The sequence below is a fragment of the Carassius gibelio genome, chromosome B23 (assembly GCF_023724105.1).
Source record: "Carassius gibelio isolate Cgi1373 ecotype wild population from Czech Republic chromosome B23, carGib1.2-hapl.c, whole genome shotgun sequence".
NCBI lineage: Eukaryota > Metazoa > Chordata > Actinopteri > Cypriniformes > Cyprinidae > Carassius > Carassius gibelio.
In genome coordinates, this window is record NC_068418.1 from 4629472 (window position 1) to 4701560 (window position 72089).

At 38.9% G+C, this 72089-nt stretch overlaps 2 protein-coding genes across 2 annotated transcripts; one reads left to right on the forward strand and one right to left on the reverse strand.

Moving 5' to 3' along the window:
* Positions 1-10377: 10377 nt before the first annotated feature.
* Positions 10378-18773, forward strand: kcnk15 (potassium channel, subfamily K, member 15). The gene is made up of 2 exons (XM_052593518.1): positions 10378-11062; positions 14008-18773. Exons 1-2 carry the CDS (start codon positions 10774-10776, stop codon positions 14931-14933), a joined length of 1215 nt encoding a protein of 404 aa, XP_052449478.1. The 5' UTR covers positions 10378-10773; the 3' UTR covers positions 14934-18773.
* An 11263-nt stretch (positions 18774-30036) lies between these two features.
* lsm14b (LSM family member 14B) lies at positions 30037-37851 on the reverse strand. The gene is made up of 9 exons (XM_052593526.1): positions 37650-37851; positions 36409-36572; positions 36207-36339; positions 35970-36134; positions 34823-34900; positions 34589-34750; positions 34343-34499; positions 34109-34279; positions 30037-30461 (listed from the first exon to the last, which is right to left on the reverse strand). Exons 1-8 carry the CDS (start codon positions 37768-37770, stop codon positions 34117-34119), a joined length of 1143 nt encoding a protein of 380 aa, XP_052449486.1. The 5' UTR covers positions 37771-37851; the 3' UTR covers positions 30037-30461; positions 34109-34116.
* Positions 37852-72089: the final 34238 nt, after the last annotated feature.

A 72089-nucleotide genomic window follows, 5' to 3' on the forward strand; every position in this document is an offset into this window, starting at 1 on the left:
ACTCCCGACCAGGTCGTAAAACTTTATGATCCCACTGGGAAACAGGACAGGAAGGCTAACTCTTACAAAAGGAATGGTAAAATGTACTCAGACGTAGTCTAAATGTATATAGTATTGTTTTTGTTGGTGCATTAAGATGTTACCCATATAAATTGGGACTATCTGCAATTTATTAGCGTGTGTTAATCTTTAAATGTGTGTAATTCTGCATTTGAATGTAACTTCCTGTTTTGATCATTTATATATGTGACTTTTGGTGTCTGTTTAATCGTCATGCTTTGATGAACTCATTTATCTAAAGCAAATTAATGAAAAATGTATTTAATCTTGAATCACGAACTTGCTAGAATATCACTGTTGAGATCTGACAAGCCTAAGTTATTAGGGTGGGTGTTTCCACAGAGACAAAGGAACTTTTTCCCGCTTCAGATCGCGGACGTTCATTGGTTGTTCACGCGTACAGAGGCGTGAACCATTTCAAGCCATAAGAGCTGACCGGACAAGGTCCACCCTCTCTTCTTACTCTTACTCCCTTCCCTCCTGCTTCGATCCTGGTCGCTCCCGCTCATCCCTCTGTGCGGCCTTGGGTATCAAATCGCTCATATCTCCATCCCCCTCAGCACAGGGGCTGAGAGGACAGCCATTCTCATGGCTCCTTCGGAAGCTTTCGTTTTCATTGTTTTGTTTTCTTTTCTTTACTAAGTTTATTCAACTATTCGCCTCTCCACACAAGGAAGACGAATTCTGGAACATTGTTTGTTGAACCTTTCAAAGACCGCGTGATTCCGCAGCAGCCCCGGGCCGAAAGACAGAACAAAGAGACCACACTCACGCCAAGATCCAGCGCAGCTCACACGCGCGTCACACGCGCGCCGCCGGTTTCACGCCACACACACTGGACACTTGCAAGTATCGTTTTCTATGGAGATTTAAATGCTGCTTAAAGTGTGTCTATGATTTGAGTCGTTGTTGGCTTCCAAGGGTACTGTCTGTGATTTTGCATAACTCTCTCATTCATTCTCTCTCTCTCTCTCTCTCTCTCTCTCTCTCTCTCTCTCTCTCTTTCTCTCCCTTATTTGGATTCTGTTATGTGTTGTACAAAGTTTACTGTTGTGGAAGATTTTTATTAGTAAGATTTTAATCAATCAAGAATAATCAATGTGAATCAAGCCATTTTTGTTGCTAGTTGTTTTTCCATTATAATCCTATAGGTAATGGATAGAAAGTTGCCTACATGCTGGAATGTTCAGAACTGAGGAGAAACATATGGCCTGTATAGGGTATATAATGAGATGCAACCTAGCATTTCGGGAGATCTCCTTGCAAGGACCTCTCGGCTTTGTTTTGCTTAAAATAAAGTCTTTTCTTCTGAGAGAAAAATCCCTGACTGAGTTCGATTCTTTGGAGAACCGGCAAAATACACCACAGATTTGGCACCCCAGATGGGACTGGAAAGGAGCAGAGTGGACGACTGCTTTTGAGCTGACTGATGAGCAACACACACACAGTGGTGGCCACCATAGAATAAGGTAAGCATTTTTGCTTATATAATTAGTGTGTGTTGTTGACTGGTCAGTTCTGAGTGGTAAGGACACTTAAAATCTGCTCTTCCAAATTTAGAAAAATAATAGGATATCTAAATTGAAAAAGGGGTTTTACTCCAGAAGAAATAACTGCATGCACATATTTGGGTTATTAATAGGAAGGCCTTGGAAGGCAACCTCGATTTAAGACAAATATGGTGTAGGCAGAAAGACATGGCATGCTGTGTGTCTGTGTTTATTGGATAGCTGTGCCAGATAGGACAGTGATAAACGGATAAGCAGATTAAGGAATCGCGAGGAAAAGTCCCACGGATACCGCTTTGAGAATGTATAAGTGAAATTCTCGACGGACAGAAATAGGTGGGCCCTTAAGGAGCTCTAGGTAGAGCTGTGTTTTGTTGTGTGGATGAATCTGTGTCCTGACGAATGAATGTGTGAACCAATAAATTCTGGTTGGGTGGAGTTGGACGCAACTAGTATCCACTTGAGAGGGATGAATGTATGATGAGCCTTGATAATAAAAGGACAATTAATGACTGATTGCCCTTAGATAAAGGGAAAAAGTATGCAAGAATAAGCACTCTGGCTCAATAAAGAGTGCAGAAAGTGTGAATGAGGTTAGGAAAATAGCATCAATAAAGTTTGAACCAAGATCTATAATAGATTTTTGCATTTAGGATGTCTGGGTGAAAGGGGAGAAAATTTTGTGAGCTCAGCGCAGTGGGAGTGAGAGCAAGGGAGGAAGTTTCCACATTAAAGTATTACATGGGTGGAGCAAGAGGTGCTCTCCGCTCTTGGACCATCACTTGGGAGTGATTAGGTTACAGAGACTAGTGTTGAGAAAGGATAAGTGCAGGAGCCCTAAAACAATAAAGTTAACTGAAGGAAGGTTGTTTTAGAGAAAAATAAATACAAATGTTCCAAGAAATGGACTAATTAAAATAAGATATGCATTTATTATTTAATAACTTGTCTGAATAGATTAATTTAAAAGATGCACGTGCTTAAAACTTTATATCCAATACGTGAAGACATCTAAAATTTGTATCTTGTTATCCCTGGGACACAGTATGAAAGTTAATCCATTACAGAGTTTCAGAGATTGGGCTTGTGTAAATGTCAAAAATAAAAGAAATAACTTGTGCAATGTGGAATGAAAGCAAGATTGGGTGACCAAGTTAATAGACATTTTGATTTAAAAGCCATAGGCATTTTTAATAGGAAGGGAACTAGTTGCTTAATTAATTAAATTTAATTATTTTATTTACAGCAATAGGAATTATTTTATGTTGGTTAGGAAACATTAATTCACAAATACCAGATTATTCTGAATCATGTATGCAAATATAGAAGAAAAATGATGATTGAAGTCTTTATTTTACCATATGCATGTCTGACTGCTATAAAAGGAAGGTTTATTTTATTTTATTGCAGTATATTTAGATAATAAAGGTAGCTGATTTCTGCATTTTGCAAAGAAGAAAAAATGCTTGCTATTTTCCTGCAATGAAGGACTTGCTTTACTAACAAAGAATAAGAGAACTGCTGTTTTCAACCAGATGATTTTGTTTTTATTAAGGGACCACTGAAAGAAGAGGTTGAAAAGTGAAAATTAGAAAAAGAGCTGACTGCGCAGAAACTATTTGGTCAGAAGTTACATAGGTACATTTGATTAATGCAGTCTCTGAGTGTTCAAATTTCAGATGACTTCCGGAACAGTGCCAGTGCAATGAAATGGAGTCTGTCGAGGAATCGCAAAGCAGCAAACACAGCTGCAGAGAGAAGAAGAGGGAGGGGCTGATGGATGTTCCCCTCCCCTCCTGAAAGAGAAGAACACACTTCAGCAAGGGGAAAGACTGAATTAAAGCAGGAAAAGGTGAATCTTTCACTTGAGACTTTTCCTGAGGGTGAAAAGAACATTATGAAATGCAAAACTCTGGCAGAAAGCAACCAGAAGCCAGACTGAGAAGAAGCAGAGAAACAACGGAGACCGTACGCCACAACATCAGGTCTTTGAGTGCCATCACAGACTGACGACCCAGTACAACAGCCCAGGCTGATGATGTCACCAGAAGGACTTCCATCCCTTCAGTGCACAGGTCCTGCATATTCAATGAACACTATAGAGACTGCTTCAAATGTTAATTATTTTATTTCATTATTTTATTTATTATGTTTTAATCTTGATTATTCACTGGTCTCACAGCATTTCTTTAAATTCTGTGTTTTAACTAACTCTCTCAATCTGCTTTTCAATAGGTACCAAACCAGCCTCATGTCTTAAAGAAAAAATAATACTTTTGACAGACAGAAGTGAGTACTTGACTCACCAATCAGATAAACATGGATCTGGATTTGGCATAGTAAGACAGTTTCATTAAACAACTAGGGGAAAATGCACAACTAAATACTTGACAACAATGCTGAGTGCTTTGGGAAAGAAGAGAATAAATAAATAAATAAAAAAGGTATCTTGATGAACAATAGAAAAAATATTTATTGTTGAGAAAATAGAAATATTGGTCACTCCATTTTGTTTTAAGGTAATTTTCTAAGGTAAAACTGAATAAAATAATAATGAATAAAAAAAAATTATTCCAAAGATCCAAAATCATGTAATCACATATACTGTCATCACTGGGGATAACCAGATGGAAATGTTGATGGCCATGGATCTAAGATTTACAGAGATCTCCAATCCTCTTCTCAGAGTCGCTCATGAGCAATAACAAAAAAGTATTTGACTAAACTTTAAATTAGACAAACACATGACATTTGAGAAATGATAATTGGCTCTCTCAAATGCCCAATGCCTAGGCCTAATATTCTAAACAAAATCTATGAGATTTTGAAAAAAGGAAGGAAAGAAAGAAAAGAAAAGTTTTTGGCAAAAAAAAAAAAAAAAGGGGGGTGTGAAAGGATGTGAAAAAGTATGAATGATGGTGTTGTATGGCATGAAAGAGAGTGTCTGACGAGACACTGAGGCAATTCAATCAATTTGCCCAAACAGCTGTATACAAATTCGATTGTGGGCCCACAGGGCAAACTTATGCCCAGTAAAATAATGACCATGGATGTATGTTGTTAAATTCCTGGTCAGTACCTAGGTCTTTGTTGTGGCAGAAAGAAAAACAATGCCACACATGCGCAGCGTATAACATGGGAAGGCAGAGCAAAGCAAGCTTGCTCTGTCCACCCAACATTTAACTTTCTTTTCAGCATATCATGATGGAGCTGATTGTATCAAAAGGATGAAATACTGTCTTTCTGACTGTTAAAATAAATGCAGTGGGTTGAGTGTTTTCCAGGTCAAAAGGCCTATGCTACTGAGCAAGATAGGAAAATATCCAGTGATATAGTGGAACTCAGTTTACAAAACAAAGAGATAACTAAATAAGCAAATTGTTGAGAATAAAATTGAAAAAAAAAAAAAATATAGTAAAGACAGCACTGGAAATGTGAAAACTCAAAAAGGGGCCAAGACAGCCCTCAACCCACATTACATTTCCACAGGTCACACCAAGAAGAACGACTAGCAAGATGAACAAATTAGCATGCTGAATAACACTAACAAAAAACTCTGAAGTTTTCCATTTACAGGTGACAGCAGTTCCAGTAAGGCCAAGGAATGCTTCGCCCCATCAAAGAGAACCAGTGAGGGTGCAGTAATGAGCTCAAGGAAGAGCCTTGCATTAATCAGAAAAACGGTTACAGAGTGACACCTGAGTTCACATCTCTAACGTTAAAATACCCCAACCAGCTTCAACAACTCCACACAGCATGAAGTGAGGGATGAAGGGCGTGCTAGTAACGACCCACCCTTGCCAACGAGGGAAAGACCATTGCAACGACTCGCAAAGAGTCTCCCTGGTGAAGATGGAATGAGAGAATGATGGGACTGCTACTGAGATCAAAATACTTGGGAGCAGATATGAGCCAACAAATAGAAAAGAAAAAGTGGAAAGAGAATTTTAAGTAATGGTAGATGAAGAATTTGAAGGTTATGAGAAGGGAAATATGGATGTAAGAAGATTTGAAGGGAAAATAGAATGAAAGGAGCAAAATAGAAACGCTCAAGATTTGTGAATTGAAGAAGGAAAAGTATGTGTTATGTTTGGGGAAAATGCTGTATTTATAGAAGGCAGCATTTAATGAAGAACTGATCAAATTGAAAAGGCTAAGAATGGTAGATAAAGAAAATGTTGGAAAAGATAATAAAATGTAAGACTGGTTCGATTTACAGTTAGGAGCATGGGGAGCATAGATTATAACTAAATAGGGAACGTTTTTAGGAATTGCATTAATGACAGGATATTTACTATTTTACTGTATAATTCCTATATTGAGGACACTAGTCAAAGCCACAGTTAAGCAAATTAAATTCAAAGATATCAAGATAATGGGAAATTGATACATAAGGTATCTAAGCTGAAGATCAACTCTTATAATCTTGTGATATTCAATGTGTGATGTGATTTGTATTTGTATGTGTATGTATTTTTATGCCTTTTATACAAAACTGTGATAACCAGGCAAATGCTGAACCAATTGCACATTCATGTTTTTAACAATGTCTACTATTAAAGAGGGGTTAGGGAGACTGGATCTTTTACTCACTCCATGTCAAATTAGGAGAGAGATGTTTGGTCCAGTAATCCCTCAGAGTGGAATTTCATAATCTAGTCACTGGTGAAAATACAATGTGACTTATTTAGTCACTAGGTAGTGTAAATAATATGACTGGATTATGGAGTAGCACTCTGGATAAGAATAATCAAATGTGAGACTTATTAAGTCTCAAAGGGGAGAATATGTGGAAGATTTTTATTAGTAAGATTTTAATCAATCAAGAATAATCAATGTGAATCTAGCCATTTTTGTTGCTAGTTGTTTTTCCATTATAATCCTATAGGTAATGGATAGAAAGTTGCCTACATGCTGGAATGTTCAGAACTGAGGAGAAACATATGGCCAGACAAGGGCCTTCCGTTTTACCAAAACAAGTAGGGGCCTCTCCTCCCTAGGGAGGGATCAAAATTGCAAGCATAAGGAAAAGTTTGACTATTTGGAAACGCCCTGTATAGGGTATATAATGAGATGCAACCTAGCATTTCGGGAGATCTCCTTGCAGGGACCTCTCGGCTTTGTTTTGCTTAAAATAAAGTATTTTCTTCTGAGAGAAGAATCCCTGACTGAGTTCGATTCTTTGGAGAACCGGCGAAATACACCACACTGTCTGTAGTGTCGTACGCGTATTTACTCTGTGTGATTTGTAGTTTGATGTATTATTAGTTAAATTATTAAAAACCCATATATATCCATGATTGCCTTTGTCTAACACACTCACATTACGAATCAATGAGATGTCTGATCTTAGCTACATGCTGTTTAAATTTAGAAACGAAATTGATCATAATGATAGGATAATGTTTTCATGGCCAGAGAATATTTTTCCTTGAATTATAAGAAGTGATAAGTTAAGTTAATCTTACGGCCGTTTGCTGGACAAACCACTGTTTGATTTGCAGTAATTTACAGTAAGAGATATCACAATAATTGATGTGAAGAATGGAATATTGACACATTAATGAGTAAATTACAGTGCCCTGTAATGAGTTATTAGTATAGGCAATTGAGCTATTTTTCATCTTCAATAAAATTTAGTGTAACTGTCATATGAGATATATATTAATCATATTCCTGATTAATTATTCAAATTCCCTATATATCATTTGAGTTAATTATTATGTACAACCCAGTGTGGCTACATCATCTACAGCGATATCGTTGACTTGATTGCAAATAAATGCACAGACACTATTTAAACTGAACAGAGATGACATCACTGAATTCAATGATGAACTGCCTTTAACTGTCATTTTGCATTATTGACACACTGCTTTCCTAATGAATGTTGTTCAGTTGCTTTGACGCAATGTATTTTGTTTAAAGCGCTATATAAATAAAGGTGACTTTGACTTTGACATACCAGATGCCATTCCTGATTACTGACAATTCTTATAATAAAAGTTCTGCATATGAATCCGAACGTCTCTGACTCCCCGTAACACACGGTACTTTGTCATGCAACAATTTGTCTACCCAGCGCAACCAAAGCCAAAACTAGGATATTTTAGGCAATATAGAAATCCTGGCCAGGACGTGTCCTGGGAAAATGGCCCACTACAAATATTGTCTAGACAAGAGGTCTATATATATTCACCAGTAAGTGCAATCAAAAAAGCAGATCTATAAACAAGTATTATGCAAAACACTCACGCGCAGCCATCTGTCTCTTCTGTAGACTAATCGATTGTCCCAAGTTGTGACAGCGACCAAGCAGTTTAAATACTCTACAGTCGCTTCGGCCGCCTTTTAATTAACACAGGTAATAGTCTATAGCAAGGTAATTCCAAATTGAAACCACAGTTTGCACTTAAAAATGCAGGAAGGAAGCAATCCAAAAAAAAAAAAAAAACACACAAGCTCCTTCTTTGCACTTACTAGTGATTATAATAATTGTGCTATCAAAAATGCACACACCAATGGAACTACAAAGAAGACATAGGCAGGAAAAAACAAAAATTCCTTCCTAGCAGCAAGTAATATTTCGAGTAGTATCACACAATACACTCACAATATGATACCTCTTCATTCACTGCTACAAATTGATGGCGGTCAGATAAGTACCAAGCTAATACACTTCCATTAATGCCAGCAAAGTTTTCCAGTCTATTTAAGAGAATGTTGTGGTCAATTGTGTCAAATGCAGCACTAAGATCCAATAGCACTAATAGAGAGATACAACCACGATCAGATGATAAGAGCAGATCATTTGTAACTCTAAGGAGAGCAGTCTCAGTACTATGATACGGTCTAAATCCTGACTGAAAATCCTCACAGATAACATTTTTCTCTAAGAAGGAATATAATTGTGAGGATACCACCTTTTCTAGTATCTTGGACAGAAAAGGGAGATTTGAGATCGGTCTGTAATTAACTAGTTCTTTGGGGTCAAGTTGTGGTTTTTTGATGAGCCAACCAGTGCATTATATTGAAGGTTTGGGGGACATATCCTAATGATAATGAGGAATTAATAATAGTCAGAAGGGAATCTATGAATTCTGGAAGAACCTCTTTTAGGAGCTTAGATGGAATAGGGTCTAAAATACATGTTGTTGGTTTAGATGATTTAACAAGTTTATACAATTCTTCCTCTCCTACAGTAGAGAATGAGTGGAACTGTTCCTCAGGGGGTCTATAGTGCACTGTCTGATGCAATAGTGTAGCTGACGGCTGCATGGTTACAATATTTATAAGACTGAACGATCTCTACGTTCTGACCATTTTCACTGGTAATATCAACTCTATATTTCTTCTAAAATAAATGATCAACTCCTTAGTCTTCTCCACATTCAGTTATAGGAATGTTTCATTACACCATGTAACAAATAACTATACTTCTCTTCTATAGTCCACATCAGTAACCTGATTAATTAAACCCACAAGGGCAGTATCATCTGAAATCTTTTGTATACAACAAGATGTCTGCTGTGCCTGTAGTCAGAGGTGTACAGTGAAAATAGAAAAGGTGATAAAACTGTGCATTGTGGGACTCCTGTTTTATTAAAAATTATATCAGACATTTTATCACCCAGCCTAACAAACTGGGGTCGACCTAAAAGATAATCCAATACCCAATAATAAATGTGTGACATGAAGAAAAACACACTGTGAAATTTATTTTTAACAGAAATATACTGTTAATTAAACTATACGGAAGCTAACTGTAAAAAACTAGATTAGTGGCAATGCCAGTATTTAAACGTAAAATCAAGAAAAATAAATAAAACAACAATACCCCACCCCAACAAACAGTCAGCTTTCCATTGTGCTTTGTGTCACCATTGTGCTGGAGAGTAGAGCCTGTGTTTAATTAAAGGACGGACAGAGAAGCACTGATGTTATTCTGCTTGTTGCTTTATTTAAATGCAGTAATTGTGTAGTTACTGATGCAATGTGAATCTCATATATCTCTGATAATTTCAATTATACATGCATGTATGCTGCTGTTTTCTGCAAGATATTTACATTTAATATATATTTTCTACACATGATAGCCCTAACAAGCCACAATGCTTTAGGACTAAATCCATCTTTCAGTAGACATGTGCAGGTGTGCTCTATTGCTTGTAATTGTATTAGTTAGCTTAGCCAGTATTTTAAGTTATGCAGCTAACATGGTTGTGTAAAAAAATATCAAAAATCCAAATATTTACTAATCTAAACTAATCTGGGAGTTTATCATTTAGACCCTTTATGGTCTTGAGTGACAATGCTAACTGTGGACTTACATGATCCACTGACATTTAACAACCAGAAACCTAACCAAGGTTTATATATATATATATATATATATATATATATATATATATATATATATATATATATATATATATATATATATAGTAACTTTATTTTCAGGTGTCCTTGTTACACATGTAATTACGATTATAATAACAATGAATAATCATAATAACATGCAAGTAACCATAATCCTTACCATATAGTAAGTACATGTAGTTAATTAATATTACTCCGTACTTAAAAATGGTATAATTACACTGTACAGAATAAAGAGTAACCCTTTTAATTCATTTATTTTTTATTTTTTATTTTTTATTATTATTTTGCTCGAAAATACGCTTTTTAAAGAATATCCTTCTGCTGATGAAATGTCATTCGTTTTATAATGAATACAATGGCATTCATACACAAGTGTCCAAAAACCGTTGTGCTCTGGAGCTCTGTTGAGACAGCGGCGAGAGCAGCGCTTCAGCACCGCGGACAGCGCTCCGCACTCAGCTCACTGCTGCCATGAGAACCAGAAGCACACACACCTGCGCTGATGTCTCAGCATGTCTTGTGACTGACTGACTGTGAATGCAGCTGGACTACGAGAGATTTTATTGGTTGTCAGATATGACAGGTTCAGTTTGGAAACCTCCTTCGCACGATTTGCGCAGACCAGGAAGACAGGAGAGCTCAGTTATTTTGATCTCTACGACACACCTTATTTGACTAGGGAAGAAATCGAAAACACGAACACGACGGCCTCTGTTTTGCTTCCGACATGCGTCTATGTCGATACCTGGATTCACCATCGCTCAGTGTTTCTTAAATAGAGCGTTTATAGCGATGCACAGTCGCGCAACCTGTTAGACTGAAGATGAAGATGAAGAAGCAGAACGTGCGCACGCTGTCGCTCATCCTCTGCATGTTCTCTTATCTGCTGGTGGGCGCCGCGGTCTTCGACGCCCTGGAGTCCGAGACTGAGAGCGCGCGGAAGCGCATGCTGGAGCAGAAGCGCAGCGATATGAAGAGAAAGTATCGCTTCACCGAGCTCGACTACCGAGAGATCGAGCGAGTGGTGCTGTTGGCGGAGCCACATCGTGCTGGTAGACAGTGGAAATTCGCCGGGTCTTTCTACTTTGCTATAACTGTCATCACCACGATAGGTGAGCGTCAGTGTTTTCGCCTTTGAGGAAAAAAGCAGTATAAGAATTAGTAACTATCGCATGAAACACCATAATCTGCAAACTTAAGTTAAGACTTCAGATTACCGTGTCTTTGTTACATGTTATAACGTTAATTTAGTGTTGCTGTGGCTCAAGTGGTAGAGCATTGCTTTAGCAGCGCAAGGTTGTGGGTTCCTGGGAACACGTTAGGCAAAACTGTTAGCCTGAATGCACTGTAAGTCGCTTTTATTTCGCAAATTAAATTTAATTATTTTATGCATAACTACCTTAAAGTAACCCTAAGCCTTATATTAAGAAGTGGGCCTACACTGTAAAGGAATGTACAGGATTAATAGTAAACAATTTGCAATGAATGCAAGTTATTTTCTGCCAATTTATTGCAAAATGATGCAACCAAATCCTGATGGACTATGTGATATGGTACCAAAGGAAACATACAGTATATGGAGCAATGCTGTGATTGAATGTCCATTCACATTGACGAGCTTTTTTTTCTTTGTTAGTGTTGAATTGTATACAGTGAAGCTTCATCTCAGAGAGCTCAAACCATTTGCTTCCTAATGGCTCAAGTCTGGCAGGCCAGATGTTGTTGTAGTTGTTATTCTACTTGGTTCAATTTTATAAAAAAGCAGAATGTTGCAGATGTGTACTTAACCAATGACTAATGTTTTACCAATGAGTGCATTCAGTTTTCGGCCAGTAGTGGCAATGTAGTGGCACATGATGAAGTCACCGTCAGAGGTCAAGGGAATGTTTAAACGTACTGCCCCTGATTTTGTGCTCTTTGTGAGGAAGAGATATACTGTCCTTTGTTAAGTTGGGAGACATGTCTACTGTCAATCAGGTGCTGCTGATAGAAATGATGTGGACATCATGTAAGAACCATTATCCACTTCCAGCTTATGAATATCTCTTCACCACTCCGTTTTAGAAACTTTGTGAGGCAGGGAAGTGGCAGACTTAATTTCAGAGGCAGAACAGTTGCTGGATCTTCTTTTTGTAAAAAAAAAAAATATATATTATTTGTGTGTGTGTGTGTTTCTTTGAGTTGCTATAAACTCTTTGTTTTAGCTTTGGTGCTTCTTGGGGAATCAATCCACCAGAAAAAAAAACATTGAGGCATTAGTCAGATCAGATAAAGCTTCCATTCTGAGTGGCTGTCAGATTGAATATGATAGTTTTTATGCATGAATTGTTATTTGTTTGCATGTTAGTTTATATGTTATTTATTGGTTTAGTTAATTTTTTTTTCTGAAAGTATACTTGATTTTCAGTGTAAGAAAGTGCTGAATAAATGTAAGAAATGCAGTGTTTTATGAAAATGGATATCCATTTCATAATTTGAATTCAAAAGTGAATGATATAGTGAGCTATTAAAGGTACATCTGTGTGTTAATTGTGACTACTACCTTGACAGATTCACAGACAAGGCTTAAGCCTAGTCCTAGACTAAAATGTAAGTCTGAGCTGTTTCAACTGAAAGGAACCGATCTTAAAACATGTCAGTGCTTTGGTTTTGTCTCAAGATGCACACCAGTAATGTTTTTTTTTTTTTTTTTGCACATTTATAAAAAAAATGACTTGAGTGTCCGAATTGAACTATGGCCTAGGATGGCTTAGTCCAAGCCTTGTCTTTGAAAGCAGGCCTAAGTCGTCCATTTTCACATCTGTGTGTTTGTGCAGCATGATGTAAACAACTTTCATCACACTTTTTTAATGTCAATTAATTTTTTCCCATGTAGATTAATAGCAATGTGCTGCAGAAATCTTACTTTCATAGTATTTCATGATAAGTAGGCGATATTGTAAATCTACATAAAATATTATTGTGATATACTGGGAAAAGTGTGCACCTGTACCATAAACCACAGCACAGACCACTGCTAACACCACAGCCATTTACTGCAGGGAATTCACATGATAAAGCTGTCAGTAACCAAACAGACACAAGAATGGCAAATTCACCTGCTATTTTACACTGAAATCAAACTAAATATTAACTAATATTTCTCAGTATGCTCTAAGAAATGTACTGCAAAACCTCCACTACTTTACGGCCAATTGTAGTCTGCAGAAATACTGCAAATAAGCAGATTTCTGTAAAACTCACTGTAAAAATTTTTTTTTACAATATTGGAAAGCACAAACAATATCACCCTGCAATTCTATAGTAGATTTGTATGAGGGCACTCAGCATTATAATGGTTTATTTTGTAACATTATTTTTACATGAACATGTTGCTGAGTGTGACCTTGGTGGTGCTTTGTATGTCACCTAAAGTCTGTGCACCTTTAGATGAGGCTTATTTCAAGGAATATGTTTTCACAAATGCGTTATGCATCTCAGAAACATTTGTTAAAGTTGCTCTTGGCTTTGCCATAAGTATTATACAGATCATCTCATAATGCAGAAAAATTTGGTTATATGTTTTATTTTAATCAAGTAATGTCATTTATAGTTTTATGAGAGAAAATCACTAATTCAAGTAAAATCCCTTAACCCACATTTACTTCCATGTCAAATTCTGAATGTTTTTGAATCTAATGTTGCTGAAGCATTAACAGCCCATGCGTGGTTCCAACCTCACGGGTTTGGTATGCTATGCTGTGTTTTGGCCTTACTGTACAGTCACTGCATGTTCCTCCAAGACCTTGCTCTAAATTCTATCATAAACTCTTAACATCAGAGAATACATACCATAAGTTTAATAATACAGGCTGTTTAAATAATCAACACTGCAATTTGGTTCTTATTCGACTGTAGCAAGGAAATCTTTTTTTTTTTTTTTTTTTAATAAAACATAACCAGATGTTTGTCAGTCTATCCTCTCTCAGTTCAATGTCTTCAAAGCATGGGTTTCAAACAGCATTGCCATGATCTCATGGGCTGATCTAAGTTGTCTCTTGTGGGTGTTTTTGTGCAGGTTACGGGCACGCGGCCCCTGGCACAGACGCAGGGAAGGTCTTCTGCATGTTCTATGCGGGTCTGGGCATCCCACTCACGCTGGTGATGTTCCAGAGTCTGGGTGAAAGGATGAACACCTTCGTCCGTTACCTCCTCAGCCACATCAAGAAGTGCCTAGGGCTGCATCGCACTGAGATCTCCATGGAAAACATGGTGTTGGTGGGGTTCCTGTCTTGCTTGGGAACTCTGTGTGTGGGGGCCGCTGCCTTCTCACACTTTGAGGGCTGGACCTTCTTTCACGCGTACTACTACTGTTTCATCACCCTCACCACCATCGGCTTTGGCGACTTCGTGGCTCTTCAGAAGAAGGAGGACCTCCAGGAGAAGACCCCTTACGTGGTCTTTAGCTTCATGTACATCCTCGTGGGTCTGACTGTGATCGGAGCCTTCCTCAACTTGGTTGTATTGAGGTTCCTCACTATGAATAGTGAGGACGAGAAGCGGGATGCACAGGAGCGGGCCTCGCTGAAGAGGGGCCGTAACCTCACGGCCATGAGTTTGGGGCAGGAAAATCACTGCCACAGCAACCTGTTCTTGCCCATAGAGGAGGGTACCAGCTGTACCAACCTCATCCTGTCGCCGTCAGAGGAGCGTGGGCTCTACTCGCCTCTGCCCCTGCCCTTAAACGCCAGCCAGTCTCGGTCCCAGTTGAGCTTGTTTTGCTGCTGTGTCTGCTATCACCTGGGCCTCTGCCACAGCTCGGCCCTGTCCCCAAACAAGTGCCCTGAATGCAACATCAACTCAGTGTACAACAACTCCGTTTCCTACAAGATAGAAGGTGGCTCCTCAACCAGGAACGATACGGTTGTGTCCTCTCCAGGCAGCACGCTCTCTCCAGGGCTCAGCCTCAGATATTTGCCACACTTCAGGAGGAAGTCATTGTAATGGGGAAGAACTTTGAAGCATCTGGTTTAGATAGCGAGAACGCTGTGAGAACATATATTTTGTAGCACGAGTTAGCACTAAAGATAAGTGAGGATGTTGAGGACATGCTATTATAATCAGGGTTGGGGAGTAGCAGAGCACATTTAAAACACAAAATATGAGTAACTGTGTTTCATTATAGTTACATATTCAATGGGTGGTAGTCAAATTATAGTTAAATTTAAAATTTAAAAATTTAATTTATGCATTTAGCAGACGCTTTTATCCAAAGCGACTTACAGTGCATTCAGGCTATCAATTTTTACCTATCATGTGTTCCCGGGGAATCAAACCCCCAACCTTGCGACATCCCCAACCTTTAGTTACATCTAAAAAGTATTTTAGGAGACTAAAGTGATTACTTTGAATTTTAATGTCATTTTTGTCAATAGTGGAAACAGCAATTGGTGATTCTCCAAATCTGACGGTCTTCAAAAGCATCCTAAGATACATGCAAAATATGCAACATTGTATTCATTTGAACAAAATTAGAGGGATCATAAAAATTGCATGTTATTTTTACTTAGTACTATCCCAAATAAGCGATTTCACACAACAAATGTTTAGATACTGTATTCCACAAGACAAAATAACTGAATTTCTAGAAACTGTAGGACTATTGCCATGTTTTGTGATTGCTGTTTATGAGTCCTGTTTGTCCTGATCAGTTCTTCTGCCCACTGTTCTTGAGAAAAATCCACCAGCTCTTCACTTTCTCAGGTTTTCCAGCATCTTCTGCTGTCCAACAATGACTGTACTTTTCACACTGAGGGCAGTTGAGGGACTCGTACACAACTATTACAAAACGTGAAAACATTTGCTGATGCTCAAGTCAAGTCAAGTCACCATTATTTATATAGCTCTATTAATAATACAGATCGTGTCAGCGCAATTGAACAGCATTAAATAGGAAAATAATGTGTCAATAAAGCAAAAAGAAAGTTCATCATTGAATTCAGTTATGTCATCTCTGTTCAGTTAAATAGTGTCTGTGCATTTATTTGCAATCAAGTCAACGATATCGCTGTAGATGAAGTGACCCCAACTAAGCAAGCCAGAGGCGACAGCGGCAAGGAACCGAAACTCCATCGGTGACAGAATGGAGAAAAAAAACCTTGGGAGAAACCAGGCTCAGTTGGGGGGCCAGTTCTCCTCTGACCAGACGAAACCAGTAGTTCAATTCCAGACTGCAGCAAAGTCAGATTGTGCAGAAGAATCATCTGTTTCCTGTGGTCTTGTCCTGCTGGGCATCTGCTACCGTCTAGGAGACAAGTCTGCATTTTTCCTTAAGAAGGAAACAGTACTCAAAGAGCGGGGTTTAAAATTTTGAACAGAATGATTTCTTATTTTGTTTCAAGATTATTTAGAATCGAATACTTACTAATTTCCCAGAAAGACAAACTAAGTACAATTTAATGCATCGTGCTGCCTTCTTGAGCATCAGTAAATACCCTTTTTATTTTATTTTTCAATTGTCTGCACTTTTTCCTTTTTAAGAAATGTTGTGGAAAACTCATTTTGTTAAAAATGATATGCAGAGGAAACCAAACTCCTATGTTTTGTAGATGTCCTTTTTCTCCAGAGGACCTTTTTGTTACATAATTACAAAGCATTCAAAAATTTGTTATTCATACATTGAAAAAAACAAAGAAGAAAAAAAAAATCCCAACCCTGACTGTAATGTCAAAGGAGATACTTATGGCAACCATAACAATCTCTTAAAATCTAAATGTTGTTCGTTACAGCACATACAAAAAGATGATTCAATCTTCTCAAACTTTTAAATGTCCGCTGTATTGAACTAGGAACTGCGCAAGTGCATAAAATGTAACGACATGCAATGTTTTTAAATGAGGTGAGGTGTGATGATTGAAAAATGTGAGGTTTGCTGAGAGACAGATCTTCCCATCATTGTGCCTTTGAGCAAGACCCTGAAGCTCCTGGAGGAGACGATTGCTCTATGGCCATTCACTTCACTCATCAAATACATCTCAATCTTGTGTGCTCAGAAACAGAAGTCAATCATATCAGTATGAATGTGCACAATTGGGAAAAAATCATATTTGTTTTCAGTATTCAAGTATGTGCATGTTTTGGTTGTAATGCTTGCCCAATATATGACGATTAATCCCTTTGCCTATGCTTATTAAGTTACAGTGTTTTATTGTTATTGTTTTTCAGTAGTTTAGCATGTAACCAAGACAGGAAAAGTATGACCAAATCAATGCAGAAATGAAACTGAACTCTCTGGTCTACAGGAGACGTTCATTTTGAAAGTCCAAATTTTAAATTCTCATCCAAATAATTTTGACAATGAGTTTACAATTACAAACCCTCAGAAAGATGTTTTCAATTATATGATTAAGGAGAGCCATTTACTGTAAATTAAATTTCAATTAACTTTTATGGTAAACAATTGTAAACAAATAAACAGTTGAACACTTCCTGATTTTCATTTGTAACTTATGCCAGTCCATTTAAAGACTGAAAAATGCAAGAACTGTTGTCAGAGTGACTTTACTGAATGTATGAAGTGTTTTTCAAACATAGAGCGTAGAACAGCAGGTGAATCGACCAATGAAATCAAAGCAGGGGAGGGACTACGACAGACACAGTTAAATACAGTACTTTTTGCTATATGTTGCACTGTTGCATGTTATTAACTACTTCAAGTATTTGCTATTTATATTGTTAAACTTTCAACAGCGAAGTGAGTTGTATACAAGGCTATATTAGAACATTGATGTTTATTGTGTACTTAACTTGCAACCTTTTGGGACAAGTGTAGTTTGTTGTCACGTTTGGTCTGGAGATGACATGGCTGGCTTTTAAAAAAAAAAAAAAATAATCCTTAATTTATATGAGGTTTATGGCCCAGGTGAAAGAACACAACTGGAAACCATGACATATACTAAATAATAAGTTTAACATTTGATGTATTCCTCTTTCGAGCAGCAGCCATTAGGAGGTTAATTGTCTATTTAAAAAAAATTTTTGAAGGAATTTTATAATGAACAGATGAGCTGAAATAGACTGAAAGCATAGGAAGGAATATATTTGTTCCTAATATGTCTACTATCACTGTACATAGCAGTCAGATGACACAAGCACTCACTCTCACAGAAGAACTGTTCGTCACCGTCTTCAAACACATATGAAAGCCTTTTTTATGTTTGCTTATGTTTATGTGTATAGTAAATCATAAATCTGGTTCTGTTTGCCATCACACCTTGACTTGTGCTTATCTGTAAAAAGTATTACAAATCCATAAACTGTCTCAGAACACAAGGAAACCAGGGATGACAATTCATTTATCTTTCATTTTTATCAATTTAATTAAAGTCCATATATTACAGAACAGTGAAGATGGAGATGTAAGATATTTGTTAAAATGATCTCAAATGTCTTTACAATTGTGCTAAATATGTTTTCACATAAGTGTATATACTACATATGCATTACTCAATGCATATGTAAGGGGGAAAGGGGAAGTCGTGGCCTAATGGTTAGAGGGTTGGACTCCCAATCGAAGGGTTGTGGGTTCTAGTCTCGGGCCGGCAGGAATTGTGGGTGGGGGGAGTGCATGAACAGTTCTCTCTCCACCTTCAATACCACGACTTAGGTGCCCTTGAGCAAGGCATCGAACCCCCAACTGCTCCCCGGGCGCTGCAGCATAAATGATGCCCACTGCTCCGGGTGTGTGTTCACAGTGTGTGTGTGTGTGTGTGTGTGTGTGTGTGTGTGTTTACTGCTCTTTGTGTGTGCATTTCGGATGGGTTAAATGCAGATTGTTTGTGCAGAATGGTTTAAAAGCTGTTTAACAGCCAGTGATAATTCTCTTTAATGTCAATTTGCCAGTTTTTGAGTGTGCTATCCACTAATGGGTGAATCCATCTTAACCCCCCCCATTAAAAATGTTTTTACATTTTTTATTTATTTATATTTTTTTAGGTTTGAGTCAGAGCAACAGTAAGGCATGAAAATGTCTATATCCTAAACATTCAGTCCCTAAAACATGATGAGAACAACACCGCACAGGCATGTCACGCATTAAACTGTTGAAGAACATCGTAACTATATAAATGTGCATGAGGAAATCTGTATACAGCTCATTGTGCGTAAAATTTGAACTTTGGCTATTTGTCTGCAATTTTGTGTTCCCTTCGATTAAAATGTATAATTACAGTATTTAATATGGAAATAAATAAAACTAAATAAATAAAATAAACATGGAAAATAAACATTAGTATATCCATGGACCTACATTTGGTTCAATAATAATGAACGCAACTTTATAAAACTGAATGTAACTTTTCCAGAAACTATCAAACATATGCCATTACAAAAGAAAAAAACACAATGAAAATGAAAAAAACTAACTCAGTTGCACAAATTGTACAGGCTCTTCAAATATACTTCATTCTTTGTTAATGTTTTTCAAAGATTCGTTTTCGCTGATCTTGGATTCTGAATGCATTGCCACAGATTTCACTTTAGCTTCGCAGTTTTTCGTTTGGTGTTTTGACACAAACCTCTCGTTGGGGCGGGGTTAATAGTGATCTACTCTGATTGGACAGGTGCTCTCTAACCGGGAAGTACAGACTTCACCCAGTGGTGCACATACTGAAAGCTCTCGAAGTGATTAAATCTGGTCTCTAACGCAAACATAATTTTTCACAGACAAAATGAAAGAAATTAATTTTAGGCTCATAGACAGGTTCTACCCTGTAAAGAAGTTTATACAAAGATTTAAATCTGACATTGATCTTACATGCTCTTTTTGTTCGAGTTCTGAAGAAACTGTACACTTATTTTGGTCATGTCACTACACTCAAAAACTTTGGGATGATATTGGTGTGTTTGTCAAGTTAAGATTTTGCCAGGCTTCTCAGTACATATAAAAAACATTATATTTGGGTATTATGACTCTAATAACAAAACTGATATTTTCATTTGTGGAGTCAATTTAAATATTTTCCTTTCACATTCACAAATGCAAATTATCCGACTGTAAACCTGTCTTCTGTTGTCCTAAAAGAAAAGGAAAATATTTGAATGTAATCGCAGTATCTACTCATAAGAAAGCTTTAAGGACTGTTAGAATTTGCTCTGCCTTTGATCTTGTGTATTTTTGTTTAGATTTTGGCCCTCTTTTCTTTAGTTCTATTTTATTCTTTGTTTTTTTGTGGTTGATATTATGTGATGTATGTTTATACTTTTGTATGTTTTTGTTCTCTGCATTAATAAAAAAAGAAAAAGAAAAAAAAAGCTTTCACAGTGATTTGCATGTAATAAACGGCCTTGTATAACTAAATAGGAAAATAATATTTGTCCTTTGATCATCTCAGTCTGTAAAGATGAGCTCTCAGGTGGGACATGGAGCGGCATCATCTTCCTCCTCCACTTGTCCTTCAAAGCAGCTTGTAACACAAGCTTATTTCAAGCTGCCTTGAAGGACAAGAGCTCATCTTTACAGACTGAACGATCGAATGTTAAATAAAATGTTTACATATTTAGTAATACAAATCACCGGGAGAGCTTTTCAATATGCTCGCCACAGAGTGACGTCTGTACTTCCTGGTCAGAGAGCACCTGTCCAATCAGAGTAGATCACTGTTAACCCCGCCCCCAAGATGAGGTTTGTGTCAAAACACCAAACGAAAAACTGCGAAGCTAAAGTGAAATCTGCGGCAATGCATTCAGAATCCACGATTTGCGAAAACCAATCTTTGAAAAACATTAACAAAGAATGAAGTTTATTTGAAGAGCCTGTAAAATTTGTGCAACTGAGTTAGTTTTTTTCACTTTCATTGTGTTTTTCTTCTTTTGTAATGGCATATGTTTGATAGTTTCTGGAAAAGTTACGTTCAGTTTTATAAAGTTACGTTCATTATTACTGAACCAAATGTAATTCCATAATCATCCACCAATTCAGACAATCGACAAAACTTAAAGTGCAAAATAAACAAATAATTCCAGAAAAAAGCAAAAGTATCAAAGACTTCAGTGTGCTGGTATAGAAAATAATATATCCTATATGATAAAAGTAGGATTAAAAAACAATTTTTAATTTAGCAAAAATCTCATTTATTTGATTACGTTTATAGAGTTTGATTTTGATTCTGTAGCAAGCCCCTGAGACAGGGCTGGTGGAGAATCCTCTGTTTTTCCAGCGTCCAGTGTAAAGAGGGATGCACAAAAAAACTGCCCCAAATATTAGTCATGTCTCTTTATTGCTGATAGTTTCCATACTGACCCTTTGTGGAGAAAAATAAAAATAAATACATAATGGCATTTACTAAAAGACATGAGTCCCTGGCCGAAACTCTCTCATTACTGGGCTGGGTGGCTTCGTGCTCACCAGTTCAAAAGAGTATGACCTCTGTGACGGAGCGGCTGGGCCTGGCTGTATGGAGCGGTATTCAATTCAATTCAAGTTTCAATTCAAGTTTATTTGTATAGCGCTTTTTACAATACAAATCGTTACAAAGCAACTTTACAGAAAATTATGTTTCTACAATATTTAGTAGTAGCTTATGGTAGTGACTGTCAGTTTGTGCATGTTTGACAGGATTTTTAGAAAAAATTAATACAAGACGTAGTCAGCTAGACGATGAACATTATTAATATTATTAATTAATTATTGTTATATGATGCAGTCACACCTGTAGCAATATTTGTAAGTTCTGTTTGTTGATTCAGGGTTAGCATCATCTGAGGTCCTCTGAGGGTCAGCATCATCTCTTCTCAGGTGTTCTGGATCCAGACTGGAGCTTGTGTAAATCCTAGTTACGTGGCAAAACATAGAAACAAAATAGAAACATCATTAGCATAGCTGCTGATCCAACAAACTAAAATTAGTTTAACCCAAGCTAATGAATAAAGATGCACATTTTATCAGGTGCAACTACGCTCACAATTTAATAGATACATTATTCGAATGCTTGGCGAAAGAGAAGCATTTTTAATCTAGATTTAAACAGAGAGAGTGTGTCTGAACCCCGAACATTATCAGGAAGGCTATTCCAGAGTTTGGGAGCAAAATGTGAGAAAGCTCTACCTCCTTTAGTGGACTTTGCTATCCTAGGAACTACCAAAAGTCCAGCGTTTTGTGACCTTAGGGTGCGTGATGGGTTATAGTGTGGTAGAAGGCTAGTTAGGTATGCAGGAGCTAAACCTTTAGGACCTTATAGCTAAGTAATGATAATTTGTAACTGATACGGAACTTAATAGGTAGCCAGTGCAGAGACTGTAAAATTGGGGTAATATGATCATATTTTCGTGACCTGCTGAGGACTCTAGCTGCTGCATTTTGGACTACCTGTAGCTTGTTTATTGAAGAAGCAGGACAACCACCTAGAAGTGTATTACAATAGTCCAGTCTAGAGGTCATGAATGCATGAACTAGCTTTTCTGCATCAGAAACAGATAACATGTTTCGTAGCTTGGCAATGTTTCTAAGATGGAAGAATGCAGTTTTTGTAACATGGGAAATATGATTTTCAAAAGACAAATTGCTGTCTAATATAACTGACTGATTTCTGACTGTAGAGGAAGTAACAGAACATCCGTCTAGTTGCAGATTGTAATCTACAAGATTCTGTGTAGTGTTTTTTGGTCCAATAATTAATATCTGTCTTATCTTAATTTAATTAGAGAAAATTATTTGTCATCCAATCTTTTACATTTTTAACACACTCTGTTAGCTTAGATAATTGGGAAGTTTCATCTGGTCTCGTTGAGATATATAGCTGAGTATCATCAGCATGGTGGAAGCTAATTCCGTATTTTCTAATAATATTACCAAGGGGCAACATGTGTATTGAAAATAGAAGGGGACCTAGGACGGATCTTTGTGGCACTACATATTTTACTGATGATAAATCAGATGACACCCCATTTAAAGGTCCCGTTTTACGCGCTTTTTTGAAGCTTTGATTGTGTTTACAATGTGCAATATAACATGTGTTCATGTTTCGCGTGTAAAAAAACACAGTATTTTTCACACAGTTCACCTATCTGTATACTGCTGTTTTCACTGTCATAAAAACGGGCTGATGACTTCCTTGGTCTATGAAGCCTCTCTTTCAGAAATACGTAACGAGTTCTGATTGGGCCAGCGGTTCCTGTGCTGTGATTCGACAGCAGCTTAGAGCAGACTGACCTCCTGGTAACGTGATTGGGCTAGAACGCACGTGCTGGAGATGTATTTATAATCACAGGAGCGTTTTTACTGACGAGATGCGCATGAAAACCGCATTTGTTTTTTTGCACAGCCCTAATATCTAGTTAAAAAAGCTAAACAGCGTTGCCCTTTGTGTAATAAGTTACAGAAACTGTAAAACGCACCAACTTAAATAATAAAATACACTTACCAGTTGTGGTCCATAAACAACGCCTTCTCCAGACAAAGAGGGAACTGCTCCATCTTTCAAGAATAATCTTTGTGCAAATCCAGCATTAAAATGATTGAGATTGAGAAAGTTGACCTCAGCAAGCTGTCCTCAGCAAAAAATGAGCTGCACATAGTTTTACATGTGCATTATAATTTTCGGGAACCGAGTTAAACATAAATTGTAACCATTAATGTCAAAGTACAGCGTTCCTGGGAAGCCCAAACAAAGGTGATTGGACTCAGAGATGAAAAAAAACAGCGTTTCAACGACATGGCGATAAAAACAAACAGCTCTTCCTTCTTCTCCGTCGGAGCGCAACAAGGCCACGCCCCCTGTTTGTGAATTCATGTGGGTGGTGGTTAGTCAAAAAAACTGTTTTAGTGATGTCATTACTACAGGAACTAGAGGGATGTAGTCCAAACGGGTCATGTTTTTTTAGGCGAATTCTGTTAAATCAAATATCTCGCTTGGCATTGAACTTTGAGCTTTAGAATTTTACAGATATTATTTATACTCTAACAACAACATTACACACTAACTAAAGTTTAAAACATGGAATCACGAAGAAGGGGACCTTTAAGTAAACAAAATGGTAGCGATCGGACAGGTAGGATCTAAACCATCTTAGAACCTGCCCTTGAATACCTGTATAGTTTTGTAATCGATCTATGAGTATGTCATGATCTATGGTGTCGAACGCTGCACTAAGTAGAGCTGAAGATCTTTGCCCGAACCCGACGGGACCCGTTCGGTGGAGTTCGGGCTTAATTTCTATCATCTTACGCGGGCTCGGGCCGGGCTCAGGCTTGCGCTCCGGTTTGCGAGGTAAAAGAGCGGTCATGTGATGTGTTTCGATTAGTGCGAGAAAGATGCTAAAATGAATGCTGAGCAGGTGTAACGGAGGCTTGCCTCTGGTGATTACGTTTTGGTTGCACCAGCAACTAAAGCAAACTCTGAGGTGTGGAGAAGTTTTGACCGTTTATAATGAGAATAATGAGTGAATAATGACGCACCATCAGTAAGCGCAGGAGCGTGCTGAAGACATCTACAGTGGATTCAATCATTTTCCTCCACAAAAACATGTAGACCTAGCCTAATCTCTGTGAGTAAAGGTTTTTCAAATGATAACTAAATATTCATTGAGTCTTAAATGCATAATGTTGGCACTATTCTTTTATTAAATAAAGCAAATTTTATTTCTTTATTCCAACTTCCATGTGGTCTAGTCTACGTTAGTTATGAGTAAATTATGTTAAAACATGAATAAATTGCTCATTGTTGGCAAAAGGCAAAAGAGCTGTGTGCGTGCGCACATTTGAATAATGTCGGGCTGTAAACGGGTTCGGGCTTTAAAAAAGCTGTCAATCAAAATGTACTTGTCGGGCTCGGGCCGAAACCTGTTGGGCTCGGGTCCCGTCGGGCCTAACTTTTAAGGCCCGATTACAGCTCTAGCACTAAGATCAAGTAAGACTAGAAATGAGATGCAGCCTTGATCTGATGCAAGGAGCAGGTCATTTGTTATTTTAACAAGTGCAGTTTCTGTGCTATGGTGGGGCCTAAAACCTGACTGAAATTCTTCATACAGATCATTTTTATGCAGGAAGGTGCTCATTTGAGCAGACACAACTTTTTCTAAAAAATTTTACATAAATGGAAGATTTGAAATTAATTTGCCAGTACACTAGGATCTAGTTTTGGTTTCTTAATAAGAGGCTTGATAACCGCCAGCTTGAATGGTTTTGGGACGTGACCTAAAGATAATGACGAGTTAATGATATTGAGAAGCGGTTCTTCGGCTACAGGTAACAACTCTTTCAGTAATTTAGTGGGTACAGGATCTAATAAACATGATGTTGGTTTAGATACAGTGATTAGTTTATTTAGCTCTTCCTGCCCTATTTTTGTAAAGCACTGCAGTTTATCTTTGGGTGCGATGGATAAAACTGAAGTGTTAGATGCTGTAGAATCTACATTCACTATTGTATTTCTAATGTTATCTATTTTATCGGTGATAAAATTCATAAAGTCATTACTATTTAACCTTGGTGGAATATTTGAATCAGGTGGCGTTCTGTAATTTGTTAATTTAGCCACTGTGCTAAATAAAAACCTTGGATTGTTTTGGTTAGTTTTGGAGTTTGTGTATATGCTCGGCCCTAGCAGTTTTTAGAGCCTGTCTATAGCTGGACATACTGTTTTTCCATGCAATTCTAAAAACTTCTAAGTTAGTTTTTCTCCATTTGCTTTCAAGACTATGAGTTACTTTCTTGAGAGTTAATTTCTTTTTCAATTTGATGGGGGCAACAGTTTGTAATGTATTAGAGAAAATAGTGCCCATGTTGTCAGTCATTTCGTCTAATTCATGTGTATTTTTGGGTACAAATAGCAGTTGAGATAGATCAGGCAGGTTATTTGCGAATCTTTCTTTGGTGGCTGGAAAAATAGTTCTGCCCAGACATTATCGCTGAGACATATAGTTAATATCAGTGATAAGCAGCATGCACGATACAAGGAAATGGTCTGTAATATCATCACTTTGAGATACAATATCTATAGCAGTAAGATCGATTCCATGCGATATCATTAAATCTAGTGTATGATTAAAACGATGAGTGGGCCCGGTGACATTTTGCTTGACTCCAAAAGAGTTTATTAGGTCAGTAAACGCAAGTCCTAATGTATCATTTGTATTATCAACGTGAATATTAAAATCTCCCATGATTAGCGCCTTATCAACTGTAACTAGAAGGTCTGAGAGGAAATCTGCAAATTCTTTTAGGAATTCTGTATACGGCCCTGGTGGTCAATACACAGTAGCCAGAGCAAGAGATACAATATATTTATTTTGCATATCTGACAGTGTAACATTAAGCAGAAGTATTTCGAATGAGTTAAACCTGTATCCTGTTTTCTGGGTAACATTGAGAATATCACTATATATTGTTGCAACACCCCAGCCACGACCAGTCTGACGGGGCTCATGCTTATAACAGTAGTTTGGTGGAGTTGACTCATTTAGACCAAAATAATCATTTGGTTTTGCCAGGTTTCAGCCAAGCAGAGTACATCAAAACTATTATCTGTGATCATTACATTTACAATAACTGCTTTTGGTGTGAGTGATCTAATATTTATGAGCCCTAACATTAAAAATTGTTTTTGTTCATTTACTGTACATTTTTCTGGTTTAATTGCGATAAGATTTTTTCTAGATCTGACATTATATTTATATTTTGACCTGACTATTCGGGGAACAGACACAGTCTTAATAGTTTTTACAGTCCAAGTACTTTTATCATTTAAGTGGGTGGAACAAAACTCATCATAATGGTTATTTGAGAATTGTCTTACTAGTCACATGGAGCGAAGTGTCCTGGAGATGTTGTCAGAAAGCAGCTCCGCTCTGATTTTGCTGGGGTGTAATCCATCAGCGCGAAACAGCCTAGGACGCTCCCAGTATGATGGGTATGATGGGTACTGCTGACTCTGGCCCTGCTGATACTGAGATGAGCCGCCCTGCCCTGCACCTTTAGAGCCAAACAGCACAATTCGCTGTATATCATCTGTAGGGATCAATTAATACTGAATGAAATCGATGTAATCTGATGTGTTCTGTTACCGTATCCCTGAGGATGAGAGCTGTAGCTGGCTTGGGATGGGTACTGCTGTTGACTGAATGTCTGGTGCGTCCCAGAGCCTTTTTGGTATGGTGTCTGCTGTTGGCTGTACTGAGTTTCCTGAAACATTATTGAGATCATGCATGAAGGGAGAACTAATATATATATATATATATATATATATATATATATACTGTATGTTAAACCGTGGTCATACAAATGTTAACCAATACACACAAAAAAACAAAATTACACTTTTACTATAATAAAACCATGGTTATTTTCCTAACCCTAACCCAACATTCAGAGAGTAGTTACATTTTAATTTGTACATTCTAATTGAATTTATGTGGCACGAGTATGGTTTTGAGTGATTCTTTAAAATAACACTTATTAAACATGTTTGATTATTTATTTTTATTGTGTCATTCTAATTGTAAAAAAAAAAAGTTTGGCTGAATGATAAAAGTGAATGATAAAGTGAATGCATGGCCACCAGCTATGCAAAAAAATCTTGGTAACATCTATGAAGCCCATATTTATAATACATGATGTGTATTCTAAAGGCAATATAATTAATGCATAATAAAAATATATTAACTCATGAATATTCATAAGAACTATTTTAATATTTACTAATTTGTGGTAATAGCTTTTAAGAGTGATGATTTATAACATGTTGCATCCACTTTTACAATCGATTATATTTCTCAGTTAGAATGTATTAGAAGTCTCATATCTTGCCATTTTTCTGATTCTACTTAAAAGCAATCAAAGAACACCAAGTATATAATATATTTTTTTTCTTCTATCAAAAAGCCATAAGATCAGAAAACCAGTCAGTTGAATGTGTAATGTGACACATTTGCTTTGAACTATTTTTTATTGTATTATCACTGTGATGGTAACCTTTAGACAGCTGTTGATAAGTAACTCTGTAAGTCATCTTTATTTATATAGTGCTTTAAATAAACCCAATTGTGTCAAAGCAACTGAACAACATTAGGAAAACAGTGTGTCAACAATGCAAAATGACAGTTAAATGCAGTTCATCATTGAATTCAGTTATGTCATCTCTGTTCAGTTTAAAAAGTGTCTGTGCATTTATTTGCAATCAAGTCAACGATATCGCTGTAGATGAAGTGACCCCAACTAAGCAAGCCAGAGGCGACAGTAGCAAGGAACCGAAACTCCATCGGTGACAGAATGGAGAAAAAAACCTTGGGAGAAACGAGGCTCAGTTGGGGTCAGTTCTCCTCTGACCAGACGAACCCAGTAGTTCAATTCCAGGCTGCAGCAAAGTCAGATTGTGCAGAAGAATCATCTGTTTCCTGTGGTCGTGTCCTGGTGCTCCTCTGAGACAAGGTCTTTACAGGGGATCTGTATCTGGGGCTCTAGTCAGAAATCATTTTCCTGTTTGGCGCCTAACTCTGGAATAACCTACCTAACATTGTTCGGGAGGCAGACACACTCTTGCAGTTTAAATCTAGATTAGATGCCATTCTTCTAAAGATGTAGCAAGTACATCGGGTGTTATGTTAAGTGTTCCTGGTTCTCCTAATTAATGCAGCCTAAAATTCCTTAACAGATATGGAAGTTTGTAACTACATATCAACTAGTGGTCATTGGATTTTAGTAGGTCTGCTACTGTAAATATATGCGAACACTATTTTGATGGTCAACCAACAGATAAACTGACTAGAAGTTGTGGCAGTGAAAACATTGTGCCACAACATCTTTTCAGTTTACTTGAATTTTTTTCCACTTTGAGTGTTTGGGGTGAACCGTTTCAATTATCAGCGGAAGGAAAGAGGATATAGAAGGAAGGGAGTCATACCAGAGAGTAATTGCATCATCTCAAAGTTTGCAGTAGTGTGGGAGTGATTGTTTGAAGAACACTGCAAGGTGGAAAGATGGCCATTTGTTCAAACAGTGGCTTTCCAAATTACTCCTAAATGTGACACTGCCAGATCATCTGCACTAAAAGTTTTTGTGAAGACCAGTATTGGCTGCTCATTGACCGGTCCGGTTTTTTTAACATTATTTTGTTTCTTATTTGTTCAAACTTGTATTTTTCTTTTTTTCTCATGCCATGGACAATTGTGGAATAAGTCTTCCTTTTGAACCGTATTCTTTCTTTCATCTGTCCATGGGATTTAAATGTTGTAACGGGTGTTTTTGTTGTTGGCTATCCAGGGTTAATTAAATAGAGTTAATTTATGCTAGGGTGGCCACCACCATTACAAAGTTCATCAGCTTATGCTACTATACTAGATTCAACCGTTCTTGAGCATACTAATAAAAGTTAGGTAGCATGTAGTTGCCAAGTTGTTTATAGTCAATTGATCAAGGGGACCATTGAAACAAAATGCAACCCACAAAAAGGTGTAAAAAAAAAATAATTCAGCCCCTGCCCCTGAAAAGGGTCTGTACACATCCCAGATTGTGTATGTAATAACCTAGAACACTGTCTAAGACTTGATGGTTGCTCGGTCAATTCTTCGTCATCAGTTAGGAACCTAGGTGTGCTATTTGATCGCAATCTTTCCTTAGAAAGCCACGTTTCTAGCATTTGTAAAACTGCATTTTTCCATCTCAAAAATATATCTAAATTACGGCCTATGCTCTCAATGTCAAATGCAGAAATGCTAATCCATGCATTTATGACCTCAAGGTTAGATTATTGTAATGCTTTATTGGGTGGTTGTTCTGCACGCTTAGTAAACAAACTACAGCTAGTCCAAAATGCAGCAGCAAGAGTTCTTACTAGAACCAGGAAGTATGACCATATTAGCCTGGTCCTGTCCACACTGCACTGGCTCCCTATCAAACATCGTATAGATTTTAAAATATTGCTTATTACTTATAAAGCCCTGAATGGTTTAGCACCTCAGTATTTGAATGAGCTCCTTTTACATTATAATCCTCCACGTCCGCTACGTTCTCAAAACTCAGGCAATTTGATAATACCTAGAATATCAAAATCAACTGCGGGCGGCAGATCCTTTTCCTATTTAGCACCCAAACCTCAAAACAAACATGCAGACTCGATACATTTTCTACATTTATTAACAATCAAGAACAAGATCCCCTTACAAAAATCACACATTGAAGAAAAAAAAAAAAAAAAGTTATAAATAATTTAATCGGGGACGACATACCATAGGCTGAATTTAATCTATTCCATCTAACTGGATATTCCTGTACAGCCATTAAATTGGTTATACATGCAAATAAAAGTGCTATCCTAGTTCAAATGCAGAAAATCACTGATAGATTAAGGTGCATTCACATTAAAGCTGAGAGATTCCTCAAACAAAAAGGAAAAGGCCATTTAAACAAATGAAAAGTAACAGTGTAGCCATTTTTCACAGTAGGGCGAGTCTAGTGATATTTACCACTGAAGATCTCAGACACTGGAAACCAAATTCATAGACCAGACCAAATCACCCACGTCCCAGAGGAAGGCAGTGCATCTGGAGGAAAGAGACTAGTTTAAGGCCCAATCCCAAATTCTACCCCTTAGCCCTTCCCCTACCCCTCCGTTTCGCACGTCACTTGAAGGGGTGTCTTGATTCTCTTTGGGTTGGAGGAGTAAGGGGAAGGGCCAGATAGCCCTAAGATTTTTCAGAACCACACTTCAAACTGACTAGTATGAATCATCTCGGCAACATGGCTGCTACAGCGAACAAAGAGACACATAAAATGAAAGCTTTTTTTGGCATTAAAGATTTTTAAAAAGTAATCACTTGTTTTGTTACATTCAGTTGTGAGCTCATATGTTAGCAAATATTAGCTTTTTTTTTTTTTTTGGCAAACGTCATATTACAGACTGCATGATAGTGCCACAGCATTTGTCTGATCAGGGCGATAACTGCCGTAGACAAATGATGGGGACTAAAAAGGGGCATGGTCTTGTTGCACTCCCACAGAGAAAAGGAAGAGCGGCGTTTGTGTTTGTCGCCATGTTGTCGAAACGCTGTTATTTTCATCTCGGAGTCCTATCACCTTTGTTTGGGCTTCCCAGGGACACTGTACTTAGAAAAAAATGTTGTTTACAATTTAGGTTTAACTCAGTTCCCGAAAATTATAACCCACATGTAAAACTATGTGCCACACATTTTGCTGAGGACAGCTTCCTCAATCTAGGGATATGCCGCTATCAAATTTTCCTGTTGTGATTAATTGCTCATGTTTTTAAATCACGGGTAAACTGTATTATCACTGTATTGAAATTTGGTTAAATGCTCATACAGTATAACAGGTTAAATAACTTTTCCAATAAAAAAAAAATAACCTGAACATTTAAATAAAAAAAAAAAGCAACTCCGAAATGTATAAAGTTAAATGTTTTGCACAGATTAAAGTGCAAAAGAACTATAAAAACCCATGAGGTTCATCTTACCTATAGCAAATACACAAATCTGAACGGCTATTTAAAATTAAATAGGTTTTAGAAAGTAGAGCAGCTGGTTTATTTGTGGTGTTTCAAGGGGTAAGGACTGCATTCAGCGTCATCTGCTGTCAGAGAGTGAATGTGCCTTCATTCAGTGCGTCCCTTACGTGTTCCTCCATGTGAGTTTACAGAGCACACAAGTATCTTTCAAGCAGCACACAGCAGTGTTGTGCATTTTGACCAGGTGATGGTAAAAGTATTCTTAAGATGCATATCAAATTCTGAATAATTTGTAATGTATAATTTGCGGTATTTCTACGTGCCCACAATAACAATATCGTGCAAATTACCGTAATATCGCTTTACCAAATACCGGCACAAGTCTACCTCAGTCAGTTTAATGCCTGATTCGCACAAAGATTATTCATGAAAGATTGAACAGTTCCCACTTTGTCTGGAGAAGGCGTTGTTTATGGACCACAAACGGGAAGTATTTTATTAAGTTGGTGCATTTAACAGTTTCTGTAACTTATTACATAAAGAGAAATGCGGTTTAGCTTTAACTAGATGTTAGGGCTTTGCGAAAAAAAAAGGGGGATTTTCATGCGCATCTCGTCAGTGAAGGCGTTCTGTCATTAGAAGTACATCTCCAGCACTTGCGTTCAGATCAGGATTACCAGGTTTTCAAGACAAATCCTGCCCACTCGCTTCTCAAAACTACTCCAAAACTAGCCCAATCGAGTTTCCAGGAGGGCAGCGCGCACTAAGCTGGTGCCGAAACACAACACAGAACTAGTACTGATTGTGCCAGTTGTTCCTATGAAGTCCCTCCATCAGAAATTCGTAACATGGAAGACATCGGCCCGTTTTTATGAACAGCGGTGAATTGTGCAAAACATGAACACGTTATATTGCACACTGTAAACAAAGCTTCAAAAAAAAAAAAAAAAAAAAAAAAAAAAGTGACCTTCAAAGGCTCTAATGCGCGCCAGCATGTGTGTTTTTTAAGAGCTAGACGATGACATGAGGCGTGACGGCATAGTAGTGGTGTCCCAATCCTTATGGGAATATTTTTAGGAGAAAAAATATATATCCGGACCATTCAGATTTGTGTTCGCTCTATGGTGTTTATTACAGAGCCAACTACTGAAATATTTAGATTTAATAGGCTATATATCTTATATATTTTTTAATCTGGACTACAAATGCCCTAGATATTGTTAGAAAGTGTTTTGATCTTTTGTTCATTCACACTTTACATTATGGCTTCATTAACAAAACTGCAAATGAAGAAATTATTCTGAACATTCATTGATCTTAGGTATTCTAATATTTAATAACAGTTAAAATTGAAAGATGCAACTGTGTTATATAGTTAGCTAACATGAAGACTTGTTAATCTTTATTAAATAGATCTATAGCAAATGTAGCTAATGCTCATTGTTTAGCTGTGCATTTATTGAATGAGCACTATGCAATGTACAAACGGATTACGCTATATTTTAAGTATTGCACTGTATTTTATGTAAAATCATTTTCTATTTTTAAACTCTTAAATTTAAAGTCAGTTTTTAAATAATTTTCAAGTTCTTAAATTGCTTGTTTTATTTTTGTGATTATTTTTCGTCATGACTTTTTTTATTATTACCATTGTGTATGAAATGGGCTATATAAAATAAACTTGCCTTGCACGTGAATGCATTAACTAAGGTTAACTAATGAGGTTGTAGAGTGATACCTATTGGTTTTTTTCACTTTAATGTGTAAAGCATAAAAAAAAAATTCTGTATTGCTTGGTTTTATACTTATACTGCATTATGACCACTTTTTAAAACAATTTCAATACTGTGATAATACCGTGATAAAAGCATCAATTAACCGCAACAGGAAAATTTGATATTGGAATATCCCTACTCCGAGCAAGTAAGCATTTGTGATGGCAAGCAGGATTTCAATGCATCAGGAGCGGATTAGATCGCGACGAGAGATGCATAATGACAGACTGCGAATACTTCAATATTAGCACACAGGTGAATCGGTCAGGTTCCTCATCTTGAGAACTGAACACAGTGGTGTATATCCCAAAAGAATCATAAATCAACTATAGTCACAAGCTCGCTTGTAGAGAAACCTAGTTCAACGATTCACAATCAGCATCACAAACTTGTGTTAGGAACACAACGGTGATTAGAAGCATAGTTTCATGTTGGTAAGACTTATGGGCTTAAATATTATGCTCTTGGGCACAGTTAGCAAGCTAACATGCAGTGCAATCTAGATTTTCCATTCCACTTCAATATATACACATTTTAAATCGATCCATTTTAGCGGGTCCTCTATAAGCACTTAAAGCAGGGACCTTCAAGGAGTCAAACATCAAATAAAGCAAAATGACAGGGAAAATATATTAGTCATCAGGTGCCTTGATCACTACAGCAGCATCTTAGATCTCCAATCAGTTAATTAGCAGAAGTTATTACTCATGCGCATGACGTCATTAATGACAGCCCTAAATTGTTGAACTAATGTGGTTCAAACGCTGGAGATGCGACAGTGCTTGGGAAACATTCATAAATGGCTAGTTTCCACAACAACGCATCATACCGTGGGGGTTAATCAGTGATTTACATCATTGTACGGGAAACCCTGAACTCTCTTTACAGACTTAATTCCAGATGCCTCTCAGAGATGCTGCATTTTATATGATTGTAAGAATAAGTGACTCACGCCAGGCCTCAGAGCCGTCCACTCCCTACCCTCTGTGGGACAGGGTGCTGTGCAACCACTTGGCCCCGTCTCCCTCTGAAATTACCCCGAAAACCACGGCCTCGTAGAAACCGCCCAGGGACCCCAAAAGTCTCCACGTTCAGCTTCCTCTCCTCAGCCCATGTGGTACGCCTGAAGCCAGAGAGAGACATTACTTTGAGGAAACACACCCAACGAAATACAAATGCCTCATACCTTGACTTAAGTTCTGAGGAGACGTTATCGAAGAAGCACTTGGCTTTATTGTAAAAGCACTTGGGCCCGAGTGGATCCTCATCTACATTGCTCTCGCTCTCAAGGACAGGCTTTTCCTTCTCTTTATCGATTCTTTCCTCTGGGCTCTCCTTTGGTTCTGACAGGAGAAACACAAGAGCACAAAGAAAGTCTTTCAAATCAACTCCAGAAGGTCAGGAGCTAAAAAAAAAAAAAAAAATTCCATACCTTGAACACTGAGCTGGTCTTCAATCTCTTTCTCCAGCTCATCTTTATTAAACTGAGCGTTTGCCATTTCAAAGTCAAAGTCCGACTCAAACTGCAGGGTGCTGGGCTTCATGCTGCCTACAAGGATTTGACCTCTGCCACGGTTCCTGGACCGTCGAGCTCCTGCAAGACACCCCAGATATGTATCGAAAGCAGCATTCATTTCCACAGGAGAAGAAACCCCTCAGTCTTTACCCTGTTTTCTTCTGCTGCCTGGAGGCTTGTTCTCATCATTGGCCGAACTTGGTCCCTTCAAGGCTCCTTGCTGCGCAGCTGAAGCAGAAAGGTCCCATGGGGATAACATTATGGAGGGGTTGAGAAATTTTTTTTTTATGAAATTCCACGTGTGCATTGCTTTACAACATCAAGACAAAGACCAGCAGGTTTAATTTTTTTTGCCATCATCCACAAGGAGTTCTGTCACATTGGTGACGTTGACCAATAGCAGCACAGAAGCCCTTTCATACAGTTTAATCAATGAAACTAATTAAATGACATGCGATAAATGGTCAGGAAGCAATGTGTAGTCTAGACATGCTTGTCCACGAGTCAAAATTGTGCAATTTGACACCATGACTATCATGAGCGACAAGTATTGTCTAGTCTGAACCTGGCTTAGTCTTGTCAGCTACATAGGAAATACTGAATTTAGTTTTTGCGCATGTGCTAAATACTGAGAATGTCATGCCATCTTTAAAATAATAAAATAGGCAGTCCAGGATGCCATGAACCAGAAGTAGAAAAGTAGCGCTCCAGCCCTCTCAGTATCAGTTCACAGGGAACTGTATGTACGGTTATCTGAGTGTTCACTGGAGTGCTTCATTAGGTTCATTCATATTGCTTCCATCAGAATGACCATTACATAAAACTCAAACTAAAAAAAATAAAAAAAAATAAAACTCTTGAAAGTTACGTACGAACACCTCTGTTCTACTAATTTCAACTGACTTGTTAAAACTGCTTAAAAAAACAACAACTTTGTGGCAACTTTTTTTTTTTTTTTAAACAGGAACACAAACAGCTACTTTCCCTGGTAATGAATTACTTTTATTATGGAGTAATACAGTTACTAACTAACTTTTTGGAACAAGTAGTGAGTAACTATAATTACTTTTTTTAAAGTAACATTCCCAACAGTGGTCTTTAATGCCATGAAAGCTTCTGTGGCCATTTTCAACTCAAACGGTGTCCAGCTTAACTCTTAAAATCTTTCCTCACAGGGTTAAAAATCAGCACCAGCTGCTAAACCATGATAAAGAGGGGTTGGCAGAGAACATGTCAGAGGATCTCCCAGCATTAAAGCGGAAATGTTTGGGTCACCATCTGGTGTGGAGTAGCTCACCTCTCTGGGCCGGGGCTCTGGCCCGCTGCGCTCGGCCCGTCTCTCCTCCCTGCTGCTGCGCTCCAGACAAACCCTTCTTCTGCGCTGCTTTCTCTGCAGGCACGGTCTGAACAGCCTGCTCAACCATTGGGCCTCTCCTCACAGGAACACCAGGCAAGCCAGAGCCTCAGAAACAGACAGCGAACAGTCACTCAGTGCACCGTTCACAGCTCAGTTTGAGAAGGCTGCTCATCTTACCGAGGCCCAGGGCAGCGGCATACTGCTGGCTGAGGAGCGAGCTGGCGGCCAGCTGGCTGTAGGAGGGCAGCACGCTTCGGTAAGGACTGTAGCCACCCTGAGATGCAGGGTAATGAACTGAACCCACAGACGACTACCGGAGACATACACATTAGCCCTACCTTAAGAAATATGCAGAGGAGACGCTCACAGACAAACTGACCTGAACAATAGCAGGGTCCTGAGGAAGACTGTGGTGCATCTTCAGAGGTTCACAGACCGTGATGTCTTTGATGTCACTTCCTCGGAAGATGATGTACTCGAAGACCTCATCCCTCGGCGGCACGGGCCGGTCTGTCGGTCGCCCCTCCGTCCCAAAAGACCTCACTGCCAAAAACAAAAGCTGCAGTGAGACTCCATGACTGCATCACAGCCAAATAAACCAATGTTATGGACCTTACAAGCTCGAACCCAAACAAACTTCACCCTCTTTCCATTTACTACGGTGTCAACATTTAGGAAACGAGGAAAACAGATGCAATCAAACCAACAAAAGAGCAATAATATACAAATACACATATCAAGGCAATTCATTCATGTTATCACTAACAGGAGAATCAGCAGTTAGAAAAAGAACACTGCAAGTGGTTTCAAACGTTTGTTTTCCTTTTAATAAAAGCAGAAAAGAATTAGAGAGTGCTAGAGTTAGGAGACAGTCACACTCAAACCTAAGCAATCACGATTTAAGTGAAAGACTTAATGTTTGATCATGACTTCGTTATTAATTTGATGTTTCGAAGATGCGAATTTTAGAATGCAAACTTCTGCGCAAAATTGGAATATCGGACAAAACATTTGCGAATAAGCAGCGTTTCAACCAAAGAGAACAACATCGTCACTTCCAGAAACTGGCACTATAAATCACTGAGAAAAGAAGAAGCTACTGAATATACTCATCGTCATATATAATAAACTACTTGCACCTCATAAGGAGCGGACGAAACCATGAATGGCTTATTGTTTGGGAACGCAGTCATTTAACAGTTCTGGGAGGCAATTACAGACTTTGCTCGGGCATTTCCAAATGACCATATAACCACACTTCAGATGTGTAATGAGATCGATCCGCTGGTAAGTCACGATTTACCGTCCAAAGTCACAGGACTTCGCATTTTAATTCGAAATTCGTTTGCACCACTCGACTCTGATGCGATACTTTAAAATGCGCATAAAAGCAGGGTGGTGGAAACCCAGCTCCTGCAGCGGGCCAGTGAGGGGTTTAAACGACATCTGTGAACAAGTGATGCATACACATTCTTTATACGTTCAAACAACTGTCTATTTTATTTCATATCATCGAAGAGGACTGGCTAAGAAAGAGCTCATTTGAGAGCTGATCTCGTGCGTGCCCCACCTGGAAACTAGTATCAAATAGACCTGTGTGTTTTTGTTGCGAGCACTCACCTTTCGCCAGAGCCACGGTGGAATTATCAGTGTCTATAGTGTATAATATCCCCTCATAGCGAATCTGAGCTTTAGAGATCAGACTGATCTTACTGCCGATGTAAGGAGTACCGCTGCTCATGATCTCAACACAAACCACTTCAGCTGATTAAAGAGACTTCAAACAGGCCAGATCTGTTCAAACCGAAGCATAGGCTGTGTCAGAAAGCGCTCATTAGTGATTTATAGAGATGACACACCCCGCCCATTATCTGAGCCGCTGCACCTGTCCCGCATCTTCACTACACTTTCAGCAGACATTTCGGGACATTTCATCATCGTGGAAAATGCAAAAATGCAGTATGTGTCATTTATAAAATGCGTATTTAATACATTCATTCAACTAATTAATTCATTAGATTATTTTTTTTTTTTTTATATGGAAAAAATGAAAAAATAAAATAAAAAAAAGGTCCACAATGAACAAAAATTATTTGGAAAAGCCCAGCTTTATTCATGTGCTTTGAGAATTAAGCAGATTTAACAAAACAATTACACATAATAATATAATAATAAACAGTATTTTAAGATTCAAACACTGGTTGGGGTCTCTGAAACTTCCCAAGGGGACACAATAAATCCTCAAGTTTATGTTAACGCATCCCAGCTGGCATTTCAGTGTTGATTCACCGGTTAATCAGCGTCGGATCAACATTGTTTCACGTCTGACCTTCATCATGGGTGAATGAAGGACGTTCTGTAGACGTTAGATTAACGTTGAATTTGATTTGGCAAAGTGAATCAACTTTGATAAAGCGATGTTGTTTCACTGTAGTACCTTTCAACATTGGCAATACTACACAACAGTACGTTTAATTAGAGCCTAGTTTGGATTTAGATAAACACTGTTATAAAGGTTAAAAATCAAATGACTGGCAGCAATGGCTTTACATTCATCTTAAATGAACTATCACATCCTCAAAATTTAAGACATCAGTTTTATTTTGGAAATACACAGTATTAAAACAAATTGAAATAATCCCAAACTTTGACTTGCAGTATTTATGCATGGATGTATTGTTAAAAAACCTGTAGAAGAACAATCGCAATACAATAATATTTTAAGTTTTTTTTGTCAAATACATATCTTGCACTGCACCTGCAAGATAAACCCTTGTACTTTTATGACTGAAACCAGTCGATCTTTTATTTTGGTGGAAAACTACAGTTTCTGTAAAAAAACATGTTTTAGTAATGTGTCTCATTACAAGAGATGTGTGCACATCTGTGTCTTTTTTTACCGTGGGGAATTCAGAATGAGATTTCTACCAAAAGGGACCCTAAAATGTTAGAACCAACAGCCTTGTGTATACAGGTGTGGTTGTGCTTCGGGTGATCCTTGAAAGAGTCCCAGCGCTAGGTCCTTTCTGATGCCGTCCCCTCCACTCTCTCCCACTTGTGCACTTTCTGTACCGTCCTGTATAAACAATAACACCAAAAATAAATCCTCATAAAATATCAACTTTGATATTGTGAAATATATTTAACTGAAAACAAATCACACAATATTTTCACTTTACAGTTCAGTAACTCGGGTTTGGAAACAAAGTGGACAATGTGGTGTATTTTGCCGGTTCTCCAAAGGATCAAACTCAGTCAGGGATTTTTCTCTCAGAAGAAAAAACTTTATTTTAAGCAAAACAAAGCCGAGAGGTCCCTGCAAGGAGATCTCCCGAAATGCAATTTGGTTTCTCCTTATATACACTATATGGGGCGTTTCCAAATAGTCAAACTTCTCCTTATGCTTGCAATTTTGGTCCCTCCCTAGGGAGAAGAGGCCCCCTTGCTTGATTTACTCTAAACACAGGCCCTTCCTGGCCATATGTTTCTCCTTAGTTCTGGACATTCCAGCATGTAAACATCTTCCTTTCTCTCCATTACCTATAGGATTATAATGGAAAAACAACTAGCAACAAAAATGGCTAGATTCACATTGATTATTCTTGATTGATTAAAATCTTACTAATAAAAATCTTCCACATATTCTCCCCTTTGAGACTTAATAAGTCTCACATTTGATTATTCTTATCCAGAGTGCTACTCCATAATCCAGTCATATTATTTACACTACCTAGTGACTAAATAAGTCACATTGTATTTTCACCAGTGACTAGATTATGAAATTCCACTCTGAGGGATTACTGGACCAAACATCTCTCTCCTAATTTGACAAGGAGTGAGTAAAAGATCCAGTCTCCCTAACCCCTCTTTAATAGTAAACATTGTTAAAAACATGAATGTGCAATTGGTTCAGCATTTGCCTGGTTATCACAGTTTTGTATAAAAGGCATAAAAATACATACACATACAAATACAAATCACATCACACATTGAATATCACAAGATTATAAGAATTGATCTTCAGCTTAGATACCTTATGTATCAATTTCCCATTATCTTGATATCTTTGAATTTAATTTGCTTAACTGTGGCTTTGACTAGTGTCCTCAATATAGGAATTATACAGTAAAATAGTAAATATCCTGTCAATAATGCAATTCCTAAAAACTTTCCCTAATTAATTATAAACTATGCTCCACATGCTCCTAACTGTAAATCAAACCAGTCTTACATTTTATTATCTTTTCCAACATTTTCTTTATCTACCATTCTTAGCCTTTTCAATTTGATCAGTTCTTCATTAAATGCTGCCTTCTATAAATACAGCATTTTCCCCAAACATAACACATACTTTTCCTTCTTCAATTCACAAATCTTGAGCTTTTCTATTTTGCTCCTTTCATTCTATTCTCCCTTCAAATCTTCCTACATCCATATTTCCCTTCTCATAACCTTCAAATTCTTCATCTACCATTACTTAAAATTCTCTTTCCACTTTTTATTTTCTATTTGTTGGCTCATATCTGCTCCCAAGTATTTTGATCTCAGTAGCAGTCCCATCATTCTCTCATTCCATCTTCACCAGGGAGACTCTTTGCGAGTCGTTGCAATGGTCTTTCCCTCGTTGGCAAGGGTGGGTCGTTACTAGCACGCCCTTCATCCCTCACTTCATGCTGTGTGGAGTTGTTGAAGCTGGTTGGGGTATTTTAAGGTTAGAGATGTGAACTCAGGTGTCACTCTGTAACCGTTTTGCTGATTCATGCAAGGCTCTCTTGAGATCATATCTGCGCCCTCACTGGTTCTCTTTGATGGAGCGAAGCATTCCTTGGCCTTACTAGAACTGCTGTCACCTGTAAATGGGAAACTTCAGAGTTTTGTGTTAGTGTTATCAAGCATGCTAATTTGTTCATCTTGCTAGTCGTTCTTCTTGGTGTGACCTGTGGAAATGTAATGTGGGTTGAGGGCTGTCTTGGCCCCTTTTTGAGTTTTCACAAATTCAGTGCTGTCTTTACTATTTTTTTTTTAAATTCCTTTCAATTTTATTCTCAACAATTTGCTTATTTAGTTATCTCTTTGTTTTGAAAACTGAGTTCCACTATATCACTGGATAATTTATCTAGGCCTATCTTGCTCGGTAGCATAGGTCTTTTGACCTGGAAAACACTCAACCCACTGCATTTATTTTAACAGTCAGAAAGATAATATTTCATCCTTTTGACACAATCAGCTCCATCATGATATGCTGAAAAGAAAGTTAGATGTGGGGTGGACAGAGCAAGCCTGCTTTGCTCTGCCTTCCCATGTTATGCGCTGCGCATGTGTGGCATTGTTTTTCTTTCTGCCACAACAAAGACCTTGGTACTGACCAGGAAACTTAACCGAATTCATCCATGGTCATTATTTTACTGGACATAAATTTGCCCTGTGGGCCCACAATCGAATTTGTATACAGCTGTTTTGGGCAAATTAATTGAATTGCCTCAGTGTCTCGTCAGACACTCTCTTTCATGCCATACAACACCATCATTCATACTTTTTCACACACTTTCACTCCCCCTTTTCTTTTTTTTTTCTTTTTTTTTTTTTGCCAAAAACTTTTCTTTTCTTTCTTTCCTTCCTTTTTCAAAATCTCATAGATGAATTTGTTTAGAATATTAGGCCTAGGCATTGGGCATTTGAGAGAGCCAATTATCATTTCTCAAATGTCATGTGTTTGTCTAATTTAAAGTTTAGTCAAATACTTTTTTGTTATTGCTCATGAGCGACTCTGAGAAGAGGATTGGAGATCTCTGCATATCTTGGATCCATGGCCATCAACATTTCCATCTGGTTATCCCCAGTGATGACAGTATGTGATTTCATGATTTTGGATCTCTGGAATAATTTTTTATTCAATATTATTTTATTCAGTTTTACCTTAGAAAATTACCTTTAAACAAAATGGAGTGACCAATATTTCAATTTTTTCAACCATGTATATTTTTCCTATTGTTCATCAAGATACCCTTTTTTTATTTATTTATTTATTCTCTTCTTTCCCAAAGCACTCAGCATTGTTGTCAAGTATTTAGTTGTGCATTTTCCCCTAGTTGTTTAATGAAACTGTCTTACTATGCCAAATCCAGCTCCATGTTTATCTGATTGGTGAGTCAAGTACTCACTTCTGTTTGTCAAAGTTATTATTTTTTCTTTAAGACATGAGCCTGGTTTGGTACCTATTGAAAAGCAGATTGAGAGAGTTAGTTAAAACACAGAATTTAAAGAAATGCTGTGAGACCAGTGACTAATCAAGATTAAAACATAGTAAATAAAATAATCAAATAAAATAATTAACATTTGAAGCAGTCTCTATATTGTTCATTGAATATGCAGCACCTGTGCACAGAAGGGATGGAAGTCCTTCTGGTGACATCATCAGCCTGGGCTGTTGTACTGGGTCGTCAGTCTGTGATGGCACTTAAAGACCTGATGTTGTGGCGTACGGTCTCCGTTGTTTCTCTGCTTCTTCTCAGTCTGGCTTCTGGTTGCTTTCTGCCAGAGTTTTGCATTTCATAATGTTCTTTTCACCCTCAGGAAAAGTCTCAAGTGAAAGATTCACCTTTTCCTGCTTTAATTTCAGTCTTCTCCTTGCTGAAGTGTGTTCTTCTCTTTCAAGAGGGGAGGGGAACATCCGTCAGCCCATCCCTCTTCTTCTCTCTGCAGCTGTGTTTGCTGCTTTGCCATTCCTCGACAGACTCCATTTCATTGCTTTCCTTTGTCAAGGCACTGTTCCGGAAGTCATCTGAAATTTGAACACTCAGAGACTGCATTAATCAAATGCACCTATGTAACTTCTGACCAAATTGTTTCTGAGCAGTCAGCTCTTTTTCTAATTTTCACTTTTCAACCTCTTCTTTCAGTGGTCCCTTAATAAAAACAAAATCATCCGGTTGAAAACAGCAGTTCTCTTATTCTTTGTTAGTTAAGCAAGTCCTTCATTGCAGGAAAATAGCAAGCATTTTTTCTTCTTTGCAAAATGCAGAAATCAGCTACCTTTATTATCTAAATATACTGCAATAAAATAAAATAAACCTTCCTTTTATAGCAGTCAGACATGCATATGGTAAAATAAAGACTTTAATCATAATTTTTCTTCTATATTTGCATATATGATTCAGAATAATCCGGTATTTGTGAATTAATGTTTCCTAACCAACATAAAATTATTCCTATTACTGTAAATACAATAATTAAATTTAATTCTTTAAGCAACTAGTTCCCTTCCTATTAAAAATGCCTATGGCTTTTAAATCAAAATGTCTATTAACTTGGTCACCCAATCTTGCTTTCATTCCACATTGCACAAGTTATTTCTTTTATTTTTTACATTTACACAAGCCCAATCTCTGAAACTCTGTAATGGATTAACTTTCATAATGTCCCAGGGATAACAAGATACAAATTTTAGATGTCTTCACATATTAAAAAAAGTTTTAAGCACGTGCATCTTTTAAATTAATCTATTCAGACAAGTTATTAAATAATAAATGCATCTTATTTTAATTAATTTATTATTATTTCTATATTCCACCATATCTGCCATCTCTATATTAGTCCATTTTTTGGAACATTTGTATTTATTTTTCTCTAAAACAACCTTCCTTCAGTTAACTTTATTGTTTTAGGGCTCCTGCACTTATCCTTTCTCAACACCAGTCTCTGTAACCTGATCACTCCCATGTGATGGTCCAGGAGGGGAGAGCACCTCTTGCTCCACCCATGTAATACAACTTTACTGTGGAAACGTCCTCCTTTGTTCTCACTCCCACTGCGCTGAGCTCAGAAAATGTTCTCCCCTTTCACCCAGACATCCTAAATGCAAAAATCTATTATAGATCTTGGTTCAAACTTTATTGATGCTATTTTCCTAACCTCATTCACACTTTCTGCACTCTTTATTGAGCCAGAGTGCTTATTCTTGCATACTTTTTCCCTTTGTCTAAGGGATAATCAGTCATTAATTGTCCTTTTATTATCAAGGCTCATCATACATTCATCCCTCTCAAGTGGATACTATTTGCGTCCAACTCCACCCAACCACCCTGAAGTGACGGTCCAAGAATGGTGCGCAACTTTTACCAACCCAACACAGAATTTATTTGTTCACACATTCATTCGTCAGGACACAGATTCATCCACACAACAAAACACAGCTCACCTAGAGCTCCTTAAGGGCCCACCTATTCTGACCTTCGAAAATTTCACTTATACATTCTCAAAGCGGTATCCGTCGGACTTTTCCTCACGATTCCTTAATCTGCTTATCCGTTTATCACTGTCCTACCTAGGCCCAGCTATCCGATAAACACAGACACACAGCATGCCATGTCTTTCTGCCTACACCATATTTGTCTTAAATCGAGGTTGCCTTCCAAGGCCTTCCTATTAATAACCCAAATATGTGCATGCAGTTATTTCTTCTGGAGTAAAACCCCTTTTTCAATTTAGATATCATATTATTTTTCTAAATTTGGAAGAGCAGATTTTAAGTGTCCTTACCACTCAGAACTGACCAGTCAACAACACACACTAATTATATAAGCAAAACTGCTTACCTTATTCTATGGTGGCCACCACTGTGTGTGTGTTGCTCATCAGTCAGCTCAAAAGCAGTCGTCCACTCTGCTCCTTTCCAGTCCCATCTGGGGTGCCAAATCTGTGGTGTATTTTGCCGGTTCTCCAAAGGATCAAACTCAGTCAGGGATTTCTCTCTCAGAAGAAAAGACTTTATTTTAAGCAAAACAAAGCCGAGAGGTCCCTGCAAGGAGATCTCCCGAAATGCAATTTGGTTTCTCCTTATATACACTATATGGGGCGTTTCCAAATAGTCAAACTTCTCCTTATGCTTGCAATTTTGATCCCTCCCTAGGGAGAAGAGGCCCCCTTGCTTGATTTACTCTAAACACAGGCCCTTCCTGGCCATATGTTTCTCCTTAGTTCTGGACATTCCAGCACGTAAACATCTTCCTTTCTCTCCATTACCTATAGGATTATAATGGAAAAACAACTAGCAACAAAAATGGCTAGATTCACATTGATTATTCTTGATTGATTAAAATCTTACTAATAAAAATCTTCCACAACAACACTATTCATTAAACACTTATTTCATGTATTCAGATGAAAGTTTACAATATTAATAACAAATTATTCACAAGCAGTGTTTTCAGAGCCCCCAGTTACACTCTTTAATCAGAACACTAGCAATACAGTGTAGTAAAATATGTTTCAATCAAAAAATTTACAATCAAATTAAGTACATTTTTATTAAACTATTTAAAATCACATTCTATCACAAAAGGTCAATCTCTACCAGAAGTCACAGTCAATGTAGCAGATGAACAATTTCTTGTTCTTGATCCTTGATGACTCTACAAGGGGAAATAAGAAATTGTTTACTGAAAAGTTCTTAAAAAGCAGGAATGTATTTTATAGCATTTCTTTAAAGATAACACACACCCTCTTCACTCTGCTTTTGAATTGCTCTGGATGTAGACTAAAAATTCCCTTGGCTAGAAATTTTTTTTATAAAAGATCTTTTCTTCCATTGGCAGTGATTATCTTTAATTGTACAGTATTTTAATTGAAACAATAGAATGGCTGTCAATATTTTTAATTTCTTTTTTCTAACAGTGTTTAACTCTATAATTTTTTTTGTATTTGTGCTATTAATGTGTGATGTGATTTTTAAGCAGTGAATGTAGGTTACAGTGTCAAAGAAAAATGTCCTCTCTGTGAAAACAGACTGGACAATAAAGTTCAATCAATCAATCAATATATATGTCTTTTCCCTAAAGTAAAAATATATATATATATTTTACATATATATATATATATATATATATATAGAGAGAGAGAGAGAGAGAGAGAGAGAGAGAGAGAGAGAGAGTAAGAAGCACTTATAAATTATGTTTCATTTAGGCTTTGGTCTTGTGTATACAGGGGCGCTGCACAAGATCCCGGGCCCTATGCATAGGGAGTCCTAATGGGCCCCCCTCCCCTTGAAAATATATATTCCAGACTTTTCAAGGGCCCTCTTTTCCTTTGGGGCCCTGGTAATCAGTACTGGTTTTACCCCTGTGTGTATGTATAATATATATAGAAGTTAAATACGTGTTGCTGAGCTGCTTCATGGATCAATTTAAGACATTCCCAATCTACAAACAAACAACCAAATAAAATATAAAAGAATCATTAAAAAACTAATACAAATATGGCTTTCCCCCTCCTATTTTCTTCTATTCTTTTACAATAATTTCCGCTCCAGGCCATCTCATGTCCAGAACATAGCGGAGATGAAAATGACTATTATTAGTACAAGAGAAAAATACGTGGCATTCTTTGTTAAAAGCTTCTAAAGTTATTCAGTCAAGAACATTTTTTTTCTTTCTTAACATCAAGGACACAAACAGCAGCATGTTTTTTAGACTGCTGTCTGATCTAAAATACTGATGTACCTCTCATTTCTTGTCAAGTCAAGTTACCTTTATTTATATCATGCTTCAAACAAAATACATTGCGTCAAAGCAACTGAACAACATTCATTAGGAAAACAGTGTGTCAATAATGCAAGATGATAGTTAAAGGCAGTTCATCATTGAATTCAGTGATGTCATCTCTGTTCAGTTTAAATAGTGTCTGTTCATTTATTTGAAATCAAGTCAATGATATCGCTGTAGATGAAGTGACCCCAACTAAGCAAGCCAGAGGCGACAGCGGCAAGGAATCGAAACTCCATCGGTGACAGAATGGAGAAAAAAACCTTGGGAGAAACCAGGCTCAGTTGGGGGGCCAGTTCTCCTCTGACCAGACGAAACCAGTAGTTCAATTCCAGACTGCAGCAAAGTCAGATTGTGCAGAAGAATCATCTGTTTCCTGTGGTCTTGTCCTGGTGGTCCTCTGAGACAAGGTCTTTACAGGGGATCTGTATCTGGGGCTCTAGTTGTCCTGGTCTCCGCTGTCTTTCAGGGATGTAGAGGTCCTTTCTAGGTGCTGATCCACCATCTGGTCTGGATACGTACTGGATCCGGGTGACTGCAGTGACCCTCTGATCTGGACACAGACTGGATCTGGTGGCACCTGTGACCTCGGAACAAGAGAGAAACAGACAAATATTAGCGTAGATGCCATTCTTCTAATGATGTAGAAAGTACGGTGTTATGGGAAGTGTTCCTGGTTCCGGTTTACCTAATTAATGCAGCCTAAAAATCCTTTAATGTATTTGGATATTAAAAGCATATTAGTATGTTATGTGTAAGCCAGGTTAAAGAGATGGGTCTTTAATCTAGATTTAAACTGCAAGAGTGTGTTTGCCTCCCGAACAATGTTAGGTAGGTTATTCCAGAGTTTAGGCACCAAATAGGAAAAGGATCTGCCGCCCGCAGTTGATTTTGATATTCTAGGTATTATCAAATTGCCTGAGTTTTGAGAACGTAGCGGACGTAGAGGAGTATAATGTAAAAGGAGCTCATTCAAATACTGAGGTGCTAAACCATTCAGGGCTTTATAAGTAATAAGCAATATTTTAAAATCTATATGATGTTTGATAGGGAGCCAGTGCAGTGTAGGCAGGACCGGGCTAATATGGTCATACTTCCTGGTTCTAGTAAGAACTCTTGCTGCTGCATTTTGGACTAGCTGTAGTTTGTTTACTAAGCGTGCAGAACAACCACCCAATAAAGCATTACAATAATCTAACCTTGAGGTCATAAATGCATGGATTAACATTTCTGCATTTGACATTGAGAGCATAGGCCGTAATTTAGAGATGGAAAAATGCAGTTTTACAAATGCAAGAAACTTGGCTTTCTAAGGATAGATTGCGATCAAATAGCACACCTAGGTTCCTAACTGATGACGAAGAATAGACAGAGCAACCATCAAGTCTTAGACAGTGTTCTAGGTTATTACATGCAGAGTTTTTAGGTCCTATAATTAACACCTCTGTTTCAGAATTTAGCAGCAAGGAATTACTCGTCATCCAGTTTTTTATGCATTTTGTTAGTTTTTCAAATTGGTGTGTTTCACCGGGCCGTGAAGAAATATAGAGCTGAGTATCATCAGCATAACAGAGAAAGCTAACACCATGTTTCCTGATGATATCTCCCAAGGGTAACATGTAAAGTGTGAAGAGTAACAGCCCTAGTAATGAGGCTTGAGGTACTCCATACTGCAGTTGTGATATACGATACATCTTCATTCACTGCTACGAATTGATTGCGGTCATATAAGTACGATTTAAACCATGCTAATGCACTTCCATTAATGCCAACAAAGTGTTCACGTCTATGCAAAAGAATGTTGTGGTCAATTGTGTCAAACGCAGCACTAAGATCCAATAAAACTAATAGAGAGATACACCCACGATCAGATGATAAGAGCAGATCATTTGTAACTCTAAGGAGAGCAGTCTCAGTACTATTGTAACACCAATGAGCGGATGGTATTCAACCATCTGTTCCATATTAATGAATCCTGACCCTTTTGACACATTCTACACTCAAAGACCAGAACGTGAGTTAAAGAAAAAAACAGGACTTTCGTTTTACAACCCTCTTACAACATAACTCACCACCCTGGGCGCCGCCATGACGGCAACATCCTGGAGTGGATGAGAGTTATAACACCTTGGAGACTATCCAGAGATGCGATATCGAACTTCAAAAGGGAAGACAAACACCCCCCCTTCTTGATCGCACATTCCAGTGAAATAGACGCACACACATTCATGAGACGCACACACACTCAAAAACAGGCACAAGCATTTTTTGGCTAGCCCATGGAATTTTTTTTTTACTTAAACTACCTCTAAATGTATTTTAATGTCTCCCTTTTTGTGCTCAAATGTATGTATGCGGCATAGTGGAATATATGAATGTTACTGTGTGTTTAATGCAAACTTTATATGCATTTAGTTAAGAATAACTGGATACGGGATTGGTAAAATCATAGTTCTTGGTGTCTGTATAATCGTAAAAACACGACTGTAATGAATCTTGATAGCAAATTACAAAAAGATGCATTGTTTCAGAGGAACGATCTTGCTTAAGAAAAAATTTTAACTTTGACATCGCCATAAATTAGACCAGTGGGCGGAGATCAGCAAACAAAGAAGATTTTTCCCGCCTTAGTTTGTTTACACTTCATTGGCTCATACTAAAAAATAGGTGTAAACCTAGATTTACGTAAAAGCTCAGGGAAACCTGTATTCTGGGCATTCCGCCAGAGAGAAAAGAGGATTCCCAGCTTTGCAACCGGACTTCAAGAAGTTCTCCGTTTATTCTTCTTTACTTTTCGTTTCATTCTAGTTTTTCTTTTTTGTCTTCTGATATTTGACTTCGTTCAATTGCCTTCACGAGCCAAACGAACTTAAGTCTAGTCATCTTTTGGCAAAGTTTACCTTCGCGTTAACCATCGAGCTCGCGCATCATCTGCTCTGGAAAAAACCACGCTGAGGCCGCACGGACCGGACAATTTGAGCGCAGCTACACACAAGAGCCAGATCAAAGCAAGTACTTTCTTATATCGCAACTAAAATTGGTGTTTAAGGTTGTCTAGGCTATTCCATGTTTGTGAAATTATTCAATGACTTGGGGTCTCTTGCAAAGTTAACTGTTTGAAATTGTCACGCTGAGATTGGTTCTCACTTTCACTTTCTTTCCCCCCCTCTCTCTCTCTCTCTCTTTATCTCTCTCTCTCTCATTTATCTCATTATTATTCTTGTTTGTTTACCTTGTTTAAATTGTATTTTCGTTTTGCTATATACTCATATTTACTCCGTGTGAATTGTAGTTATGTACTCTTTAGTCTGTTTTTATTAAATCCTATAAGTTGCTTGAATTGAATTGTTTTATTGCTCATTGAGTTCGAAGTCCCTGAATCGTGTAATCTACGCTACGAGCTTTGTTTTATATGAATTAATTTCATTAATCTTAGTAGTACAGACACAGAAAATATTGTTTTTTCCTGATCAGAAGATTAATATTTCTTGGAGTTTGTAAGAAGGGTATTTTTATTGAATTTTGATAAGGAAGTCTAGCTTCCAGTTCGCTGGACGAACAGATTGTCTAGAGTAACTTAATTTAATTCTAGTAAAGGTTACCTTTAAATGATTAAATATTCCCTCTTTGGGTAATTTAATATTTGTAAGCAATAAGCACGTTATATTCATAGACTCATGAATATTCACTTCATTTGAGTTAATTATTCCCCAGAAAGTGATTGTTGCTACACTATGATACGGTCTAAATCCTGACTGGAAATCCTCACATATACCATTTTTCTCTAAGAAGGAATATAATTGTGAGGATACCACCTTTTCTAGTATCTTGGACAGAAAAGGGAGATTCGAGATTGGTCTATAATTAACTAGTTCTTTGGGGTCAAGTCGTGGTTTTTGATGAGAGGCTTAATAACAGCCAGTTTGAAGGTTTTGGGGACATATCCTAATGACAATGAGGAATTAATAATAGTCAGAAGAGGATCTATGACTTCTGGAAGCACCTCTTTTAGGAGCTTAGATGGTATAGGGTCTAACATACATGTTGTTGGTTTAGATGATTTAACAAGTTTATACAATTCTTCCTCTCCTATAGTAGAGAATGAGTGGAACTGTTCCTCAGGGGGTCTATAGTGCACTGTCTGATGTGATACTGTAGCTGACGGCTGAATGGTTGCAATTTTATCTCTAATAGTATCGATTTTAGAAGTAAAGTAGTTCATAAAGTCATTACTGTTGTGGTGTTGGGAAATGTCAACACTTGTTGATGCTTTATTTTTCGTTAATTTAGCCACTGTATTGAATAAATACCTGGGGTTTTGTTTGTTTACTTAAGAAAAGTAATCGGATCTAGCAGTTTTTAATGCTTTTCTGTAGGATATGTTACTTTCCCGACAAGCAATGCGAAATACCTCTAGTTTTGTTTTGTTCCAACTGTGCTCCATTTTCCGGGCTGCTGTCTTTAGGGTGTGAGTATGCTCATTATACCATGGTGTCAAACTGTTTTCCTTAACCTTCCTTAAGCGTAAAGGAGCAACTGTATTTACTGTATTTGACCTTTGAAAATATAATCAAATAACAACAAATAATAGTTAAAATAGTTCACATAGTGATAAATGTACACAAGTTATGGATCTATGACCATGTTATTTTGTTTGTTTGCCACACAATTCATAAAAAAAATTTAATTACCTGTTACAAATCCTTGACAAATCCTCTCCACTGAAAGTGACTCCCAAAAACTGTGCATATCAACCTCTCCATTGAAGTCTTCTGGAGGTGGTGAAAGGTCACTTACTAAGGAAATAATGTAAAAACATTACACTAAATCTGTGTAATGTTTACACTAGATTTAGTGTAAACATTACACTAAATCTGTTCAGTGAAAGAATGCTTACCTGACAAATGGAAGGCTCCCTTCTTATGGGGGTCCATGATGACCACTGGTGGATGGTCCCCACAGTTAACACATGAATACTGATAGTCATTTTCTGTAAGAGCTTCAAAGTGAAGATATCCTTGCAGAATCATATCAGCTGAGGGAAACTTTACCCCTGATGTCCTTTCCAAATCCACGACTCTGCTGACAGCAGTATGGACCTAAGAGAGAATTAAAATAATGAAATTCCAAATATACTGTACGTCTTACTGGATTAAATGACTGAATTACAGACTATACTTCAAATAAATTGAAAACAACGTGCAGCATATTCCTTATGGTTATTCACAGAGGAAGGTCAATGAGTATTCAGTTATTAAAAAATTTTATTCCGTCTTTCCACTCATGGTACCGGAAGTAGGTCCACATTGATGACAAGATTTACAGTAGGTAGAAACATCAGGAAATTTAAAGATTCAATAAAAATCATAATACAGTTTCTAAAATATTGAATGATTTTTAAAAGTATAGACCAAATCTTCCATAGTAGATTTTAATTAAAAAATAATAATAATGAATCTGCATCATGGATCTACCATGAACAATGCGTGAACTGGTGAGGATTTTTGCCTTTTGAGTAATAAGGATTGGGTCACTCAGGGGTACATTGCCAGGGCAGTGCTGGCACATCATATGTTCTGGAATTAGATGTCTTGGGTTTTCTTTTTCCACTGATGGAAGTCGCAAATGTTCAGGAAGTACAACACTTAACTATTTGTTGTTCAGAATATACTGGACCATGACTTTTAACTTTTTGTCATCTTTTGGTGGATACGGTATGTCACCCAGATCAGCCTCATCATGTCTGCTTTCATCCTCTTTTTCTTTTGGTGACACAATGACTCTTCCCAATCGACTGTAATATGAAATGGTAGGCTCATAAATGGAGATGTATTTCACTGACTAAGGGGTTCAAATTTTGCAGTACACAGACAGAGGTGCACGGTTGCTGTTGGCAAGGTTTTTCAGATCAAGGCAAACCTTCTTTTTATCCTCACCAAACCACTTGCTGTTCACCATCTCAGTAAGTGTATCTTCACAAAGTACAGGAGAGCAAGCATAAGATGAACAGTATGTTATTTATTTAAAGGGGGGGTGAAATGCTATTTCCTGCATACTGAGTTTTTTACACTGTTAAAGAGTTGGATTCCCATGCTAAACATGGACAAAGTTTCAAAAATTAAGTTGTACGTTTGAAGGAGTATTTTTGTTCCAAAAATACCTCTTCCGGTTTGTCACAAGTTTCGGAAAGTTTTTTTCTAGTAAGGGACTGTGTGACGCTAGATGGAGCGGAATTTCCTTATATGGGTCCTAAGGGCACTTCTGCCGGAAGAGCGCGTGCTCCCGTGTAGTAGAGCAGAGACATTCACTGTTTAGAGCGAGAGTGAAATGTCACAAAAGAAGTGTGTTTTTGGTTGCCAGGGCAAGACAACCCTGCACAGATTACGAAAAAAAAAAACAGCATTAAGGGCCAGTGGATGGAGTTTATTTTTACAGAGCATCAACGGAGTTATGCAAGTGTTTTTGTTTGTTCCCTGCATTTCGATGATGCTTGTTTTACAAACAAGGCCCAGTTTGAAGCCGGATTTGCACATCGTTTATTTCTTAAGGATGATGCAGTCCCAACGAAAAAGGGTCACGATCGTGTGTTGGAACCGCATGCGGTGAGTAAAACTGCTTCAAATATCTCTGTGTTGTTAACTTGTTAACGTAAGCACATCAAGTAAACAACATGCAATGTTGTCATCAAACTGCACTTTCCACATGTACAGCTTAAAAAAAAAAAGAAAAAAAAGACAACATAAAGTGGAACTTAGTCATTTTCCAAAACCGCTAAGCAAATATATACAGTTATTTGATGTCATTGCTGATGCTGCTCTTGTTAAATTTCAGCCTCGGGATCTGATTCTGGATCATAAATATACGCTGAATCTGACTGTTAGCCATGGTTTGATTTGGATGATGTTTTTTTCCTCACGGTAATGTCACAGCTTCCAAGCGCTCTCAACGCAAAAGCCTACTCACGCTCGTGATTCTTTAGCTCCGCCCACACGTCACGCCTCCAGGCGCTCGTGTTTTTCCATGAAAAATCGGTACAGACTATCTTTCTCTTAAAAATATAATAAAACTAAAGACTTTTTGGAGTTATTAAGGATGCAGTACTACTCTATAGGCACTCAAGATTAAAATGATATTGAGTGAAAACGAGCATTTCACCCCCCCTTTAAGGTGTATGCACTGATATGCTTTCAACCTACTCCTCCATGCCAAATCCATGTTCACCTAGCACTCTGTGGATTCACAAATCGATACATTCATTCTGAAGGTTGGAGGATGCTGTGATGTCCTCATGTTTGCTTGTGTGCTTCCTTTCTATGTACCTCTTTCAATTTTTCTTGTTCTTGAGAAGGTGGACATTTTTTCTTTAGTACTGCCTTTAAATGGATCCTTCATTTCTGTTCACTTGGGGTGGTTGGCAGAGTGGGGGTGGTTTCTGTTGTTAGAGATGGGATGGTGGTGGTTTTTGTAGTTTGATCTTGGATGGTGGTGGTTTCTGTTGTTAGAGATGGGATGGTGGTGGTATTTGTAGATGGATCTTGTATGGTGGTGGATTCTGTTGTTATTGATGGGATGGTGGTTTATGTAGTTGGATATTGGATGGTGGTGGTTACTGTTGTTAGAGATGGGATGGTGGTGGTTTTTGTAGTTGGATCTTGTATGGTGGTGGTTTCTGTTGTTAGAGATGGGATGGTGTTGGTTTTGTAGTTGGATATTGGATGGTGGTGGTTTCTGTTGTTAGAGATGGGATGGTGGTGGTTTTTGTTGTTAAAGATGGGATGGTGGTGTTTTTTGTCGTTGGATCTTGTATGGTGGTGGTTTCTGTTGTTAGAGATGGGATGGTGGTGGTTTTTGTAGTTGGATATTGGATGGTGGTGGTTTCTGTTGTTAGAGAAGGGATGGTAATGGTTTCTGTTGTTAGAGATGGGATGGTGGTAGTTTTTGTAGTTGGATCTTGTATGGTGGTGGTTTCTGTTGTTAGAGATGGGATGGTGGTGGTTTTTGTAGATGGATCTTGTAGGGTGGTGGTTTCTGTTGTTAGAGATGGGATGGTGATTTTTGTAGTTGGATATTGGATGGTGGTGGTTACTGTTGTTAGAGATGGGATGTTGGTAGTTTTTGTAGTTGGATCTTGTATGGTGGTGTTTTTTGTAGTTGGATATTGGATGGTGGTGGTTACTGTTGTTAGAGATGGGATGGTGGGGGTTTTTGTTGGGGAGCGGCTGGTTATGGCAGGGTGCTTTTTGCACAAAGACAGGTGTTTAATGAAATCCAATTTGGAACAGAGGATGCGGGGGAACATAAAAATGTTAGTGCCAGCTGGTATAAATGAGGATACAGATGTTAATGTTGAGCCCAAGTGGATCAACATAACTAGTGGATCCTCAGATCTTGTGAGATTCACTTCGGATAAATATTGGTCCACTTCTATAGTAGCATCTGCTGTTGCACTTGAACACATTCTACTGTGATCCACCGTGCTATCCAGCAGATGCTAAAGGTCACCTAATAATAGAGGTACAAAAGAAAAAAAACTTAATTTACAATGGTTCACAGTAATAATCACTAATGTGAATAGTCACACACCAAAGACATATACTACTCACTGTTTGAAGATTGACCTGCTTCTGAAGAGGCTGGCAGTTGAGCTGGGGGTGAGCAGAATGGAGACCAGAACGTCTGATCACAGTAGCACATTCCGATTTTAATCTTGATATAGCTTCTTACAGTTTCCCTTGACTCAAGAATCCCAGTTTTTTGAATCTGGGATCCAATAACGTGGGTATGGTCATCACACTTATTGATTCCAAATGAACTGTGTTACAGCATGATTGAGCATTTTCATCAAAGTTATCATTTTGGAGGCAGACACTATTTTCTCTCCTGAAAGCTCTACTGTAGCCTGGCGGGAAGGGGCAAGAACATCTAAAGTATCCTGTACTGCCTCATACTCCAGGGATGTTGGAGGGGTGATGGCAATCTTTAGAGAGGCCAGGGCTGCCCCCACTGGCTCTCTCAGCTGATACAGATGTTCTAGTATGTTGTAAGTGCTGTTCCAGCAAGTTTCCACTTCAATTATCATTTTCAGAACTGGTCTCCCCATCTGCTCCTGTACTTGGCCAGTCTCTCTTTTGCTGTTATGCTGGTTCGAAAATAGGTCACAAGTTCCCTACATTTGGAACGAATGTCATTGAAGCTACTGATTTAGATCTAAGGTTTAGAGCATGTGCAAAGCAAATCACATGTCTAACATTCAATGATCGTACACATGCTATAATGTTGGCTGCAGCATCAGTTACCAGGCACTTCACTTTGTCCTTTATGCCCCAAACTCCTTGAGCTTGATATGTCCAGTAGTCAAGTTCTCAGCAGTATGGCTCTTAGGAAAATGCTCTACACCTATAAAATAGTGCAGAGCTTGTCATTGTCATCTATAAAATGGCAAGCTACTGCAAGTAAGGCATCCATGTTTAACGATGTCCACATGTCAGAGGTAAGGCTTATTGCCGCAACTTCCTGCAACTGCTCTCTGGCCTTCTCCTTCGCCTCCTCGTATTTATGCTCAACCATGGCCTTCAAACCCTGCGGATGAAAATAAATGTAGCTAATCTTACTTTTGACTTCTTAAATAATGATGAAGCACTTTATTAATCACATACCTTTCGAGTGGGAGTCCTTGATGACCATGTTTACCAGGGTCTCATTTACCATTTCTTTTTTGGAATCTATAATAAAATAAAATGCAGGTGTATTGTAGGAGCCAATATATTATTTAGATAATGTTTATTATTATTATTATTATTATTATTATTATTATTAATAATAAAAACAATTATTTTGACTACTGTGTGGATTGTTAGTAGACTGTGCATGCTCGTGCAGTGCTCGATAATGCCTGAGCATGGAGGAGGTGTTATTGTTGTATGTCAGCTCCTTTAGGCACAGCAAGCATTTCAACTAGAAACATAAACGAATAGACATGAAATATAACACAGCCTTATAGTGAGTATTATTATTAGATCAAGCCAGTAAAACAATAATAATACACATACCTTATTGTGACCCACCATTTAAAAAAACTCCCAGACAGGGGAGGATTTCTTCTTTCTTGCTGGCTCCATTATAAGGAAAAAGGAAAAGGTCACAAAAAGCAAACAAATCCAAAAGGGCAATCCAAATCAAAAAGCAGTCCAATCAAAATCCAAAAAACCAAAACAATCAAAAGAATCTTATCTAATTAATTTAACAATACTATAATATAACTACTTTAATTAATAATAACAATATACTATAATATAACCTGATATAATCTAATAATATACAGCCCTAACACATATAAGGTTGATGACAACACAACTATCTAACTCTAACTCTGACTGTGCTACAACTGATTCATCTACAACTGACAACACCCACAAGGTGGCGTGAGTTTTGAACCCCCTTTATCCGGAAACGACACTCACACCGAACCGATGACGTGTCCACACAAACCGAGGCCTTGTTTGTCATCAGTCACGTGATTTCCATGTTAACAACACAAGCCTGGAATCGCAGCTTCATCTGGCATGCCCCTTTTCTCTTCACACAAGCTCCGACGCCTCGGGTTCAAATGTCACATCACTACCCACACAGTCAGTCAGGGTGGGTAGTTGTAGCAGTTTGTGTTGGTAGTCAGTATACAGTAGTTTTTTTCTTGCTTATAGGGTTCAAATCGACTGATTTAGCTTAACTAGCTAGTAAATACTTTGTATATAGTATATATTTTGTACAGTTTTATTTTCTTTTTTATTGTTTTTTTTTTACTTTTCCACTGTGTTGGCTTATGTTACCACGTGTGAGTGCCAATAAAGCACCCTTCACTCCAAGCAGCTTCTGTGTCACTTTTCCCACTATCCCCCCGACCAAATCCTAATAGTTGGCGTCAGAAGATGTAGTGAGTGCCACCTAGACCTTCAACATTTGTCAACTGAACAATGCCAACAACTACTAGAATACATCCCGGACCAACTGTTCCTAGACAGACCTGGAAAAACAGACCTTGTCCAACAACACATTCATTTAAAAGCCCCAAAACCAATACGGGGACCAATGTACAGAGTGCCGGAAAGACTGTTACAAGTCATGAAGCAAAAGTTGGAGTTAATGCAGAACCTGGAAGTCATAGTCCTCATCTAGTGAGTGGAGCCACCCCATTGTGCTTGTACCAAAGAAGGATGGATCCCTTAGATTCTGCCTTGACTTCAGAAAACTCAATTCAATAAGCAAATTTGATCCTTACCCCATGTCCAGAGTTGATGAACTACTTGAGAAACTTGGTCATGCAAAGTTCCTCACAACACTCGACCTATGCAAAGGTTACTGGCAAGTCCCACTAAGTCCAGTCAGCAAGGATCTGACTGCTTTTAAAACTCCATTTGGCCACTACCATTTCCGGGTTCTACCTTTTGGACTTCATGGGGCACCCGCAACTTTCCAGAGGATGATTGATCAGATCCTCTGGGGTATGTAGGCTTTCTCTACAGCATATCTTGATGATGTAATCATTTTCAGTACATCCTGGCAGGACGATTTCCAACATTTGCAGGAAATACTGTCCAGGATAAAGTCTGCAGGACTCACCATTCGTCCGGACAAGTGTGCTTTTGCCAAGCATGAAGTGTGTTACCATGGTTATGTGTTGGTACATGGAGTGATATGCCCGCATGTGCGGAAAGTCGACGCCATCAAGCAAGCGGTACGTCCTAAAACCAAGGAGCAGGTACGAGCTTTTCTTGGCTTAGTAGGATGGTACAGGAGATTTACCCCCAACTTTTCAAAAACTCCCCTGCGTTCTTCCTAGCACTTGTTAATGACGTGCTGAGAGATATGGTTGATCAGTTCATTTATGTCTACCTGGATGACATATTGATATATTCTTCTTCTCTCCAGAAGCATGTTCACGCCAATTTTTACAGACATTCAACATTCTGGTGGTCTGGTGCAGCCGAAGCTGCATTTACCAAACTCAAGAGCCACTTTGTTTGGGCACCCATTCTGATTGCCCCAGATTCCTCACGTCAGTTCGTGGTGGATGTCGACGCATCAGATGTGGGGGTAGGTGCGGTTCTTTCTCAGCGCTCTCCATCGGATGACAAGATACATCCATGCACATTTTATTTCCATCGTCTGTCGCCAGTTGAATGTAACTATGACATTGGTAACACAGAGTTGTTGGCAGTCAAGTTAGCATTGCAGGAGTGGTGTCATTGGTTAGAGGGGTCGGGGGGTCCCTTTATCGCCTGGACTGATCATAAGAACTTGGAATATATCAGATCAGCTAAAAGACTCAACTCCAGGCATGCTTGGTGGGCTCTTTTTTTCGACGCGTAGATTTCCGTCAGACGTTATTCGATGTGGTCATTGCTCCAATGTGCAATGTCATCCAGGAGTTAATCGAACAATTTTTTTTGGTAAAGAAACTATTTTGGTGGCCAGGTACATTCTGGATTTTGTTTTGGCCTGTTCGGTTTGTGCTTCCACAAACAACTTCCAGATGGGTTGCTCCAACCGCTGCCAGTCCCTTCGAGACCCTGGTCCCACATTGCGCTCGATTTTGTTACTGCCCTCCCAGGGCAAGACGGTCATTTTGAACGTTGTGGACTGGTTCTCGAAGGTGGCTCATTTTATTCCCTTGCCCAAATTACCTCCTGCTAAGGAGACAGCGGTGGTTGTCATGGATCATGTCTTCCGTATACATGGCACACCACATGCATGTATAAATAATTCAACATTTAAAAACTATGAAAACATGATTAATAGACCAATGAGACATGATTATAACAAGATACAGTTGCACAATTCAGAAATGCAGGGCAAAGAACAGACAGTTCAACCGTTTGACAGTCAAAAGTGTTCATTAAAATATCTGACCGCTGCAGGAACAAGTCCTTCTCAATCGCTCACTGGAGCACCGAGGCATAATTAAATGCTCGCTGAAAGAGCTTCCGAGTCCATTAAAAACACTATATAGTGGATGGCCTTCAAACTACTGACAATCAGTTTGGGTTTAAAGGAAAGCATGGAACCGATTTGTGTACCTATGCTCCTAAAGAGATTGTGTCCAGGTTTAACAGCCTGAATTCCACCATGTTTTTATGTTTTAGTGATGTGTCAAAGGCATTTGATAGAATCAATCATGAACGACTGTTTATAAAATAGCTTGATAGAGGTGCCCCTACATTTTTTTGTGAGAATTTTAACATTTTGGTATGCCCATCAAACGTTTCAGGTTTAATGGGACAATGTTGTATCTGCTCCATTTTATTTCAGTAATGGAGTGAGACAAGGAGGAATTATGTCTCCTATTTTATTTAATGTCTATATGGATGAACTGCCAGACCAGTTAAATAGGTTTACCTGTTAAATGTCACGCCGTCCCGTATACGGGACGCCTACGTTGACTATACTATATTACAATCAAATCTAATTTAATCTTGACAAACTATATATCGTTGGTAAAGGTCTAAGACTCCCAAATATATATTTTACCAATATTTTTTTGTTAAAAATTATGTAGGAAAAGTAATAGATTAATTTATGACACGAGTGCACCCTCAGAAATCTACATTACAAAAGGAGTTTTGACCTTTGTTTAAAAAAAATACTTTCTCGTTGCCTTTTTCTCTATCACATCTTAGAAATCATCAGAAGCTATATATCACTTTAAAACATAAAATCTCAAAATTCATCCTTTAAAACCCATTTGAAAACCAGACATTGCATTACCATGTAAATGGCACATCAAAATCATGTTACAAAATGTTTTCAGTCATGAATTATAAAAATGTAGGTTTGTATCATGCACATTCAAGTCTATCTTCAAAAACGTGAGTGACAGTTAACAGGTTAAAAACTGTCTGTCTTGTGGGCAACACTGTTGTTAATCATCTAATGTATGCAGACAATCTTGTCCTGCTCTGTCTTTACAGCGTTGGGCTGCAGCAGATGCTGAAAGTCTGCTCACAATATGGCTTTGATTATGATATTAAATATAACACTAAGAAGAGCCACGTAAATCGAGCATCGCGTTAGTTCAGTCAGGCCACGTTAGTCACGCTTGCATCAGCTGACAGTCAGCTGTTCCTGATGTTTACCAATCCAGTCTCGACACCTATCACCTGCGGTCTATTTTAATTCCCATTATTCAGTGTCTCTCCATCACATTGCTGCTTGCAATTAACTCCCTCCTCCAACCCCAACTGAACCTGTAATCTGATCTAACTTGTTCTTTCTTTACAGTTCTCTATGACATTTTGTTTACAACTCATGTAATTGTGAATTGTAATTATGTATGCTTATAATGGTTCTGTTCTGTACCCCAGGGGGGTTTGTCTTGCTGCTCTCCCCGCTCTGTCCAAGCATGACTGCATGGACAGGTGTGTGGAGTGTTGCCCAGAACATAACCATACCACCAACACTAACTGTATGCAATTATAATTGTCATTAAATATACTGACGGAAGTGGTCCTGATTGAATGGTAGTTAGAAGCAATGAGGATAATAAATCAACTTTTCCTACTTCTTATTTGTCAGATAGTCCTCTTGCTGTGTGTGAGGAAGTTAAATACTTAGGTCATGTGATATCTAATGACTGAACGGATGACAAAGATCTATACCGTCAGCGCTGTAAAATGTATGCTCAAACCAATATGCTCATAAAGGGGGGGGGGGGATTGAAATGCTCGTTTTCACTCAATATCCTGTTAATCTTGAGTACCTATAGAGTAGTACTGCATCCTTCATAACTCCAAAAAGTCTTTAGTTTTATTATATTCATAAGAGTAAGATAGTCTGTACCGATTTTTCCAGGAAAAACACGACCGGCTGGAGGCGTGACGTGTGGGCGGAGCTAAAGAATCACGAGCACGAGTAAGCTTTTGCGTTGAGAGCGTTTGGAAGCTGTGACATTACCGTGAGGGAAAAAAAAACATCATCCAAAACAAACCATGGCTAACAGTCAGATTCAGCCGTTTATTTATGATCCAGAATCAGATCCCGAGGCTGAAACTGAACAAGGGCAGCAGCAGCAACGACTCGCTCCGAGCAGGGGAGGCGGACGCACTAACAAGGAGGCAGAGATATTTTAAGCAGTTTTACTCACCGCATGCGGTTCCAACACATGATCGTGACCCTTTTTCGTTGGGACTGCATTATCCTTAAGAAATAAATGATGTGCAAATCCGGCGTCAAACTGGGCCTTGTTTGTAAAACAAGCATCTACGAAATGCAGGGAACAAACAAAAACACTTGCACAACTCCGTTGATGCTCTGTAAAAATAAACTCCATCCACTGGTCCCTTAATGCTGTTTCTCTTTTGGTAATCTGTGCAGGGTTGTCTTGCCCTGGCAACCAAAAACACACTCCTTTTATGACATTTCGCAACACTCTCGCTCTGACCAGTGAACGTCTGTTGTGCTCTCAGTGCTCTGCTATACGGGAGCGCTTGCTCTTCCGGCAGACGTGCCCTTAGGACCCATATAAGGAAATTCCGCTCCATCTAACGTCACACAGAGCCATACTTGAAAAAAACTTTCCGAAACTTGTGAAAAACCGGAAGGAGTATTTTTGGAACAGAAATACTCCTTCAAACGTACAACTTAATTGTTGAAACTTTGTCCATGTTTAGCATGGGAAGCCAACTCTTTAACAGTGTAAAAAACTCAGTATGCATGAAATAGCATTTCACCTACCCCCCCCCCCCCCCCCCACCCCCAAGGAAGTTTTATATGTGTTCTTTGTTTTCAAAGTGCTCTTTGTTTAGAACTTACATCACACCGCTATACTGCTCAATTGTTTTCTAACTATAAGAAAAAGAGTATGCAGCGGCTAAAGGTAGCATACAATGATGCAATGAGGTTGCTGCTCCGTGTCACTAGGTGGCAAAGTGTCAGTCATTTGTTTGTGTCCAACCTGTGAGGCACTCTTAAGGCAACTGATGTTTGGCTTTATGTGTCGAATGGACAATTCAGTGAACCATATAATCAAAGCCCTAGTCAGTCCTCTGAAAAGCTGTTATAGATACACTTCCAGGCTTAGACGACACTGGTGTAATAGCCTGTATATTCTATAGGCTATTATGAAATATTTATGTATTTTTGTATTTCTTTTTTATGATGTATGTTGTGTTATATGGAACTGTGTCTTGCAATAAAAAAAAATAAAAAAAATAAAATAAAATGTTTTTGACCTCATCCTCTTCTCTACCATGACCTCAAGTGAGTCTGGGATAAAACCAATAACTATCAACAGATAAGCTGCCCCCCCCCCCAGCAACGAACAGCATAAAAATGAACACTAGCCAACATCCCCTGATAGAAAACATATATAAATTTTGTACTAATGTTAAAAGATCTGAGTTTTCTCAAAAAGAAAAGTCTTGACTGAGCCTTCTTTATTAAAACATTATTGTTCTCTTTCCAATTTTGTTTTTCATCCAAATGGACACCTAGAAATTTATATGACCAAACAATTTCAATCGGCTGGCCAGTAATTGTGACTGGGAGGACCTTCTCCTTTTATTTCTAACATCAATCACAAGTTCTTTATTCTTCTCTATATTTACTGTAGTTTTAGAAAGTTTGACTCACACCAGCTAGAAAAAGACAGAACCTCCCTTCTATAAGCAAGGTCATCCCCCTAATTAAGTAGACCTACTAAAGCAGTGTCGTCAGAGAATTCCCGTTGACTCAAGTCACCGCTGACCTTTTAGAGTCAGGGCTAGTTACCGCTGACCTTCCAGAGTCAGGGCTAGTTACCACTGACCTTCCAGAGTCAGGGCTATTCACCGCTTACCTTCCAGAGTCAGGGCTAGTCACTGCTGAACCTCCAGAGTCAGGGCTAGTCACTGATGACCTTCCTGAGCCAGGGCTAGGTACCATGGACTTTCCAGAGACAAGGCTAGTCACCGTTGATCTTCAAGGACTGAGTCAAGTCACTGGCAATCTTCAAGGACAGAGTCAAGTCACTGGTTATCTTCAAGTACAGAGTCAAGTCACTAATGATCTTCAAGGACAGAGTCAAGTCACTGGTGATCTTCAAGGACAGAGTCAAATCACTGGTGATCTTCAAGGACAGAGTCAAGTCACTGGTGATCTTCAAGGACAGTCAAGTCACTGGTGATCTTCAAGGACTGAGTCAAGTCACCGGTGATCTTCATGAACAAAGGCAAGTTACCATTGATCTCCATGAGCAAATACAAGTCACCAATGATCTTCATGTACAAATATAAGTCACCAATGTTCTTCATGTACAAATGCAATTCACCAAGAATCTTCATGAGCAGTGTCGGGTCAGCACCGAATTTCTGGAGTCCAGTATGTATACCATGGGATTGCCAGATTGCCGTCCTCCCGTTGGTCGGGCCACACTGTTGTGGTGGTCTTCTGCTCCGCCCTGGAGGGCTTCCACCCTGACCACACGGTTGTGGTGGTCTTCTGCTCCGCCCTGGGGAGCGTTCACCCTGACCACACGGTTGTGCTGGTCTTCTGCTCCACCCTGGGGGGCTTCCGCCCTGACCACACGGTTGTGGTGGTCTTCTGCTCCGCCCTGGGGGGCGTCTGTCCCGACCACACAGTTATGGTGGTCTTCTGCTCCGCCCTGGAGGGCTTCCGCCCTGACCACACGATTGTGGTGGTCTTCTGCTCCGCCCTGGGGGGCGTCCGTCCCGACCACACGGTTGTGGTGGTCTTCTGCTCCACTCTGGGGGGCTTCCACCCTGACCACATGGTTGTGGTGGTCTTCTGTTCTGCCCTGGGGGACTCTGGCCTCGACCACAAGGATGTGGTGGTCTTCTGCTCTGCCCTGGGGGGCGTCCGTCCCGACCACACGGTTATGGTGGTCTTCTGCTCCTGCCTGGGGGCTTCTGCCCTGACCACATGGTTGTGGTGGTCTTCTACTCTGCCCTGGGGGACTCTGGCCTTGACCACAAGGATGTGGTGGTCTTCTGTTCCACCCTGGGGGGCATCCGTTCCAACCACACGGAGGTGGTGGTATTCTGCTCCGCCCTGGGGGGGCTACCGCTCTGACCACACAGTTGTGGTGGTCTTCTGCTCCGCCCTGGGGGGCTTCCGCCCAGACCACATGGTTGTGGTGGTCTTCTGCTCCGCCCTGGGGGGAGTCCGTCCCAACCACATGGTTATGGTGGTCTTCTGCTCCGCCCTAGTGGGCGTCACGTGATGTCCTTCTTGGACTTGTGTTTTTGTGTTTATTTTTTGTTGTTCTGATGTCTGTGTCTTTCTTTCTGTTTCCTCCTATGGACCTGGCCCTCCGTCCCTTCCCCTGATCTTCCGTGGGTCCACCTCCCTCCTGGGTTTCTTGTCTGTGTCTCATGACTCTGTTTCCCCATTTTACCTGGTCGTCTTGTCTCTGTATGGCGTTATTTTTTGTCAAAAGTTATGAGCGTGTAAGACATGCTCACGAGCACATTATGTTATTTCACACGCGCAAAAATGAACCTTCAGCTGGCATGATAAAAGTACTCGCGCACAAATTCAACAACCGAGAGGTGTACATGTAGCTGCGAGCGAGCGCCTGGCATACTCGCATAGGTTAACTCTGCTTGTGCAGTGGAATCCTGCTCGCGGAGTGCTGTTTTGCTCGTGCAGTGGATTTCTGCTCGCTCAGCTGATTTCTGCTCGCTCGAGTCTACATGACTTTTGACAATTTGGGGGCGGAAACCAAGGAGGGCACTGGCCCTCTTATGATTGGTCACTTTCACACAGGGACATCCTTGTACCTTGATTGACAGCTCTCATTACAGGAAGCACGGAGTTGAGTTAAGTTACCAACGAAGAAGAGTGGGAAATGGGTTTCTTGTCTGTGTCTCATGTCTCTGTTTCCCCATTTTTCCTGGTCATCTTGTCTCTGTATGGCGTTATTTTTTGTCAAAAGTTATGAGCGTGTAAGACATGCTCACGAGCACATTAAGTTATTTCACACGGGCAAAAATGAACCTTCAGCTGGCATGATAAAAGTACTCGCGCACAAATTCAACAACCGAGAGGTGTACATGTAGCTGCGAACGAGCACCTGGCATACTCGCATAGGTTAACTATGCTTGTGCAGTGGAATCCTGCTCGCGGAGTGCTGTTTTGTTCGCGCAGTGGATTTCTGCTCTCTCAGCTGATTTATGCTCGCTCGAGTCTACATGACATGTCTTTTTCTGAAATTCGAGAGCTTTCAGACCAGGGTGAATAATTAATGACAATTTTACATTTTTGGGTGTACTATTGTCAAACACTTAAGATTTGAAGCAAAGATCTACACCTGAGAGCAGTGTACTCTGTTATAGAGCCTGTCTATGGAAGGACAATTTTCAAAAATGGGAAGTCGTGGCCTAATGGTTAGAGGGTTGGACTCCCAATCAAAGGGTTGTGAGTTCTAGTCTCGGGCCGGACGGAATTGTGGGTGGGGGTAGTGCATGAACAGCTCTCTCTCCACCTTCAATACCATGACTTAGGTGCCCTTGAGCAAGGCATCGAACCCCCAACTGCTCCCCGGGCGCCGCAGCATAAATGGCTGCCCACTGCTCCGGGTGTGTGCTCACAGTGTGTGTGTTCACTGCTCTGTGTGTGTGCATTTTCGGATGGGTTAAATGCAGAGCACAAATTCTGAGTATGGGTCACCATACTTGGCTGAATGTCACTTCACTTCACTAAAAGGAATGGCAAATTATATTTTCAATTGCATTTTCCACATGTGACCCATTGTGACATAATGCAAACACAATTGCAAATCTTGAACAAAAACACTGTTTCAAAAACACTGAACAAAAATTACCAGGGACTGCCAAATTTCAAATGGAAAAGCAAAGTCCGTTTGCAGCTGTATTTTCCATGTATTAGTAATAAGCCTGTCATATTAAACAAATACTGCATCATAGCAGCTTTACAATATTAAATAGGAAAATAGTGTGTAATAATGCAAAGGGACAACAGTAAACACTCAGTTTAATTCCAGGCTGCAGCAAAGTCAGATTGTGCAGAAGAATCATCTGGTCTTGTCCAGATGCTCCTCTGAGACAAGGTCTTTACAGGGGATCTGTATCTGGGGCTCTAGTTGTCCTGGTCTCCGCTGTCTTTCGGGGCAGTAGAGGTCCTTTCTAGGTGCTGATCCACCATCTGGTCTGGATACGTACTGGATCCGGGTGACTGCAGTGACCCTCTGAATAAGAGAGAAACAGACCAATGTTAGCATAGATGCATCATAAGAACAAGTACATGAGGTTTTATGAATTACCATGTCTGTTTTTTCACTGTGTCGCACATGTTACATGCCAAAACTCAAATGGAATCGCAATTACTTTAGCATCTGAATTTCCAATGCCTCACACTGAAAGCTGTCAATTTTTGCCAGAGGTGGGACCATACTATGGAGAGTGTTTGTATTGGAAGGTGACGTCACTCAAAGACAATTGTGCAAAATGCTTTTCACCTGATGAATAAAATATAGGGTAAGATGCAAATAGGTCAATCAGAGTAGAACTGCAATGTTGTTTTGCTGACGTGCATCAGAGTGCAAACAGTGAGAGATTTGGGGTAAAAACTACAAAATATCTCCCAATACAAACATGCCCCATAGTATAGTCCCACCCTTGACACAGATTGACAGCTTTCTGTGTAAGGCATCTGAAATTCAAATGCTTTTCAATTGTGTTTGGACTATGTCACAATATATGCGTCCACATGTGGAAAAATGCAATTAAATATACAATTTGCAATTCCTTTTGAAAATTGTCCAGAATATCCTTACCTGTCCTTTAATTATGATCAATGCCTGAGAGATTTGCTCTCATTTTTAAATCCCCACGACAATGGGAAGGGGTTTTGTGGACTCTGCTCGGTTAAGGAATTCCATGTTTGTTCCAACCTATAAAATAAAGTAAAAGAAAATACACATTGTTTTAATTTGTTAACTGTTAATAACAGTGATTCAGTTCAATTAACTGTGTGAAGTTCATCATGAAATTGAGTCCATCATGATTATTTGTTAAATTCACCTATGAGTTGGTCTACAGAAGCAAAATATGATATAGTGATTGGCTGAAAAGTGTGCTTTCAAACTGTCTAATCAATGGGATGTTCCAGTCATTATAAATCTAGAGAAACCTCTGTTTGCCTATTTCCACACTCTGCTTGCCTCTTTTGATCTCAACCGAGTGTCAACTACTGCTACTCACAAATCAGTCAACCAACTGGACCTTATTTATACAAGAAACTGCTCTACTGATCATGTTCTGGTTACTCCACTGCACACGTCGGATCACTTCCTCCTCACTCTTAACCTCAACATGATCCCTGACACATCACTTACCCCTCCACATGTCATCTTTCGACGTAACCTACGCACACTTTCACCCTCCCGGCTATCTGCAATGGTTTCATCTTCACTTCCTTCCCCTAAACTGTTTGCATCTTTGGATGCTAACAGTGCTACTGGTACTTTCTGCTCCACTCTTACATCTTGATTAGACACTGTTTGTACTCGATGGCGCCGCAGATGGCTGCTTCAGTGCTTGGCTCTCCAGTGTTTGTGCTGTTTTAGTTCGTTTTTCCTGTTTTTTGTTTAACAAACACGATCAGTTTCACCAGGGATGAACTGCTGAACATTCGGCAGAACACACCACAAGATCTTTTACCGGATTTAAATTATTCAGACGATTTACTGAACGTTGTTATCGGAGGAGCGGCGGCGCTGATCAAGCGTTTCAGGACGCGCAGACGGGGGAAGCGAGCGGGAGCGCTCGTCAGACTCAGGAAGCGCGGATTTCGAATGCCGTTGCCTAGCATCCATCTCGCAAATCTCCGCTCTCTACCCAACAAAACAGACGAACTGCTTCTGCTTTCTCGGACAAATAAGGATTTCTTTCACTCTGCTGCTCTGTGTTTCACGGAAACCTGGCTGAATGACGCCATACCGGACAGCCCGCTCCATCTGCCGGGCTTTCAGCTGTTCAGAGCGCATCGCGAATAAGAATCAACTGGGAAATCGCGCGGCGGCGGGACATGCTTTTACATCAATGAACGGTGGTGTACAGATGTAACTGTGTTAAAGAAGATGTGCTGTCCTGATTTGGAAATGCAGTTTGTCAACTGCAAGCCGTTCTATTCGCCGCGGGAGTTTCATTCGTTCATTCTGGTCAGTGTTTACATCCCTCCGCAAGCACATGTGAGCCTGGCTTTACAGAAACTTGCTGATCAGATCACAGACACAGAACAACAACACCCGGACTCTGTTTTAATCATTCTTGGGGACTTTAACAAAGCCAATCTCTCCCGTGAACTGCCAAAATACAGACAGCATGTTACATGTCCCACCAGAGACAGTAATATATTGGATCACTGTTACACCACAATAAAGGATGCATATCACTCTGTTCCACGAGCAGCTTTGGGACGTTCTGATCACTGTCTGGTTCATCTTATACCGTCCTACAAGCAAAAACTTAAATCTGCTAAACCTGTAGTAAGGACTGTGAAGAGATGGACCAGTGAAACAGAGCAGGGCATTTACAATCTTGTTTTGACCTCACTGATTGGAGTGTTTTTGAAGCTGCTACCACCGATCTGGACGAACTCACAGAGACCGTAACATCCTATATTAATTTCTGTGAGGATATATGCATTCCTACCAGGACTTATTTAACATTCAACAATGATAAGCCATGGTTTACAGTAAAACTCAGACATCTTCGTCAGGCCAAAGAGGATGCCTACAGAAATGGGGACAGGGTCTTGTACAATCAGGCCAGGAACACACTGAACAAAGAGATCAGAGCGGCTAAAAAGACCTACGCTAAAAAGTTGGAAGACCAGTTTACTTCCAACGACTCAACTTCAGTGTGGAGAGGTCTAAGGCCGGGTTCACACCGCAAGCTGCAGCAGAGCAGAAGCAGCGCGTATTTTTTTCGGTGCCCATGTTAACAGATGAGAGCGTTCACACCGCACGCAGAAGCTGCGCGGCAGAGCGTTGCAGAAGCAGAGCAGAAGCAGCAGTGCCGCGATCGTTTCGGCGCTGGGTCTATTTTTGCTGCGCTGCTGACGCTCAGTTAAAGTGAAAGTACACCTTTGATGGACAAAATAAATATGATTTCACACAAAAAGTACTCTAACTGCACAAAAAAGCACATCTAGGGTGTTTTAACAAGAACTAGAGTATGTTACGAAAAGGAAATTAATATAAAAAAATATGTATAGAAGATAGAGTGACCATGGCCAAAATGATCATGATCATGGCCAAAATACACATGTACTTAAACGAAAATTTGCCCAAAATTTGCATTAATGATATCTACTGTGTTCTTAGCAAATGACATAAAAAAATGTATGATATTTAAAACCACATATTTTTCTATTTTTTATTATAATTTTATTTTTAATATATATATATATATATATATATATATATATATATATATATATATATATATATATATATTTTTTTTTTTTTTTTTTTTTTTACAAAATCTGTTAAAGTACTTACAGTTCTATCCAAAAATATACTTTTTTTTGCCGAAATACAAAAACAACTTTAAATAATTTATATTGCTAGCTTAGCCTTGGAGATTTATTTATTATTAGTAGTATTCTTTTAATAACTAGGCCTATGTATTGGCAGAAGAACGGATGTCGTGCTAACAATCATAAACAACAGCACGTGGTGTCACAGGCGGTGGTCTTCAGAGTGCACCTGGAAAGACAATAATGGACGACACTCGTCTCATTGTGGAAGTTGAGAAATATCAAGTTCTTTATGATCCACACAATGTACTTTATAAAGACTTGCAGGAGAAGGAAAAAGCATAGGATGAAGTTGCAGCGGCTCTTATTGCAGATGGTAATTAATTTTATAGTGTTTTTGACGCTTTCGCTGGCACACGAGCAAACAACTCAATATTTGATTCAAAATTGATTCAATTGGAACCATTTATTTACAATTTCTAAATTACACATAAGCACACAAATAACAAAAGCAGGTGATACATGCATATATAATAAACAAGTAAATGCTGATTTCAAGATGAGCAGGAAGTCAAGGCTGTGAACCATCTACAATACACATAATTTAAAACCGTTTATTAAATTGGTTTTCAGGGTGTTTTTTGGTAAATTTGATTGCAAACAAACCCAGTGACAAGATGGTAATATGCACCATGTTCTCTCCTACGTCGGTTAATGGGATGAACCCAAAGTCTGGGTCTTTTTAGTCTCCTCAATAACAAATATAGCGCGATGGCCTTTCTTCTATCAACAACACGTACTGCACGGAAAACAAAGACAGCAAAACAAAGATCCAACAAAAGTAACAATTAAATTATTAATTAAAAAAGCTTCTTGCCTAGTCTTTTTATTTAAATGTATTTTAAATGGGAAATAAAGCAATACGAACGTACCCATTATAGAGCACTCTGACCAAAATCTGCTGTTCAGTTGCGCGCTGCCTCCGCTGCCGGTGTGAAAGCAAAATAGGCGCGCGCTGCTTCTGCTCTGCCTACCTGCTGCTAACGCGCTGCTTCTGCTCTGCTGAAACTTGCGGTGTGAACCCGGCCTAAGAGCCATCACAAACTACAAGACACCATCCCCTTGCACTGAGGCTAATCAACAACTTGCTAACGACCTGAATGAGTTTTATTGCAGATTTGAAACCCCCATCACCCATTCTGACCATCTCCCTACACAACCATTAACACATCCTGCAATCCCACCCTCCACACCTCCTGCTCTTCAAATCTGTGAAGATGATGTGCGCCAGGTCTTCAAGAAGAACAAAAGAAGAAAAGCACCAGGCCCAGATGGTGTTACACCAGCCTGTCTGAAAATCTGTGCTGACCAGCTGGCCCCCATCTTTTCACAGATCTTCAACAGATCCCTGGAGTTGTGTGAAGTGCCTTCCTGCTTCAAACGCTCCACCATCATCCCCATCCCAAAGAAACCCAAGATAGCAGAACTTAACGACTACAGACCTGTGGCTCTAACGTCTGTCGTCATGAAGTCGTTTGAAAAACTGGTTCTGGCTTATCTGAAGGACATCACTGGACCCTTACTGGACCCCCTCCAGTTTGCTTACCGAGCAAACAGGTCCGTGGATGATGCAATCAACATGGGACTGCACTTCATCCTGCAACATCTGGACAAAACAGGGACTTATGTGAGGATCCTATTTGTGGACTTTAGTTCGGCATTCAACACCATCATCCCAACAGCCCTTCAGACCAAACTGACCCAGCTCTCTGTTCCTAGCTCTATCTGTCAGTGGATCACCAGCTTTCTGACAGATAGGCAACAGTTAGTGAGACTGGGGAAATTCACATCAAACAGCTGCTCCACCAACACTGGTGCCCCTCAGGGATGTGTTCTCTCCCCTCTGCTCTTCTCCCTGTACACCAACGACTGCACCTCTTAAGACCCCTCTGTCAAGCTCCTAAAGTTTGCAGACGACACTACAGTCATCGGCCTCATCCAGGACGGTGATGAGTCTGCTTACAGATAA

Coding starts and splice junctions, on each gene's coding strand:
- kcnk15 (XM_052593518.1), top strand. CDS start 10,774: ATGAAGATGAAGAAGCAGAACGTGCGCACGCTGTCGCTCATCCTCTGC. Junction 11,063..14,007: donor AACTGTCATCACCACGATAG/GTGAGCGTCAGT, acceptor GTTTTTGTGCAG/GTTACGGGCACGCGGCCCCT.
- lsm14b (XM_052593526.1), bottom strand. CDS start 37,770: ATGAGCAGCGGTACTCCTTACATCGGCAGTAAGATCAGTCTGATCTCT. Junction 34,901..35,969: donor CAGAGCCCCGGCCCAGAGAG/GTGAGCTACTCC, acceptor TTTCTGCTTCAG/CTGCGCAGCAAGGAGCCTTG. Junction 34,751..34,822: donor AGGCAGCAGAAGAAAACAGG/GTAAAGACTGAG, acceptor GGTGTCTTGCAG/GAGCTCGACGGTCCAGGAAC.